The sequence below is a fragment of the Leptidea sinapis genome, chromosome 2 (genome assembly GCF_905404315.1).
Source record: "Leptidea sinapis chromosome 2, ilLepSina1.1, whole genome shotgun sequence".
Lineage (NCBI taxonomy): Eukaryota > Metazoa > Arthropoda > Insecta > Lepidoptera > Pieridae > Leptidea > Leptidea sinapis.
The window spans coordinates 24,986,164-25,058,252 of NC_066266.1; the positions used below are offsets into that span (position 1 = coordinate 24,986,164).

The 72,089-nt window shown below is 34.2% G+C and overlaps 4 protein-coding genes across 4 annotated transcripts; 1 reads left to right on the forward strand and 3 right to left on the reverse strand.

The window, feature by feature from the left end:
- Positions 1-11,873: 11,873 nt before the first annotated feature.
- Positions 11,874-16,235, reverse strand: LOC126972119 (zinc finger protein OZF-like). Its single transcript, XM_050818715.1, has one exon. The coding sequence runs from the start codon at positions 15,518-15,520 to the stop codon at positions 13,844-13,846; it is 1,677 nt and encodes a 558-aa protein (XP_050674672.1). The 5' UTR covers positions 15,521-16,235; the 3' UTR covers positions 11,874-13,843.
- Positions 16,236-19,423: 3,188 nt separating this feature from the next.
- On the forward strand, positions 19,424-24,036 carry LOC126977909 (uncharacterized). The gene is made up of 2 exons (XM_050826586.1): positions 19,424-19,854; positions 21,912-24,036. Exons 1-2 carry the CDS (start codon positions 19,677-19,679, stop codon positions 22,505-22,507), a joined length of 774 nt encoding a protein of 257 aa, XP_050682543.1. The 5' UTR covers positions 19,424-19,676; the 3' UTR covers positions 22,508-24,036.
- A 6-nt stretch (positions 24,037-24,042) lies between these two features.
- LOC126974005 (zinc finger protein 845-like) lies at positions 24,043-27,004 on the reverse strand. The gene is made up of 2 exons (XM_050821365.1): positions 26,982-27,004; positions 24,043-25,848 (listed from the first exon to the last, which is right to left on the reverse strand). The coding sequence occupies exons 1-2, from the start codon at positions 27,002-27,004 to the stop codon at positions 24,450-24,452; spliced, it is 1,422 nt and encodes a 473-aa protein (XP_050677322.1). The 3' UTR covers positions 24,043-24,449.
- A 14,204-nt stretch (positions 27,005-41,208) lies between these two features.
- Positions 41,209-44,917, reverse strand: LOC126975112 (zinc finger protein 93-like). Its single transcript, XM_050822941.1, has one exon. It carries the CDS (start codon positions 44,236-44,238, stop codon positions 43,171-43,173), a length of 1,068 nt encoding a protein of 355 aa, XP_050678898.1. The 5' UTR covers positions 44,239-44,917; the 3' UTR covers positions 41,209-43,170.
- Positions 44,918-72,089: the final 27,172 nt, after the last annotated feature.

Sequence of the window (72,089 nt, forward strand, 5' to 3'; positions counted from 1 at the left end):
AAAAATAATAGAAAAACTATTGATGATATGAAGTGATGATGTGTACATTCCTATACTCCGCGGATTTGACACAGGAGCAATATAGAAAAATATTTAAAAATATGAATACTACTTTTATAATGCGACATTCCACAATAGAAAAACTTTAATTTTATTTGATACAAATAATTTCATTAATTATAAGCTGAAATTAAATAATGGTAGCATTGCTTCTCAATACATTTTTGATAATGTTTTGTATGTTCATAAGCACATTGAGGAATTTTCTAGAAACTGTGACATTCATAATGTTAACACGAGGAACAAACATAAACTTGTTATGCCTTCTACTCGGTTGGGTCGAGTTAGTAAGTCTTTTGTTGGGCGATGTATATGCTTCTACAATATGGTCCCAGAAAATGTACAAAACAAATGTGTTACGAAATTTAAAAGAATTGTTAAAAAACGTTTGTGTGGGAAAGGTTATTATAGCATAAACGATTTTCTTAATGACACCACGGACTGGGATTAAAGCGAACACCCTCAGGCTCTTTAATTGTAAATGTTTATTGTACGATATTACATTGTAATCCATATATATGGTCGATGTAAATGGCAAACGGTCTTCGGGTTAACCTGTGGGAATAGGTGTTCCACAGGGTCTCACACACATTAACGATCTACCGTTTGTGGTAGATGATAGCCATGAGATTCTATTGTTTGCTGATGAAATTTCACTTATTTTTAAAGTGAAGCGACGTGCAGAAATTGATGACGAGGTAAACAATGCACTCTCAGAGATAGTGCGTTGGTTTGAGACGAATAATCTGCACTTGAACAGTAAAAAAAAAACAAAGTATTTACAATTCCTTACACCAAACACAGCGGAGGTACGAACCAACGTACTTATAAATGACCAGAGATTGGAACTTGTGGACACTACGGTGTTCTTGGGTATCACGTTAGATTAAAAGCTTCAGGTGTCCACATATTGCCAGTCAGTGGGGTAGTCCACATGTTGCCCATCAAGCAGATAGACTCAGCTCTGCGGCATATGCCGTTAGAAAGATGTACACGAATGTTGCGACTGCTAGATTAGTGTACTTCAGTTATATTCACAGCATCATGACGTACGGTATTTTACTATGGGGTCATGCTGCTGATATTGATATAGTGTTTGCTCTGCAAAAGAGAGCTGTTCTTGCAATATAATATCAGCTTGGTTATAGACAGTCTCTAAAAGAAAAATTTAAAGAAATAAATATTATGACTGTTCATTTATGAAAATTTAATATACGTTCACAAAAATCGTTTTCAAAACAAAGATTTTCATTATTATATCACTAGGAATAAGGGATTGCTTGTAACTAATTCTAGTAGGCTTCATAAGATACATAATAGCTTTAATGGTAAATGTATACACTTTTATAATAAACTTCCAGCCACTGTTCAGGCATTATCTATAAATAAATTAAAATGATTTATAAAAAATTGGCTCTGTAGTAAATCCTGTTACTCCACTGCTGAATATCTAAATGATCGGACAGCCTGGGACTAGATTGTGATTATTTTATAGCGATAGAAATGACTGTACAATATTGTATATTTTTATTGAAAAGAGCGCAAAAAAAGAATGCTGGGAGAGTTTCTTGCGCCGCTGCTTCTCTCTCAGAGCGCCATTTGTTTATATAACATAACACCACTGGCGTCAAGATATAAATGGTGCAGTAAAACCCGTGGTGTGAAGACGAGGAAAATAACATTTTCCGTCCATAGTCATTCGTTATCTAAATTATCGAGAATGTCGAGATCATGAGAATATAAATTGACACATAACTTATTTCAATTACCAACTTTATGTAAAACCCTTGGTGTTACGACGAGGAAAAAGAATTACTCGTAGTCACATTGGAGAGTGGACATCTGGTGAGCAAAGTCAAATTAGTTTCGAAGAGACTGGGCGTCACAAATAGAGCACGGCAATACTTCAAGCCGGCCCACATTCCAGCGCTGTACAAAGCGCAGGTCCGGCCACACATAGAGTACTGCTGGAGCTGTCATCTTTGGTCTGGCGCACCCCAGTATTAGCTCGATCCATTTGACCGCTTGCAACGCAGAGCAGCTCGAATTGTCGGGGGACCTAGTGTTTTGTGAACGGCTGGATCACTTGGCGTTGCGTAGAGACATCGCTTCATCACGGGGAGTGTTCTGAAGAGCTGTTTCATCTGATTCTTGCCGCCGAATTCCACCTTCGCACGACACGCCACAACTTAGGATATCATCCCCACCATCCGGATGTGTCGCAGTCCTCCACAGTGCGGTTTACAAGGAGCTTTCTTCCACGTACTACAAAGCTGTGGAATGAACTTCCTTGTGTGGTGTTTCCGGGACGATACGACATGGGTACCTTCAATGAAAGTGCGTACACCTTCCTTTACTGGTGCAACAAACTGGTGTGACTATGAGTCGGGAATGATTTATTCATGCTTTTTTCCATAGCATATTATTAGCAGTACTTGAATCTTAGAATGTATACCAAAAAATGATTATGTTAGAAACGCATCTACTTTATAACCCATAGAGACCTAAATAGCGAACATTAGAAACATAGATTGAATATAATCCGCAGTATCCAGTAGTGATTGTTTTCGATATGTTTGCCCTGTGCTTCCCCAGGGCATAAAAACATTCACTCGGACTCGTGAAGATAAGACATACTTTCCGGATTTGTATCGAAATGTCGAATTTTAAAGAAACTAAACAGCTTACGATTTCACTTCCCTCGGAAAAAGAGGTACTAAGTACTAAATACTACGTTATAAGAGACGGGACTGTCTAAGTAAAAATTGAAATAAAGTTTAGTATGAAACGTGCCGTCATTTGACATAAGTTTGAAATAGTAATTACAGTATGGCGAATGGCGACGAAGTATAATCCGGCTTAGTTTGAAAGTGAACAGTTGCTTGAAACGTAGTGGAATTCCTTTATTTACAAAATTTAGAAAATTAAGAACAATAGCTGTCATGTCATCTGTCAGTGACTGCACGTTTACAATCACATGAAACGCTATTTTCTTACAGCCGTTCCATATATTTAGTCTATCTCCGGTTGTGGCTCTTCTTGAGATGAAAATCGTAACTATCGTTGACTTTTCTGTCCCAATAAACGTATCAACGGTAACTCACCTTATCCATACACGCTGTATGTCAATGGGAGGACGTACAGCTTACAAGCGATAGAAGTTTGTATGAAAATTGCAATTCACGTGTCCCAATGCGATAAGAATGACTTAACGTGTATATGGGAACAGCTAATTACTGACAGTAGAAGGTAGTAATTTATCTCTCTCTAAAGATAGTATATTGAGAACGGCTGTTAGAGTTTCGCTCGGATTTTAATTATATTTTTCGTTTCAGTGTCATCGGCAGCAATCACAATCAGCGGAACATTCCTGACGCTTGCAGCCTTATTCATACTTTATGGATTTAACTTATGAAGTATACTTGTTTGAATATTTTTGTTGTATGTTTATTCTCGAAATTCATACAAATATTTTAAATCGTAATTTATTAAATCTACGTGTGTAAATAAAATATTTATGTTTATACATTTGTTTTATTCATTACGGCAAAATAGAAAGCCGATCTTCTGTGGACTCTTAGTTTTTACCTCCAACTCGACTCTTGACGACAACGGAGAAACATCGATGAATATCCCGCGCCAGAAGTACAGTTCAGACAGAAAACTGTTCAGTGAGCTTTGATTTCGTTGGACATCAGGAAGTCGAGTGGATCGGATGGCATTTCTCCACTCCACACTTGTCCATCCGATCCAAAAAAGGAGACAGTTTGGTCTAGCTTACTACAGGCCTATAGCTGTTATCTCTCTGCTCTGCAAAATCATGGAAAGCTTATTTAACCAGCCAGCTCTTGGTATATGTAGAGGGTTACCAGTTGATCAACGACTGATTTCATGATTAGTCAGTGAGAGAGTGAATCAGCGCTTTTTATATCTCTTTTAAATACAACTAGCAGTTGCCCCCTATAAATAACCTACAGATCATTTTTCATTTTTAAACAAACTTTACCACCTTTCCTAAAATGACTTACACAGATTTTTATTATTTAAAGCTAATAACCTAAATCTCGATTTCCACGTCTCTAACTTCAAAAACATAGGACTTTCATACAACCTTCTACCCTTCTTTCATCCCTTAAGGGGAGGAGTTTCTCAATTCCGTTTCTTAGCTGACACCTACATCCTAGAAAGAACCTACCTTCCAAGTTTCTGAGACTTCGTGATGAGTCAATTATCGAAGGAAATCTCTTATATTTAAATATTGATATAGAATATAAACGCGAAAGTATCTTTAAACCAAATAAGGTATTACAAAAAACTTCATGATGAACAAGCTTTATCAGAAATGCAAAGACAGAGAGTTATAATACACAACAAGAGACTGACAGGTCTAAAGCTCAACGTGAGCTTTTTTTATGTAATACACAACTCCGCATTAACCCCTATTTTCCCACCCTTAAGGGAGGATTCCATTTCAAATTTATATGGGACCCCCTTCTAGGTACGCTATTCAATAAAAATAAAAAAAATGCGTGCGTACACATGTCAGAAGTGAAACTTCTTTGGAAAACTAACTCTTAATACTCGTTTATAGTTATTATAAATTATTAATTACATTATTTTTAATTGGCCGCATGAAACAAGCAGTAGGGAAGATGTTATACTTACGAGCGGCGCTATGTGCTTTTTGCCATGTTCGCCCTTTCATACCATTGAGAGAGTCAACTGCTTCTTGGACAAAAACGTCCCAGATTTTCGCATCACATTATTGCTTTTTATCCGTAAAATATCTACACTCAGGTGTGCAAAGAACTTTCATTTCAAAAATATCAAAATCGGGATATGCGAGGTTATACATTACAATCAGAGAGTGAACAATCAACCATCCCCTGCTTTCTTGTTTTCTTAACCTTAGGGTTGTATTTTTATATTCAAACTAGCTGACCCAGCAATCGTTGTATTGCTATATAAAGTAATTAAAAAATTTTTGGGGTGTAAAAAGTAGATGCAACCGATTCTCAGACCTACCAAATTTATCGTACTACAATTATTGTAAGTATTGATCCATTGCCATCTTGCAAACCTATAGAGGATTTGTGGATGAAACAGAATAATATAAAAATCGCGATAAAAAAATAGGGGTTGATCGTAGAGGGTTGAAGATTTACGATTGCATGTATTTTTTAATGCTTTATCATAAAAAAATAAAATAAAAAACTACGTCTAAAAAAATAAAAAAAAAATTGGGGTGGATCACCCTTAACATTTAGGGGGATGAAAAATAGATAGTCGCCGATTCTCAGACCTATTGAACATGCATATAAAATTTCGTTAATAACAGTAAAGCCGTTTCGGAGGAGTAAGGTAACTAAAATTGTGACACGAGAATTTTATATAGAACTAGCTGACCCAGCAGACTTCATACTGCCTCAATGGATAAATAAAAGACCTAAACTTTTGTATGAAATCAACTTAATACAGACAAAAGGAATTCTTTTTTATTAAAATAAATAAAAAGAAATGCTCGGTATTATTTAAATTTTATTATTATTTTCTATTAATTACACATGATGTTGTTTACTTACGAAACATAGTTTTCCTGAAATACTGACTATTTATAAGGTTTCAATTTAATATTGATAGACACACACAGTTATGATACAGTCTGTTAATCAATTTAAAGCTTTCTGATAAACTATATTTATTGTATTGTTTTGTGGTGCGGTTAGGTTCAGAAATGTTATTTTTTGCCAAAACCTAAGATAAAAATAATCTGATGGTTAGTTAACAACTTTCTATAGCTAACTAAAATTAAGTTTATTTTTGACCTTCTGACCAAGTTAGAAAGATACAAAAATTGTAATTAGTTATTCATTTTAAACAATTATTTTTATTTGATTTCTGAACAACGGGGGACACATCAAAGGAAAATCAAAATTATAATTTTTTATTTGATTCCGAGCATTTTCATATTTATTCAACCTTTTAAACCTTCTCTGGACTTCCATAAATAATTCAAGACCAAAATTAGCCAAATCGAGCCAGCCGTTCTCGAGTTTTAGCGAGACTAACGCACAGCAATTCATTTTTATATATATAGATATCCACATTTATATAGGAAAAGTTTATCCTAACCCATGATATCCTAATTTGAAGCGTCGGTGACTAAATTATCTTCCTTATTGGCTCTGTAACCTTAAGTTATCGTTTCGCATAACATTTATAGATGGCGCTAGTACAACCTCACATGTGAATTAAGACACGGTATTAAAATTTTGTACACTTTTGTCAGGTCAGTATCTAGCAACGTCATGATTCACAATACTTACTGAAGTATGCAAATTTGTATTCCCATTTATTCTTACTTGTTTTTGGAAAAGTGGTACTTGCTGAATGCGATGATACCATTATTAATCAATTAAAAACAGTGCTCTTAAGCCATCTTTAAAGTTTAAATCTTAAATTTATGTTCTTTAATTTAATATTGATTTTATTATTATAAATTAGACTCGTGCTGAAGCGTTTGAAGTTTGAAAGTGATAAAAAGTGAATTATTAATAGTAGGATGAAACCCATTGGTAACGGAAGAGATGTCTCACAATTAACGTACATGATAATATACAGGCTCAAACATGAAATATTCATTGCAGAATGGAACGTTTACGGAGAAAGACAGAACACATAATGTTTGCGAAAGATAGCACTCCTCACTAAACGAAATAATTAACAAAAATTATTATGTGATAGTTAATACACTAATTAACTTTCTTAAATGAGGACATGTAAATTGACATTGTAAAATGCCCAAGGAAAGGAAATTGAAAAAGATAAATTGGTTATTTCGCAAACGAAACTTATAAATAATTATTCATCTTTAGACAATTTTATGGAAATACTACGTGCAAAAGTTATACATCTTTGCCTATTTTGACGCGTGAATTGCAATTTCGATACAAACTTCTATCGCTGGTAAGCTATACGTCCGCGTGGTCCCATTGACAGACAGCGTGTACGGATAAGGTGAGTTACCGTCGATAAGCTTATTGGGACAGAAAACCCAACGATAGTTACGATTTTTATCTCAAGTAAGAGATAGACTGAATATTGGGAACCGCCGTAAACTATCGAGAATGTCGAGATCATGAGAATATAAATTGACACTTCACTTATTTCAATTACCAACAGAATGTAAAATCCTTGGTGTGTCGACGAGGAAAAAGAAATACTTGTAGTCACATTGGTGTAACAAACTTTGTATGTACTTATTTTATAAAATTGCGTTACATGCGACTTAGTTACTAAACAAAACTGTAGTACTAAGTAATTATCACATGCAACTCGTAATAAGGCATAGCAATGAACGACAGAGGGACAGACATTCAAATATATTTTTCCTCTAGCTATTCATTAATAGAATAGTAACATTTTTACAAAAGTAACCTATTCAAAGAGGCTATGAATTTTTAAATATTGGTTTCGGCTTTTAAGTGTTCTGGTAACTTATTATAAATTTTAACTGACATTGGGTAGGCACCGGAACTGTGTAATGTTAATTTAGAGTTAGTTTGCATAAGATTATTTTTATAGCGAGGTGTGTTGTGCCGGGGCACGTCAATGATTTTAGTGTATTATAGATTTGGGTGTTTTCTTACAAACTTACATATTTCGAATATAAATGTGCACGGTAATGTAAGAATATTTATTTTTTTTGAAAATGATGTTTGCAGCTTTCTCTTTGTTTAATATTTGACTTTAACTGATGTGACCACGAGTCGGGAATGATTTATTCATGCTTTTTTCCATAGCATAACATTAGCAGTAGGCACTAACCTGTATAAATACCACTGGACAGGCTGTTCCATATGTTTGACAGCAAATTTTTGGTGCCTATTTGAAGCGCCACTCGCGAGCGTCTAGAGAACTAATTTTAACGTATAATACAAATGGTCGCGAAGGAACGTACAATACTCTGAAGTATTTTTGCATTTTGAATTAATTTCGTTCGTTTTCCGTGTTTTATTTTATTATACTTCAAGAATCAACGTAATACAGTACACATTTATTTTTGTAAATAGTTTCCTACCATCTATCTATGTTTGCTGAGGTTGTCATCATTAGTTTTAGTACCGCAGACTCTCGCTATATGGCCAACAGGACCAAAGTGGCGAATATCAAACAGGCACAAAAGTACTTTGTCAGCCGCCAGTCCAGTGATTTAAAGTAGAAGTCAGTGGCAGTTGGTAACACTTGAATCTTAGAATGTATACCAAACCAAGATTATGTTAGAAACGCATCTACTTTATAACCCATAGACACCTAAATAGCGAACATTAGGAACATAGATCGAATATAATCCGCAGTATCCAGTAGTGACTGTTTTCGATATGTTTGCCCTGTGCTTCCCCAGGGTATAAAAACATTCACTCGGACTTGTGAAGATAAGACTTACTTTCCGGACTTATATAATCCGGCTGAGTTTGAAAGCGCCCAGTTGCTTAAAACGCAGTGGAGTTCCTTTATTTGCAAGATTAACATAATCAAGAACAATAGCTTTTATCTGTCAATCACTGCACGTTTTATACAATTAAATGAGTCGCTATTTTCTTATGGTATGTTTCCTTTTTATATATATGCAGTGCGAGCATTGAACAGTGCTATCTCTGTGGAAAAATTCGTTACCTTATACTGCCGCGGTACCCTAGGGAAATATATGACGTCAAAAATCGCCGCCATATTCTACTGTGAGCACTGGCGTTTTCGAGGTAAGGTACTCGCAGTACTTTGATCACGTGTTCAGTCAAAACCACTCGAGTGCCTCACGTTTTATAAACAATACCTACAGTTAAATCCCAAATATTTTTAATTTGATTCCAGTACTCCAACAACAGTTTTTTTAATGAACTAAAAAACTTTAATACACTCATTTGAATGCTGCGTCAAAAAATGCGGCTGACGGTATACGGGATTGCGTTCCGTTATAAAATAATAACCAGTATCACTGGCTGTAAAGGAACGGCTTCAAAGTATACTAAATTGACATCACACTGTACAGTGGTCGCAGTGCATATTGGAACATATCCTTAGAGAGTGACGCTCGGATTTTAAATTTTTTTTTTCGTTTCAGTGTCATCGGCAGTCGCAATCAGCGGAACATTCCTGACGCTTGTAGCCTTAATCACTCTTTATGGAATTAATTTATAAAATCTACCTGTTTGAATATTTTTTTTTGTATATTTGCTCTTGAAATTCATACAAATATTTTAATTCGTAATTTATTAAATCTACATGTGTAAATAAAATCTGTTATTGTATTGTTGCATACAGGATATTCTTTCAAATATTTTTAATTTATTAAATCTACCTGTGTACATGAAATATTTATGTTTATACATTTGTTTTATTCATTACGGCAAAATAGAAAACTGATCTTCTGTGCGCTCTTAGTTTTTACCTCCAACTCGACCCTTGACGACAACGGAAAAACATCGGACGACCATCCCGCTGTGTCAGAGCTCTATGTTCACACAGAAATCTGTTCGGTGAACTTTGTTTTCGTTGGACGTCAGGAAGTCGAGTGGATCGGATGGTATTTCTCCTGGTATGGTCCAGCTAACTACAGGCCTATAGCTGCTATCTCTCTGCTCTCCAAAATCATGGAGAGCATAATAAACCAGCCAGCTACTGGTATATCTAGAGGGTCACCAGTTGATCAACGACCGATAGTACGGCTTTCGCCATAGTCATAGTTGGCAGGCGATCTTCTGGTATACCTAACACATAGATGGACATAGCGAAGGCCTTTGATCGTGTATGGCACCAGACACTTCTCTCAAAGCTTCTTTCATTTGGGCTTCCCGAGAGTTTATGCAAGTGGACCTCCAGACTTCTCACTATGCGTTGCTCTCATCTACGGCCAGTCCGCTTGCAATGCAGAGCTGTTCGAATTTCCGGAGATCCAGAACTCTGTCAACGGGTCAATCACCTTGCGTTACGTAGCCACGTCGCGTCGCTTCATTATATGTCTCTTCTTTCACGGGGAGTGTTCCGAAGAGCTGTTTGACCTGATTCCTGTCGCCAAATTCCACCTTCGTACGATCGCCAGAAATTAAAATATCATACCCACCATCTGGATGTGTGGCATTCCCCACAGTGCGGGTTTCAAGGAACTTTCTTCCACGTACAGCCAAACTGTGGAATAAACTTCCTTGTGTCCGGGACGATACGACATGGGTAACTTCAAAAAAAGGCCGGCAACGCTCCTGTGGTTTGTTTGGTGTTGCAAGAGAATGTGGGCGGCGGTGATCATTTAACACCAGGTGACCCGTACGTTCGTTTTTTCTCCTCATCCATAAAAAAAGGATCTTGGTTTAAAAGCTTTCAAGATTAAACTTGTGCTGGAATTAGACCAAACCACCATCGCGCCACCATTGCAATAAATCGACTGAAGTATTAATGGATATTGAATTTCCATTCAACAATTTTATAATAAAGTAAATTATTTGATGCTAAATATCAACCCGTAGACAGACACTAATATTATTGACCAGTGGGAGGCTCCTTTGCACAGGATGCCGGCTAGATTATGGGTACCACAACGGCGCCTATTTCTGCCGTGAAGCAGTAATGTACAAACATTACTGTGTTTCGGTCTGACGGGCGCAGTAGCTAGTGAAATTACTGGGCAAATGAGACTTAACAACTTATGTCTCAAGGTGACGAGGCAGTTGTAGTGCCGCTCAGAATTTTAGGGTCTTTCAAGTATCCTGAGCGGCACATTGTAATGGGCAGGGCGTATCAATTACCATCAGCTGAACGTCTGGCTCGTCTCGTCTCTTATTTTCATAAAAAAAAGAATGTCTCAAGAGGTCAATTAGTAGTATAAAAAGTGCACAAAAGTCCGAGATTTATTCCGCATTTATTTTGCTTTTCTTACATACATTCCACATACTAAATAATTGCGTTTAAAATCATATTTAATTTAGTAAATAAACTCTATGATATCAAAATGAAACTTTATTTTTTTATTACAATCTTTTTAGTTTAAGGAGTTACTACCACAGTATTTGGAAGTTATACGACGCATTTTTTTGTACAATATTTTATGGCCTGGTAACGAGACCTTTAAGCCTACGACGCATAACAACATAACATAGAGTAGAGTGCATGGTAGAAACTAAAATGGCGGCATGAAATCAACATATTTATTTTTATTATTACAAACTTTTTGGTGTAACGAATATTTTACTGCCACTATTTAAGGTAGTGAAGTGTCGCGTTATAACAAAAACCATAGACTGCTGAGCATATATAGAAACTAATTTAGGTTTAACGAGTATTTTTTAGCCGCAACGTGTGTGAGTAGCTCCGGCAAACCCACAGGCGATGTCCGGTTGGTCACTGCAAAGGAACGATGACCGCTGTGCTGACGGGGTAAGAATGGGCGGAGAACCTGCAAACCTCTTCCACTAAAATAGTGTCACACATCTGTGAGGTTTTTGTAGTTGAGTTCCCGGGGCAGAGCTTGTCATGCCCGCTTAAATGGCACTTCTCGTTGCGGCGTCGTGGGCCGTTACCATCTCTAAGATATGTGTGACGGACGCTATGGCTGGCCCATGCGTCATGCTCGTGAACGGGCGCTACTTGTGGTGCCTGGTCGGCCCTATCTCCAGCGATTTTTATTTTATTTATTTGTCCAATTTGTGCCAATTACACTAATTAGACGAAAAAAAAAATATAAAATTACAAACAAAAAAAAAGGAATATTAAAGAATAATAGAATGAGTTATACAATTATATTGATAATAAACCATTTCAAGTTATTTGTGAATTTTTATTTATTTTTCACACACAGCAAGATACTTTACAATAATTTTAGTTATAATCTAAGTACAATTATAAGCCCATTCGGGCTTACCGTGTTTGTAATCGTCGATCGTTATAAATAAATAAGAGGAAATTAAAAATTCTACTACATAACATCCGTAAGTAATTAAAACTAATTACAATATAACCTCTTTATATATTTATTATTATAATTTTACAAACTTGTTATATTATACTACAAACAAACAATAGTTCTTACCATATACTTTCTTACATGTTCCGTTAATCCCTTTAAATATATATCGGCGCAAAAAATACAACAAACCCATTATAATAACGAGAATAATTCAGTTTTACAATTGTAGTTAAAATTAGTTCATTGTGATGTGAAATTATTGTTAAAACATTAATCGAAAACACGTGCGCTGCGCCCTATAAATACGGCCACAGTGTCGACACTTGCGGCATTCGTACTGGAGCTGTCGTACGGTACGGACCTCTCTGTGACATAGTTACGCTGCTCGTGGAATACACAAAGGTGATCAAATATTTGTTGCAGTTTCCTTTCGATGATCCATGCAATGCTGATGACCAGCAAGTCAACAAATGTGACGTCACACCTTTTAAAAGCAATAGAGGGGTACCTTCCTTGTCACTTATATTTGCTCGCATAATAGCATTACTTATTTACATTACATTGTATGCGAATTGATGTGACCAGACGACATAAAGCAAGTCACAAGAAGCCACCAGTCGGAAGCGGTCTAGGTCTTTGGGCTATGGAACTCTCTACACAAGACTAATATTCAGCAGCGAACATCTATTGGTTTATATAATATTTGCTAGAACTGTCATATTGTATCTACTGTCCAACTATGTTGGTCATGGTATCCCAATGTAAGCCGCGATTTCTTTGCTGAATTCCAATAACTATTCCTTTTATATTTTATGAGAAAACAAGTATAATTATGCCCTAGTTGGTATCACACTAATGTTTTACCTTACTACTATGCAGTAAAAACTATTTATGATTTCAGGTGTCTCAATAAAAAAGGAACGGAATAAAAAAAACGAGTTATTATTCATCTCCAAGCACGAGAAATGGCGAAAAATGTTCTAGACGTGACTGCAGATGATTTGACATTTAATTATTAGGTTAAAATGGTAAACTTATAGCATTGTTTACACTTATCGGCACACTTATGATTATGGTCATCAATTATATTCGATACCATCACAATAATTATGTCGGTCAAGTAATTATTACTTGACCAAAACGAAGTTAAGGTAGATGACTCGAATCTACGTATAACATTTAAAAAATTCGGCCGAGTATCGTTAATTCGCTCCTAAGAATTGAAGAGTTTCGTTGCTTTGTCATGAATCCCATAATCAGAACCGAACCAAACTCTCACCAAACTACCCTTGAATATAACCTTTTAAATAAAAAACATTATAGTTACAATTTGAAAGTTGTTATTTTTTCATCAAAATCGGTTCACCTAGTCGAAAGTTCTAATGTAACAAAAGTAAAAAAACACATCGAATTGAGAACCTCCTCTAAAATAAAGATAGCTTTAGCTGACAACATCATTGTCTAAAACATGAATAGAAGAAGGATCATCTTCCTACACCTTAATGTGTTCCCAAAATTGACATCGAAAAATTGAAAAAAAATGCACTAGAAATATTTGTTAGTGGCCAAAGCTCCATAAAGTGCTGGTGGTGGGTTGCATTAGTAATTTGGTTCGACTATACGAACCACTCGTTCATGTGTTTTATATTTGGTATAGAGCTAAAAGCACTACCTACTATCATTATTAAACAATTGTAGACCACCCGACTAGAAAAAATTGATAGATCGTGATTTAATAAATTCTTCTTGGGTTATGTGTCCAGTAATTCATTCGTCCAAACTAAATTATACGGAAACTTAACAAAATAATATATCCATTTAAATACTTTACGTCTTTTCTCCAGCATGTTTTCTATTATGTACCTTCAATTCACTCAATTTAAAGTAACTCTTATCACAAACGTTACACGAATATGGCCTTTCACCAGTATGTATCCTATTATGTATTTTCAAGTCACTAGGTCGACTAAAACCCTTACCACAAACATTACACGAAAACGGCTTTTCACCAGTATGTATTCTATTATGTAATCTCAAATCATAAGATCTATTAAATCTCTTATCACAAACATTACACGAATAGGGCTTTTCATCTGTATGTATTCTGTTATGTATTTTCAAATTAGTCGGCCGAATGAATCTTACACCACATATATTACACGGATACGGCTTTTCACCGGTATGAATTTTATTATGCATCTTCAAATTACTAGGTTGACTGAAATTCTTACCACAAATTTTACAGGAATACGGCTTCTCACCAGTGTGTATTCTATTATGGCTATTCAAAGAATCATAATTATTAAAACTCTTGCCACAAATTTCACACGAATATGGCTTGTCGCCAGAATGAATTATACTGTGTCTTTTCAAATTACTAGATTGATAGAAACTTTTACCACAAACGTTACACGAATACGGCTTTTCACCAGAATGAATTCTACTATGTGTTTTCAAATTACCAGATTGACAGAAACTTTTTCCACAAACGTTACATGAATAGGGCTTTTCACCATTATGTTTTATATTAATGTGTATTTTCAATTCATTAGATCTATTGAAACACATACCACACACATTACACGAAAATGGCTTTACGCCTGTATGTGTTATTTTATGTATTTTTAAAACATTAGACCGACTGAATCTTTTACCACATATATTACACTCATACGGCTGTTCACCAATATGTATTATTCTATTATGACTGTTCAAAGCATAAAATTCATAAAAACTCGCGCCACAAACGTTACACGAATACGGCTTTTCATCAGAATGAATTTTACTGTGCCTTTTCAAATGACTAGATAGATAGAAACTTTTACCACAAATGGTACACCAAAAGGCCTTCTCACCAGTATGTTTTCTATTATGTATTTTCAACAAATAAGATGTATAGAAGCTAGTATCACAAACGTTACACGAGTACAGCTTTTCACCAGTATGTATCCTATTATGTATTATCAAACAACTACGTCGAATAAAATCCTTACCACAAATATTACATGAATAGGGCTTTTCACCAGTATGTATTCTATAATGCATCTTAAAATGATATAACTTTTTGAAAAATTTTCCACAAATGTTGCACGAGTGCAGTTTTTCATCTGAATGTATTATTTTATTTGTATTTTGAACGTCCACATTTTGACTATTCATCGATGACAAATTTCGTTTGACGCACACTGATTCACTTTCTTCTTCACAATAGGAACTAACGTCTACACTGCTAGATATATATTTTTCCTCTATTGCAACTCTTTCGTTAGTACTTCTTACTATTTTTGCCTTAACTGTAACATATAATAAAATCATAATTAAACACAATGTTACTGCTCCTGATTTAGAATTTTGTTGAAAACTTACATTAAAAACCGACTTCAAAAACGGAATATACTTTAACCCATAGAAATCTAAGTAATAATGTTTCAATAGCAGTGTAGTGAAAATAAGTAATACGTCAACTAGCACTGCGCTGCAGATGCACGACTCAATGACAACCATAGCTGTACAGTTCCAATTATTTAACAGAATTGCTGCACTCGTGGATATGATCGACCCTTGAATACTGACTGTAATTTCACAAACTCACAAAAGAAACGGATTGAGACCGTAAACGTCCTTAAATAGCTACAAAATCATGGAGAATATGGTGGGGAATGATGAAAATTGAAGTCTGAGGAAGAAAATTGGCAAATAGCTCACAAGGTGGTCTAATAAAATCGCCTTATATATGTATAAGATATACCTTAAAGACAGGGCGCCACAGTGCCAATGTTTACTTTGACTCCGTACTAATAGTGATCTCAAAATAAAAATAAGTGCATTTACTTAGTAGAAAAGGCAACAGTTCGAAATAACCCTACTTTTTAATATAAAAAAATGACTTGCAATAAGTGAGTGAGAACTGCACAAGGAAATAGCGAGTTAGCGACATCAGTGAATTACTAACATTAGTTCGAACCATCTTCGATCTACAGTACATCCTTCATGGAGTCTATTTTAGCAAGTGGGAACAGGAACGCAAGAGGGCGCTACAAGCGATCAATATTGTTACACAATTTATATATATTTTCACGCTTTTTGTGGGCAAAAGAACAGAACAAAAGGACAGACAGCACAATCCAGAGAAAACTGGCTAAATTTGAAGGCCTTTACCTACAGAGGGGTTCTTAAAGAATAAATTTATTAAACATAGGTGTATATTATATCTATGATAATAACGTTAAAAAAATGAGTAAATATTAAACTACACAAAAGTTTTCTTGATAGTACAACACTAATTAACTCGTAAACAAGCATTTTCTGTAAGATATAAAAGGCTTTATTATAATTTAAGGTATATAATATGTAGGTTTAGTAAACAATAATACTTAATAAGTTGCAAGACAAGAAGAAATTTAATGTAAATAATTATATTGTTTTAACAAGTTAGATTTTACATTTTGTAAAAAGAATTATATACTGTTACAATGATATTTTTTATTAAAAAAAACATTCACGTTAACTAATTATAATTTCATATTTCACAATATACTTCTATGTAAAATTCTACCACATTCACTTTATTTTTCACTCAGTAAAGAAAATATTCCAGCATAAGATATCGAAGATTTTATTCGGTTAGTAGGTACATGTAGCATTGCATGCACCGTTGTTAATGTATATTAAAGAATATCGCAAACGCCAGAAAATTTCTGGAAAACTTTAATAAATTGTTTATTTATTACAAAAATAGTAAGTAATAAATAGACATACACATGGAGATTTTCAAAAAATATTAATGCGCAATTTGAAACAATTTTATCAAAACCACTAAATATAAACGGTTAAAAAATTGTTTCAATTGATTTTGCGTTACTTCTGCCAGAAAAATCAATCTGAATTACTCTCAGGTGCGTCGTGTTATAGCATTTCCTGATGAAACACAAAACATGAACGACATCGGTGCACTAATTAGGTCAAAATGAAGACTTTTAATTTTGAGCAAATATGAACACACTGTAGAATTAGGTCATTAGGTCAATGATTCAATGAAATCTTTAAACATCAAATAGCGATGATGACCGTCCCGCGCGGTACAAGTTCAAAGTCGCCTGTCGTTAATCGGACGGATTTAAAGCGACGTTGCCGCATCTCGCTCCTTGCCACATCTTGCGGTGACTTCAAAAGCCGAAGTCGTGCATCGCTCCGGAGGTCAATGTACTTTATCAGTAAAGAGAGTTAAGTCGATCTAAATTTATTTAAATATTTTTTTTGCTTGTTAATATGGCTTTTTCAATTTAAAGTTATTAATTAAATAATTATTTCTGCGTTACTTCTTTGCACTAGTATTACTTATCATTTTATTTATTTCATAGATATGCAATCCATACTGTATATAATTGTGGGAAATAAGATCGAAGAATTGTAATAAAGAGTATAATAACCATAAGAATTTATTTTCTAAACACAATTACAATATTGGTACATTACATATACTATGAATGTACACAGGTAAGTGAACAGGGAGAAACTGAAGCCTGAACTGAACTGGAGAATTAAAATAAAGTTTTAAGGATCTGTGTGTGTTTTAGCTGGCATTTGTAGCTAAATATTAAAGATTAAAAAGTGACCCGAAAGAATTACTATTATGGTAGATAAGTGTAATGATTGGTTAACATTCACATTTATTATAATAATTATAATATTGAGATCTTTGTTTATACATAATAATATATAGTTTACCGCTGCGATAAGGATATAATTTTTATGCAGAGGAGGTTTTAGTCATTGGAAGTTCACAAACGTTATAATACGTTATGTAACGTTGGACGTCAGGAAGTCGAGCGGGTCGGATGGCATTTCTCCAATCGTACTTAGAACGTGTGCCCCTGAGTTGACGCCGGTGCTATCGCGTTTATTCCGGCACTCTTATTCAAAAGACGTAGTCCCTGATTCATGGAAGTCAGCCCCTGTCCATTCGATCCAAAAAAAGGAGACAGTTCGGATCCGGCAAACTGCAGGCCTATTGGTGTTACCCCTGCTCTCCAAAATCATGGAGAGAACAATTAACCGCCAGCTCTTGGTAAACCTAGAGGGTCACCATTTGATCAACGACCGGCAGTACGGCTTTAGCCATGGTCGGCAGGCGATCTTCTGGTATACCTAACACATAGATGGTCAGCGGCTATTGAAAGCAAGGGGACAGGCGTGTCTGGAATAAGGCGCTCCTCTCAAAACTTCCTTCATTTGGGCTTACCGAGAGCTTATGCAAGTGGACCTCCAGCTTCCTCACGGGCGCAGCATACTGGTCGTTGTCGACGGTTATTGCTCGAACCCGAAGCCCGTGAACGCTGGAGTGCTCCAAGGCTGTGTGCTATCTCCCACGCTGTTTCTTCTGCATATCAATGCTATGTTGGACACCTCCAACATACATTGCTGTGCAGACGACAGCACTGGTGATGCCGGATAAGCAGGTCTCTCTCGGGAAATCGTCGACCAGTGCCGGGAGAAACATGTGTCTTCTATCGTGTCCTCTCTCAAGAAGGTCGCGAAATGGGGTAAATTGAACCTTGCCCAATTTAACCCCCAGAAGACTCAAGCTTACGCGTCTACCACTAAAAAGACCCCATTCGTCGTATCACCGCTCTTCGACAACACTTCCCTTAAAGCCTCGCCTAGGATCGGAATACTGGGTCTTGAAATCTCGACCGATAGCCAATTCCGTGGCCATCTGGAGAGCAAGGCCAAATTGGCTTCGAAGAAGCTGGGCGTGATTAATAGACCACGGCAATACTTCAAGCCGGCCCACATTCTAGCGCTCTACAAAACGCAGGTCCGGCCACACAAGGAATATTGCTGTCATTTCTGGTCTGGCGCACCCCAGTATCAGCTCGATCCATTTGACTTGTCGTGCAAAGCAGAGCAGCTCAAATTGTCGGGGACCCAGTGCTCTGTGAACGGCTAGATCACCTGGCGTAACTTAGAGATGTCGCTTCATTGTGTGTCTTCTACCGCATTTATCACGGGGAGTGTTCCGAAGAACTGTTTAACCTGATTCCTGCCGCCGAATTCCACCTTCGCACGACACGCCACAAGTTAGGATATTATTCCCACCATCTGGATGTGTGGCGGTCCTCCACAATGCGGTTTTCAAGGAGCTTTCTTCCACGTACTACAAAGCTCTGGAATGAACTTCCTTGTGCGGTGTTTCCGGGACGATACGACATGGGTACCTTCAAAAAAAGCGCGTACACCTTCCTCAAAGCATGGCAACGCTCCTGTGATTCCTCTGGTGTTGCAAGAGAATGTGGGCGGCGGTGATCACTTAACACCAGGTGACCCGTACGCTCGTTTGTCCTCCTACGAGTATTCTATAAAAAGAAATACTTCTTACGCGATTTGTTGCTAAATGAGGGGTTAGGGTATAAACTGCGTTAAGCGTGCCTCTCGCGTGTCCATACAAAAACGACCCGCGCGTGCCCATGCGCGTGCACACGCTCGTGAGCCCGTCGCGTGATACTTCCGTGCAATGGGGCACGCATGCACGCGACGTGATCACGCATCACGTTGGACGGGTCCACGCGCGAAGCCCGCTAGCGGGTGCACGCGCGTGCTTGTTCAGTTGACAGCGCTATCTCGAACCGACCGCACGCGCGTGCCCGGCCCATAACAAAAAATGACAAATTTTGATACAGAAAGGGTAATTGTTGAAGTTCAGTGTCGTCCTGCCATATGGGACCAATCAAGCGAAATATTTAAAGACCGGGACGCTAAATCAAAAGCATGGCTAGACATTTGTAAAGTACTGTTTGAAAATTTTGATGACTGGAGTGAAGCAGAAAAAAACATACAAGGTAAGTACCTACACTCTTTTTTTATTTTATAATAACGTAGGTTAGGTAAACTATTCTTTGCGCCTAATTTTTATTTTTAATAATCTATGCAATTAGTTATATATAATTAGTTATTTCAATTGTATTTGTGTCAATTAAATGTTTTCAACAATTAATCCAACTATAAAATTAAAACTTGGAATATTTACAATAATTTACCTATGTAAATATAAAATCATGCTTATATTCAAAACTAGTGCAGAGATACTGCGTATTTCTGAACATTGTGAAATTCGTGTGAACAATGTCCCATAATATTGGTATGGTTTTATATAATTATTGCTCGATAAATTCCAAAGTTCTTTCTTTCGGCCACGCGGTCGCCGCCATTTTGCGCGTCACGAGACAACCAGTATGTTCACGACTGCGAGCTTCACACTACTTCACACTATCGGTGTATTTAGGGTTCAAAATCATTTTAGGGCAGAAACAGTGGATCGGTAGGTAAATAAATAAAACAATTATCAACTAAAATATTTATTATATTGGTTTTAGAATTGGGCTAGTAACTTTGTAAAATAAGCGTGCGTTTTGTAGTTTTGTAGGTTTTTCTTTGACATCTCTCAACTTTAGTTTACAACAATCTAAGTTATTTGGTTACATCCTATGATTTTATATAACTAGATTAGTTATACGCCCGCTTTCAAAGGCAAGAGCAATGGAAGGTAATTGCCTACCATGCAGTTAGTCACGCTCCAATCGGTGTCGCGTCTACATGTGTTTGAGTACCAATAATATTTTAGTAAAAAAGATGCCTACTTGTGTTTTTAGACACTGTACAAACTACACATCACTGGATGTGTAATGAAAGAAAAAAAGTTTCATTTTATGCGTAATTACATAACATTTTACCTATTTAATGTAAGAATACTGAATTTCTTATAATTTTCGACTGTCATGGCGGCGCAACTGGTTACATCCGATGAATTTAACAAATAAAATCATTAGGTATAAAATGTCTGCTATGCTGCTGTCAAAATATGCCTGCTATGTTAATAAAAAATGTGTGGTAAAAAACCGTGAAAATTCAATTATTGAATGTACATAAATTATAAAAAAGCCTTCAATAAATACTGCGATCTTGCCATGACAGCTGTCCGTCTGCAACGAAATAATCTGCGAAGCTATCGCGTAATGTATACGAATCTCTGTGGGTATTTCCAATTAACCCCCGAACTGAACGTATATGGTCTGGTATAATGACAATATCATGAAAGTCATTAATTTGACTTCTTGATCTTATAAAATTATGCAAAATACAAATTGTTTTAAGAAAACAAATTGCTTTGTCTTTTCCAACGTTCAATGGACGATGGAGTATGCGAAATTTATTAGCCATGATACCAAATGTACACTCAATATAACGTCGCGCTCTCGTTAACCTATAATTGAATATTTTTTTTTTGTAGTTTAAATCGAGAGCTCGAGCATATGGCCGCATGACATGGCTAGATAACCCAAATGCTTCATCTCCTACAATAATATAGGGCAAAGCTGCGGTTGCAGCAATGTTGGTTGGTTTATCATTGTGTATTACGGGCAATGCTTTGGCAGGAGGAATATCTATTAAGTCATTGTTGATTTGTTCGTACAATCGGCTTTGTGTGAAAATTGCGGAGTCAGATTCTTTACCCTGCACTCCCACGTTTATATAGGTAAACTCATAGTTGGCGTTACACATTGCAAGCAGTACAATAGAATAGTAATGCTTATAGTTGTAATAGAGGGAACCACTATGTGGAGGTCTTATAATGCGTATATGTTTTCCGTCTATTGCACCTATGCAGTTAGGAAACTGGGCTTGCGTTAAAAAACCTTTTTCAGTCTCTACCCATAGCGCACGGGAAAATTTTGGTATACATTCTTCCTTTAACCTTTCAATTATAATTTGACAAACTTCTGTTACTATTTTTCTGACCGTGGTTAGTCCTGTCTGATACGCCAGATGAATATCGACGAAGGTATGTCCACTAACTAAATATCTGTAATAAAATAAAATACCTGTGTTATTGTTTCAGTGAAAAAGCTGCAGCAAAGATGGAAAACTGCAAGAGACACTTATATAAGAGTGAGGTCTACTAAAAAAAAACTTAAATCAGGCTCCGGTTCCAGGGCAAATAAAACATACGTTTACTATAACATGCTGTCATTTTTAGATTCAAACTCGAATACTCAAGGAGAAGAATCGGCAGACAATTTTAATCAGTCAGTAGAGCAAAACGCGTCACCGAGAACTTCACAAAATAATACGATTATTGAAGAAGATTTGATTAATGTACCTAGCACCAGCTCCAGCGTTACCAAAGAAACACGATCTTCCAAGAAACGTAAGTGCGAATCGCCAACTGATTTCGAATTAGAGTTGTTAAATTACGTGAAGAATAACACTGCAGATAATATGGACGAAGACTTGAATTTTTTTAAGTCATTATTACCAACTGTAAAAAAATTGAGTTGCTTTAAAAAATTATTATTTCGTACGAAAGTATTACAAGCTTTAATTGATATTGAAAAAGAAATGATTATTACCATTGATGACCTTTCATTAACGCAAAATACGGTAACGAATGATTTAGAATCCTTAAATGTAAGATCAGATACGAACAATGAATAAATAGGTAACAAGAAAGACTTTGAAGATTTGATTAAGACTGTTTAATTATTAAGAACAAAAGAAAGAGAAGAACATGAAGAACTATTTAAGTTAGTAAAAAGCGCAATTTTATATTTATATTTTTCTGGTCTCATGTGCAATTATTATGATATACAAGGGCATTCGCCAAAAGTTTACAAGCCTTGAGGTGTCATGTTCATAAGGAAAGAAACGGGGTCGATTCGGACACTTTTATCTTAAACCCTATTTTGGGGTCAAATAAAAAAGTGTATCAATAGACCCCTTTTTTACTTAATGGACCTTTTTTTTGAACCTACTCATAACATTGCTCCTTCATATGTCCTCTTCTTAAATTTAATCTTTTATGTAGTAAACTGTGATTATGATTGTGATGATAAATAAGAATTTAAAATAATATTAGTACCCGATCTAGTAATAGAAGGGAATAATTAATAAGGGAAATATTCATATGTAAAAACTTGCAATCAATATGCGTCATTATAATTAATACTTTGTAAGGTAGGTATATTATTATAATTAAGACATTTAGACTTATTGTACTGTTTTAACTGTTATTGTGTTTTTTTATTTTAAACTTGAACCTGTGATTTTATTAGTGTATTTCAAATGAATAATCAATGACTAATTGTAACGTAGCGTTTATGCAAGACACTGTGATGACTGTTGTGATTAAGTATATAAAAAAATAAGTGAATAAGTAGGTATAGATAAAAAAAAACGAAAAAGATAAAACTGTGTAATTTAGAAATAACAAAATATAATTAATAAATATAAGAAACTGTGATTAATATGATGATTAATAAGTGTGCGGTTATGTGTTTCGGTCCGTGAACCACATCAAGAAAAACATTTTAAGCCATATTCAGGTGTCACTGCCGAAACAATAAGAACTTCTTCTTCTTTCTTGCTTGATGTGGCTAAACAGTAATGTGACTTACATAAATTGGCAAAAAATATGAGTGTTCTAAACTTTTGTTAAATAATGACTGTTTTTTTACATGAATAAAGATGATTATTAATATCGAAATGTCTTTACTTACCGCAATGTCATTGCAAATCGTTCCATTGGTGATACGATTGACGTAGATTTCAATCGTAGATTGTTAGTCTTCAAATAGGGCTCCAGTTTTGAATATAATTCATCATAGACTTGTAATGAAACTTTAAAATATTTGAAAAAAAACCTTTCATTTTTTCTTAATATACCAAACTTCACCACGAATTCCCCGCACAGTAACCTAGATTCAACGAACGGGCTTACTGGCTGGCGTCTTTTTTTGGCAATTCGTCGTCGCCGTCGTCTTGATAAATAATACAACATTAATTTATCCATTATTACTTATTCGACTGTACACCTCCAACGTCAAAATTGTACTGAGAAAACTGCGTACGCGGATGCACGCGCCGATGCCCGCGCATAAGCACGCGAACGTGCTCACGTGCGTGCACCAGAAGCGTGGCCCGCGACGTGCTCACGTGCGTGCACACGCTTAACGCAGTTTATGCCCTTAGGGTTCGCCTGTTTACCAGTATTAAGTAAAACCTAATATAATTTCCTAACAGACAGTAAAAAAATATGTCTTTTCACGAGTAAATACAATGAAAACCAATACTAGCAATTTTTTCTCATAATAAATAAATATTTGGTAAGTAAAACAAAGTATACTTCGTCCTTTTAAAAGTACTCATTCTAAATGATAAGTAATTATGGAAGTAATAATAAAGTCACTTGACATTTATATATTGGTATCAGAGCTTGAAGCACTACTGTCATTATTAAACAGTTGTAGGTCCTTCTAATTCCTTCTATCACATTCAATAAATTCAAAATATTCTTGGTATTTGGTATACTTTGGCGTGTACAGGAATTCATTCATCGAAGGTATATTGTAATGAAATCAATTATAAAGATTTAAATACTTTACGTCTTTTCACCAGCATCCTTTCTATTATATACTTTCAAATAACTAGATTTATATCGGTTTTCACCAGTATGTATTTTTTTATGTATTCCCAACGCATGAGATCTATTAAAACTTTTACCACAAACATTACACGAATATGGCTCCTTACCTGTGTGTATTCTGTTATGTATTTTCAAATCACAAGACCGGCTGAATCTTAAACCACACATTTTACACGGATATGGCTCTTCGCCAGTATGTAATCTAGTATGTAGTCTCAAGCCTCCAGATCGATAGAAAGTCTTATCACAAACGTTACACGAATACGGCTTTTCACCAGTATGAATTCTGTTATGTATCTTCAAATTATTAGGTTGACGGAAACTCTTACCACAAACGTTACACCAATAGGGCTTTTCGCCAGTATGAATTCTACTGTGTATTTTTAAATTATAAGATTCATAGAAACTTTTACCACAAATATTACAGGAATACGGCTTTTCACCAGAAAGAATTCTACTGTGTATTTTCAAAATACCAGATCGAGAGAAACTTTTACCACAAATATTACACGAATACGGCTTTTCACCAGAATGAATTATAATATGTCTATTCAAAATACCAGATTGACAGAAACTTTTACCACAAACATTACACGAATACGGCTTTTCACCAGAATGAGTTCTACTATGTCTTTTCAAAATAGCAGATTGATAGAAACCTTTACCACAAACATTACACGAATACGGCTTTTCACCAGTATGCATTCTATTATGTATTTTCAAATAACGAGACCGACTGAATCTTTTTCCACACATATTACACGGATACGGTTTTTCATCAGTATGTATACTATTATGGCTGTTCAAAGCATCAAAGTCAATAAAACTCTCTCCACAAATCTTACACGAAAAGTGCTTTTCACCAGAATGAACTCTACTGTGTCTTTTCAAACTACTAGAATGATAAAAACTTTTAAAACATACATTGCACGGATAGGACTTTTCACCAGTATGCACTCTATTATGTAATTTCAAATAACTAGAATGTTTAAAACTCTTATTACAAACGTTACATGAAAACGGCTTTTCGTCAGAATGTATTCTTTTATGAATTTTCAATACACTAGATTGATTGAAACTCTTACCACAAATACTACACGAATGCGGCTTCTCACCAGTATGTATTCTCTTATGTACCTTCAAAGTACCAGATTGTTTAAAACTTTTACTACAAACATTACACGAAAATCGCTTTTCGCCAGTATGTGTTCTATAATGTATTCTCAAATCTTTAAATTTATTGAAACTCTTATCACAAACGTTACACAAATACGACTTTTCACCAATATGAATTTGCTTATGCTTCTTCAAATGATTTAACGCATCGAAAGTTTTACCACATACGAGATTGTTTCTTTTTACCCGAATGTATTATTTTGTGTGTATTTTTAACGTCCACATTTTGCTTTTTCGTCGATGACAAGTTTCGTTTGACGCGTGCTGGATTACATTCTTCATCACAATAGGATCTAACTTCTTTACTGCTAGAATTATTTTTTTCCTCTATTGCAGTTCTTTCGTTATTACTTCTTGCTGTTTTTGCCTTAACTGTAACATAACATAATAAAACCTTAACTAAACACAATGTTACTGCAGAGCTCATTTACTGTTTATTAAAAAACTTTTGTATCAGTTTGGTTTATAATGAAACGTGATGTTTTCAAACGCTTGTATTTAAGAATGAACATACTTAAACGTTACCACGGTTCTAAGTAATTGCAGTTGAAACCCTAAATTAAATCATTTCTTATGTCAATTCAGTAGGTTTGGGCCTGCACCAGGATATATACGTGGTGAAACAACAATAAGGAAAATGTGAACCAGCCCACAGAACTCAGAAGAAAAGTAAAAGGCCCATGCAGGCGGGGCGCGCGTACTCCTTGTATTGCGCAGCTCCGCAAATGTTCAACTGAATTTACGCGCTCCGTATATCAGTCCATTTCTTACAGCCAATGAAAAAAAAGCCTCCTAAATAATACAAAAAATGCCGTCCTGTGCCTGTTTTAGAGTGCAAGAACCGATAGTGAAGTGAGCAGAATTTTTGATTTTTTTCGAAGTTTTACCTGATATTTGTTAAGTTTCTATTTTTGTAATACAACTAGACTATTATATTTCAAGACATTACAATGATTATAATAGTATGATATATAGTTGTTGTTGATTTAAATTTGACTTGAAATGCCGCCTATTCAAATTTAATAGGGACTTTGAAGCGTCGTTCCTTTGTCTGTTTTTACTATTTATGTATTTTGGAATACCTATGTTGAAATATGTTTACTTCACTTGAAAAACTATATTGAAATATATGAATATCTAGTGTGAATATATATATGTACTAGCTGCCCAGATAGACGTTGTTCTGTAGATAATTAAAAAAATAATGTTTTATAGGAATTTGCCAATAATATTTCATAAAATCCAGAATTATTTCGTAAAAAGTGCTCCCTGTTGTTATAATGAAATTGTTTCGCAGCGAAACTGTCAAACCGTGCGTCATTAACTTCCCTCATAGAAAAAATTTCCATACAAAACAATTAATATTGAAAATAAAAATAATTATGGGTCCCAAATCGAAATAAAAATGATCCTATCTCTCAAGTTGGATCAAACTGCACTCCGTGAAGTAATCCCCATTACAATCCGTTCATTAGTTTAGGAGTCCATCGCGTAAAAACAACGTGTCACGTAATTTATATATATTAAGATTTAGTGTGATTCCTATCATGCTTCGTTCCATCACCCTTTGACATGTTCTTAGTTTTTAATAATATTTTCAGTCAGAGCCTGGGTTTGGTAGCCATAATGTTAGACATGTTAAGATACATTAGTAAAACACTTTTCTTTCTGCTATTTGTGGATAGTGTTTGTTTTCCAATATTTCCTTGTGGGATCAGTAGTCAAATAGAAATTCTCAAACAGCAACTCAGATGTCGAGCTGAGACTAACAATAGTACAGAGCAAACACATAAATTCCAAGCAAGCATGGATACTTTTGCTCCCTGTGTTCTCTGTAACTTGGATGAAGAAGACCTCGCAAGAGATTGAGAATTGTTTAATAATATTAGACGTCAATCCTCTCGTTTTAACCGCTTTGATGGATTTGACAGACAACAAAACACAGGTGTATCGTAATTAGCGGCTTACTGGCATACGAATTGTCCAAGGAAGGATAGTGACACTGGGAAAGCGACGCATAGACTCGATATTTCGATATCGATATGATTCGCGCGATATTGGAATATAACTCAACCGATATTTTTGCTCCCTGTGTTCATTTTAGCATGGATGAAGAAGACCTAGCAAGAGAATCTGAATGGATTCGGGTGAAAAAATGGAAGAACAGAAAATAGAACTACTCATTCGATCAATAACAAAAGATTAATGATGCAATGGTGAATCATACTGATGACTATCCAACATCCGTGCTGCCACCAGTCGTCTTTGGTACTCTTACGAGAGTAAACAAGGGAGGCCAATAATAGTCATGGCAAAAAGTTGAATCATCATTTTTATTTCTAATTTAATGTTTGTTTTAGTATTTAATGGAAAATGTTGAAATATGTTTGGCGGCTGGATGATCTTGTTACCGGGAGGTCTGTTTGATGTGTTTTTCATTATTATTATTTCCTTTAAAGTTATTATATATTTTATTTTATGAAATGCTCACATAATGCCTCTATTTATTTACGGTATGTGTGGATTGATGCACCTACTATACTCAAAAACTCTTGTGTTTATAAGTATTAATTTACTTTTTTTCTTTTTTTGACTTGCTCGTGTAAGCCTTTCAGTTTTTCACATTTGAGTATTTTTGTTGCGTCACTTTGCATATAATGTAATTGAAATGATTTGTAAAACAATTAAAATGTTAATCTTGACTTAAAAGAGTGGCAATGAGTTTCTTGCTAGCTTCTCATTAGCTCAACCCTTTACGAAGTAGCGGCAAATTCAATAAGAAACAATATTTTTATTTATTTTTTTGACATTCATAAGTGTCATTTCCGTGACCTACATGAAGTGTTTTTGAATTTTAATGCTATGGTATAAGTTTTAGATTGGTTTGTTTGTTGTTTGCATATATTGTTGTTGTCTGGTTGTAACTGTCGCATTAGCTCTCCTGTAATGATAGTTGCTACGTGTTTTAAATAAATAAATAAAATAATATGTGTTAGACAGCTGGTAGAATAGTCAAGGAGCTAGAGACAAAAGGATTTAAAATCTCTGAATAGCAGTGAATAAGCTTAGATGAAAAACAATAAAGCCACTAAAAACTAACATTCGCCAAAATCGAATACACAAATAAAATTTACAATATAAAAAGTATATAGGGTTGTGTTATTGAAATACAGCTATTACCAACGCACTTCAAATATTTTCAATAAATTAAAACGCATTGATAATATTAACCTATTCTGCTCCGATGTGCAATCAACTAAAATAATTATGGCTAATTGTAACTTAGTGCTAGATCCAAAATAGGATTGTATTGTATACTAGCTGACCCAACAAACGTTGTTTTGCCATATAAATTATTTTTAGAGTTAGACCATTACTTGGACATGGCAACATTACTTTATTTTTCTAAAATAAAAGAATTTTCTATAATAAACGTAGGCTACGTTACTCCTTATTTCATCAGCTTCCTGCCAATAAAAATCCCGTCAAAATCAGTCCAGCCATTTCAGAGATTAGCCGGAACAAACAGACAGACAGACATACAGTGTATGTACCGTATATATATTCATATACATGTAGTGAAAAACGGTTATTTCAATATTACAAACAGACACTCCAATTTTATTTATATGTATAGATGTATGGATAATCTAGTTTATAAGTTTTAAGTCTCGCGAATGTTATGCCTAGACTTAAGCAATAAAGCAATTTTACTTGTAGAGGCTCATAAATGGCCTTTACTTATTAACATTTACATTAAACTCTGTATTATGGCTGTCAGCCCCGTAATATAAATAAATAAATTTATCCCACAGTGTAAAAGATGTCAGGTATGTGGAAATACCCAAAAATACTTCTATAAAGAACCTAGGTGTGTTAAACATAACACCAAAGACTGCAAACCTGAGAAACCAAAGTGGGTTCAATGTGGAGCCCTATATTCCGCTAATTTCCATCCCAGAAAACCATACATGTATCAATAAGTCTGAATACAAAGACATATCCTCTAGGAATATCTGAAATCTACAGTTCACCACCAAAAGCCTAGGTTTTGATGAATGAATATTGATTGATATTAGCAACAGGCAGATCTCCAAATCACTTACGGCCGTTCCCAATATACTATCTACAGATGGAGATAAATTACTACCTTCTACTGTCAATAATCTGTGAAGCTGTCCCAATATACCCGATAAGGCATTCTTATCGTGTTATGTTGAGACGCGTGAATTGCAATTTCCAAGCAATCTATCGCTGGTAAGCTATACCCATCCGGCGTGTACGGATAAGGTGTCAACGATAGTGTCTATTTTTATCTCAAGTGAGAGATAGACTGAATATTGGGAGCGGCCGTAAGTTAATAACAGAAGGGTCCCAAGAGATGGCAAAAGAAATAAAGAGAAGACAAAGCAAAAGATGGGAAGATGACCTCAAGAAAGTGGCTGGTCCGGTAAGAAATCTTTAGAGGAGGCCTTTGTCGCTGTCCTACAAACATCCAGTTGCCGATAGTTCAAATAATAGAATAGATTAAATCAATTAAGAGTTTTGTAAGTAGGCATGTATATGCTAATTTTAACAAAAAGCAGCAATTAGCTGTCAATAATCGTCCTCCCATTGACCAATCTCCACTCTATCGCTGGTAAGCTATATGTCCTCCCATTGACAGACGGCGTGTACGAATAAGGTGAGTTACCGCGATAAGTTTATTGGGACAGAAAAGTCAACGATAGTTACGATTTTTATCTCAAGTAAGAAATAGACTGAATATTGGGAACGGCTGTAATTGTGCAAGAGGAAGCTCGGAGGTTTATCTCCAGACTGAGGTTGAGCGTATTTAAAATTTCGTGTCTGAGATGATTTTCTTTTCATATACATAATCAATGTATATAAACTGGTAAAGGAAAACATGGGGAAGCATGTTAGCAATATACTTTCTCCGGTAGGGTCGGCTCCAAGAATGTGAATACCATGGAGTTGCAGGGTATCCATGTAGTTGCCATATAATGCCATCACTCCTTTTCTTGACATTCAGCCTTCTGCCTTGAATTAACTCTAAATAAATAGCTGGTAAGACAATGACTTGAATGAGTTCTATGAGAGACTAAACTATGTTATCTACCACACCCTTGCAAACTATTTGGTACCCTCTAAAATAAAAATTTAATAGCTTTCCCAACTGAAATAAAATCTACTAGGATTTTAAATTTCATAATTTTACATGCGTATCCCGAAGCAGATCTAGTCAGTCTTAGAAACAAAGAGAGAGAAGAGTCTTTGTACTCATCAGAATATTTAAGATTGGAATCCGAGAAGGTTTGGAGTAAATTGATTGAATCGACTCTGCCAGCGTCCAAGTTTTTTTGCGTCCTGTTTTAGGTATCTATATTTGCAGTTCATTTCAAAACTATTGTTTTGTCAAGAGGTATACCCTGTCATCTGGCAAGTCCACCATAAAGATAAAGATAGCCTTTATTTCTATATATTAGTTATGTAGTAACAAATTTTTTATTTTTTTATTTCCTCTATTTTTTAACAATGTGTCTATTTTTTAACAAGCTTGTCCACTGAGATAGGCCTCCTCTAGGACCTTCCAGTGCTCTCTCTCCCGCGCTTCTCTACTCGTGACCACTTGTTTGGGCCTCTGACCCATGACCCGTCCATTTCCACTTAAGTTTTTCACAGTTTTTGTTATGGGGATCACCTTTTTTTTCTCTTATGTCTACTAGGTTTCTTTTGCTAGATATGTGAGGTGTTGTTGTTAGTTTGAGGTAATATACATAACTTACCATCACAATTGTTACCACTGTCCTCCAATCTCACTAAGTTTACTCTGATCTGTTTGTCTGATATTACATTTTTATTTGATTTCTCTTGTTCTGTTGACACCATCCAGAATTCTGAGGAGTAACCTGAAAAAGATATTTAAAAATATTTAGCTTTATATGTCCGTTTGCTGCAAAATATTTCAATAGAAAAGTTATTACTGTTGATGTGTTTCACACTAGTTTCATAGAAACTCGTTCCTATTTTGAAATAATATGCACCCATGCTCTTCCATGGGAGTAGTTATGGGAGAGGTAGGTATCTAATCAATTGAAGCATATTAAAATTGGATCATAGTATCTACACAAATATTTTTATTTGTTTCAATGGGATAATCTCTAGATCTTATTTCCAACTTTAAGAAAGGCATTCCAAAGGCAGGCAACACTATACTTTATGAGTTAGTTGATTCAACTTGACAAGTTCAGCCCCTATTCTGCCTTAACTTTGAGCGTACAAAATTGCATTACTTAATAGATGAGATGGGTCAATTATTTAGCCTACCAACTTATTTTACACTAATTCAACAAATAATCATGGACTTTGTTGACAACCACAAAACATTACTTTTGCTGGCAGGACTGAAATGTGAAACACAAGACAACAATTATTAACTGACAGAACTGAATTTCTGCCCATAACCACTCCAATATCTATCTTTGGTTCCAGAAAAAAAACTTCAATAAAGCTCTTGATAAAATATAATAATAATAATAATATTGACACACTTTTCACACAAATTATCTTGCCCCATGTTAAGCATATATAGCCTGTGTTATGGGTTACAAGACAATGATATATTTAATACAATAAACTTACTTAAACATACATAAATTCATACAAACAAGCATCCATATTCATCATATAAATGCTTGCACCTACCGGGATTCGAACCCGGGATCTCTAGCTTAGTCGGTAGTATCGCTAACCACTCGGCTATACAGGTCGTCCGATATCTATTTGTAAAACATAACCGTCAATAGATGCTTAATTTCAAATTGCATTATTTTTTATATGCAGAAACAAAATAAAAAAAATATGATATAAATTAACACATGACAAAACACAGCTAAATAGTCAACATTAGTGATGCAACGGAAGTGTCTTAGAGGAACCAGAAACGGAAACAGATGTCAAAAGTAAATTTTAGCAGAAAGTGGAAGTGTAAATAATATGAAAAAGACACAAATTTACAATTTTTTTTTTATGGAATAGCTGGACAAACGAGCGTACGGGTCACCTGGTGTTAAGTGATCACCGCCGCCCACATTCTCTTGCAACACCAGAGGAATCACAGGAGCGTTGCCGGCCTTTAAGGAAGGTGTACGCGCTTTTTTTGAAGGTACCCATGTCGTATCGTCCCGGAAACACCGCACAAGGAAGTTCATTCCACAGCTTTGTAGTGCGTGGAAGAAAGCTCCTTGAAAACAGTACTGTCGAGGAGGACTAACTTATTATTATTAATATAAATAAAAATATATTTCTTTATTAAGTATCAAATACACCAAATCTAGATTAGAAATACATATATTAGAAATCTACTATAGAAATCTGCATTTTGCAACGTCAATCTCAATGAAGTAGCTCCAAATAAGTCTTGTTTTTGGTTTCATATATGCACTAAAGTTACACACACGACACAAAAGAATTGACACACACAGCAGCAGAAAATATTACACGCTTACACAGTGCGCGGAACTTCCGCACTTGTGGTAAAAGAAACAGAGATCCGTTGCATCACTACTCTAAACAATATGTTATATTTTCAAAGTGATAACCCTCACTTCTAGGATTATTACATAAATAAAATTTGAAAAACAAAATTTTATGAACGATGCGGGATTTGAACCCACAACCACCGGCATTCTGTGCCGGTGCTCTAACCAACTGAGCTAACCATCAGAGTACCGCCTCGTTATAAAATTCTGTTTAGCTTTGTTGAACTCTCAGGTTGTGGCTTCGTCACTAGTCAATATCAACTGCACTACTCTATACTGCTTAGCCAACAGTGTGTAATAGGACTTTTGTGTAAATAATATAGTTAACTAGTCTGGCTGTATCATACCTGGTAGCTCATGCTCTACAATATCTATCTCATCTTTAATCTCATGCTTAATTAGCACACCATGATTCATGTTATCGTTGTTCAAATGTATCTTCACATCATCAGTATGCTCTGGCAGACTTAAGGTTGCTAAAAATTGACCACCCAGACATAAATGTGTAAATTAAATTATGAAATTATATTATCTTCTAATATATAAAATTCTCATGTCGCGGTGTTTGTAGTTAAACTCCTTCGAAAAGGCTTGACCGATTCTCATGAAATTTTATTGATTATGAGTCAGCATTAAAAAATACATACAACTTCAAATTTTCAACCATCTACGGTCAACAGTTACTTTTGTATCGCGATTTTAATATCGGCAATACAACGTTTGCTGGGTCAGCTAGTAGTATCATAATATTGTCTTTGACTGATGTTATATATTTAAATAAATAAAAATACATTAAATATTTGAGTAAGTTAAACTTTTATCATAATTTAATTTAATCTGAAATGAAATTATTTATTTATATTTGGAATATGGAATAGGGTATGTCCAGATCTTAAATATTTTTTTTTACGAAAATAAGGGGCAAGACAAGCAGGAGGTTCAGCTGATGGTAATTGATACACCCTACCCATTACAATGTAGTGCCACTCGGAGTCTTGAAAAACCCAAAAATTCTGAGTGGCACTACTATTGCACTTGTTACCTTGAGACATAAGATGTTAAGTCTCATTTGCCCAGTGATTTCAAATCCTCAGGCAATTTATTATATAATTTTATACACACGTTACGGCAATTTTTAAGAAAAACTTGTTTTAGGACAATGTTTCACAACCAGCCTATGCGGCTATCTTGTTACTCTAGCATTCACCTCAACAGCTGATGTGAAAAGATATCTGTGGTTACACAGAAATTTGCAAGCCTCTGCATTTAGCAGATTTTGTTTTTATATAGCATTTTTAAGAGTGATGTTTGTGACCTTTACAGAGCATGTTTTCAGGTGGATGTGCAAACTCATATATAAAAATACATATAAATAAAGTTAAAATACAGATACAATTACACTTGTTTTAATCCTTTTAAAAGTATTTTACTCATAGTATCATTTAACCTTCATTCCCAGATAATTTCTGTTCTCCATGCTCTACCTTGTGCTATATCAGTTGAGTTTAGTATTTATTTAGGCTTCTATCTTCATATAAAGTTTGTACTGAACTTAAGCAATTTTTTATTTCAACATTTTAAATAATAACAATGATATATTATTCCAAAAACTTGTTTCATTTTGGTCTGATTTTTTAATGAAAAATTTATAATAATAATTTCAAAGGATAAGAATCAGCAAGGCTGCCAAACCATCATGCATATATTCATCCCTATTAAAACTTAATTACTTTCAACAACAGTTCAATCTCTATCACTGTATCTGGCTATAGCTCATACCAGTATAAAATTCTAGGTCAGTGAGTTAATAATGACAAAAGTACAAACACGGCAATATATATTACCAGGTATATCCTGATCTGAGTCTTCAATTTCCTCTTTAAGCACAAGTTTATTATAATGTTCATTGTCCATTTTAATATTCACTCTCATATTGTGTTCATCCATGTTGGTTGAGATTGAGATTCGTAATATTTAAGAAGAAGTAAGATCTAAGAAGGATCAAGGAATTAATATGATATCAGCGTAGCGAAACCACAGCGAAACTCTTCTCTTGCTCTTCTCTAATCTCTATTCTGAAAAAAGCGATTCACTCGATTGTATGAAACGTTAAAGATGACGGCTATAATCTTGTTAAAAAACGGAGTTCACCGAAATCCACTACGTTTTATGCAACTGTTCGCTTTCAAACTTAGTTGGACTATACTTCGTCGCCAATCGCCTCTAATGATACTAGGTACTACCTACTATTTCAAACTTGTCAAATCCCTGCAAGTTTCATACTAAACTACAGTGCGTTCACAGTTATTTTACCTCTAGCCGTTAGGTTAGCTAACCTGAGCGTTATATTGCCATATTTAGCTTCTATGACTCCCTCAAACGACAATTTAAATTTTACGGTATTGATGATATTTTTTTTCTTACAATATAATGATTTGAACGTAAAGTTTGTAATAAGATCTTTTGTTATCGGGACGGTTGAACGCATTTAAATTTATATTTGGAGTCATTACAGAAATTTGCTAACCAAATTTTAATTTTTGTTATTCAAAGGTTAATTTCAATAATAATTACACCTATACATTTATTATTATAGTCTGTTTTTCCTAACTTATATAACCGATATATTTATTATTATAGTCTGTTTTTTCTAACTTCCTAACAAATGTGGCGTACAGAGAACCAGCTCGTACCGAGAGATAATTCGTACGGATGGGAATTATCGTACGCATGAACGATTGAACTGAATAGTTTTTATGCAGTGAATGAATAGTATCGGGTAGAAGAGTAGAAATAATACGACAAGTTATTTTAATAGTTTTATTATTCAGATTCCGATGATAAAAAATATACCTACCTATCTTATAATATTAATTAAACCTATATTATAATATTATTTATACCTATCTTATTGTATTAATTTCCGTTCGTTTTGTTATTTAATGTAAGACTATACCTTTATATATCTTTAAGAATTTTTTGAAAAGTGGATAAAGCAACTTCGCCTTCTTTAGTTATGGTGCTTACGGTTTTTTCAGATATTCCTGAAACAGGAAAAAAGGTTTATTTTATAAAGCCTATTTTATTTTAAATTAAAAATAGCTGTGTATATAGACAGCTATTTCTTACCAATAATGTTCCTATTTACATTTTTACCTAATCGTATCAAATGCTACCAAACGAAAATTGTAGTTCTAACTAAAAAAAATAGAGATCAGCTTGACATTTATATTATTTATTTATTCAAATTAAAACCACTGAAGGCGACTTATACTAATTGACAATGATTACTCTATTAAATTATGAAATTTATTTATTTATTTATTTAATAGGTACACACAACAGAATTACAACAAATACAAAATAAACTATCAGCTAAATACAAGATAGGCTGCAACTCCACGAGGGTGTGTACTCAGCATGTTTATCATAAATTAATAACTATGTAAATACAACAGTAATAGCGATTTTAAAACTAACTTTAGGTAATGGAGTATTATAAAAGAAAAAGATAGAGAAAATATATATTTGGACAAATGGAAGTGAATAATTATGGTAGTTATATTAAGATGCTTTTTAAAATCATATAATATATTCAAAAGACAATTAATATAAAGGACATAGAACTTGTATATCAAATTGAAGCAAGTGATTGATTATATTACTATAAAAATAAAACATACAAAAAACATCACAAGAACTATCTTGTACAGTACAGTACAGTAACTATACTGTACTCGCAAAAACAACAACAAGCAGTCTAACATTTATGGTGAGAGAAAATCAAAGTTGACGCGACAGAAATTATGTACTGATGGCGGTAACGCTAGGACATCAAGTTTCCACTAAAATTGGGAAAAATACTAAAGACGGGTAACCCTAATTTACATACCCGTCATGGCGGCAACTCGTTGACGAACTTTTCCAAATGGAATCAAAGGAGCACTATTTTCTATTTCTCTTTCACAGAAATCACGCACCGATAGTATAATATTTCTTCCGCTACTTTGAATTCTTTTCGGCATGCTAACAGATGAAATATCAGAAATATGAAAGAAAAACGCTAGGAACTTCACAGAACGTCTCGACAGTAACACCAACATAAAGAAAACATATAATGACTTCTGTCAGAGGTAAAATAACTGTGAACAGACTGTATATTTCAATTATTTTTACTTCCGCCTCTTTATTTATTTACATCCTCTTTGATATAAATTAATTTTAACTTCTCAATTGTGTGAAAGTCAACCACAATTTAGCCAATGTCACAGATAAAATACATCGTATTCACGTGCTCGTCGTCGTTATGTATTTATCTATTATTAGGAACAATTGAACTGCTTTTTAAAATAATGTTATACCTTATGGACTAAGTACCAAGTAAATTTAAGTAACTCCATATAAATGAATCCCACTCTATACTGATGTTCCTAAAGTAAAATAAAACAACTATACACAAATAACAATAGTTATATGTTCTGTATAATTGCTTGCCAAAATGGATTCTTATTTATGCTTATCAAATATTGTTTTACTGAAACATTAATAGCAATTAGCAAATATTTCAGTTCTAATTTGCTTTAGTGTAATCGAATTATCCAACCTGAATCCAATATTTCATTATTTTGAAACTAAGATAACAATCTTGTTTCTTTATTGTTTAACTCCCTCTAATGTTTATATCCCTAGGTACTGAAAATGTCTTTGAATCAAGGTGGATTTCGGCTATCTCTGTTTTTTGACAATATAAGATCCATATGTTAATCTATCAATGACTGCACGTTTCACACAATCGTGTGAATAGCGTTTTAGAAAATTTAGCTCTTGTTAACTATTCGTAGTGTATACAATCCCACCGATAGATATGTAGATGTCTATTGGATTTGCTGCAATGTTATTTTTAATAATTCTTTTTCTTTGGCTGGAGGGTTTTGGTCTAAATCCTCACGATGACCAGTCGGATTGAGGATTGGTTTCTTATTTTCCTTATAATTATTGTGTTTAAGCTTGATTTTTCTTTGCGGTTTATTAAGGATGTATGTATGATGGTGTAAATCAGGTTGAAAATCTCCATAGAATTTTCCTTTCAAAGGTCTTCATGTTTTCCATATATCAGATCAACTATCATATATTCTGGATTTCCGATTTAAGCATATATTGTGAGAGAAAATTTGGGAATATTGGAGAGATCTTTTAGAATCTGAAAGTATAGTGAAGAATCTCGTATAATGCCTTTAAGATGCCCAACTGATTCCGTGTAAATGTAGATATGACAGATGGGCAACTATAAGAATAAAATATTAGAGCGAACCCATACTGCTACTCCAACAGCACTGCTGGATACTTTAGATGGATCAGTAAAAAATTTATATCAGTTTTCGAAATTTGCGTGCATAATGTGGTATAATAAAGCTTTGCTTATATTGTGTTCTTATTAACGCCAAAATCTAAAATTTTGGAGCGTTGAAAGGTTAGAACATCAAAGGGCATTGAAAATAAGGGTAATTAGGAAGTTTGAAAGAGACTTTTAGGTAGGTGAGACAGTAGTAGGTAACTATGAAATAGAGTAGGACTGTTTTCATTAGGTACATGATCGATACTATATAAAGTGGAAAATAGCTCAAATCATTGAAGATTTTTTTTTATGGAATAGGAGGACACACAGGCGTACGGTTCACCTGGTGTTAAGTGATCACCGCCGCCCACATTCTCTTGCAACACCAGAGGAATCACAGGAGCGTTGCCGGTCTTTAAGGAAATACCGCACAAGGAAGCTCATTCCACAGCCTTGTTGTACGTAGAAGAAAGCTCCTTGAAAATCGCACTGTGGAGGACCGCCAGATGGTGGGGATGATATCCTAACTTGTGGCATGTCGTGCGAAGGAGGAATTCGGCGGCAGGGATCCTTTTAAACAGCTCTTCGTAACACTCCCCGTGATAAATGCGGTAGAAGACACACAATGAAGCGGCGTCTTTACGCAACGCCAAGTGATCCAGCCGTTCACAGAGCACTGTTTACTGTTGAGCACTGGGTCCCAGACAATTCGAGCTGCCCTGCGTTGCACGCGGTCAAATGGATCGAGCTGATACTAGGGTGCGCCAGACCAGAGATGACAGAAATATTCCATGTGCCATGGCCGGACATGGCATTGATAGGTCAGGACTTTATTGCACCTAACATTATATGAAGAATTTTTATTGTATTTGTATAATGATGTATTGGCCTTTATTGGTGATTGTTCTCTCCATAATCACGTTGAATATGAAATGGTATAATTACTTCTCTGTATCTCAGCTGGTTGCTACCAAAAGATATTAATTTTTGGAATGCAATTCAAATTTTAGTTGTGAGGATTCTTACACATTCTAAGAAACTGCCTTTTTTGAACCCAAAGTGGGGATTAATTATATAGAAGGTCATTATTTTCTACAAATCACTCCAGTTTTATTTATTTAAAAGGCTTACCAACTAGATATACAATTAATATTATGACTACTTATATATCTAACTTATAGTTACAAATTTTGTTTACAAATTTAATATGTGTAATTAATCGCAGAACAAAAAAAAACGTGACTTACATTTCTGGCGAAAATTTTTAACGGTTCTTAAAACACGAAGATAAGCTTTGATTGGTTGAGATTGGTTGCATTGTAGCGAAAACTTCTTCTAAATGCAGCACTATGTTTTAAGACAGCCAGTCTATCTTGAGTGGATCTTGTTAAAAAAGTTGCATTGAGATCTCCTAGCCAGGTCAATTTACTGTTGAGGTATCAACCTGTACATATCTAGGGTTTGTTCTGATATGAACTGCGACCACTGTACACTGTGACGTCGATTTAGTATATTGTGAAGCCGTTCCTTTATAGCCAGTTATACTGGATACTATTTAAAACGGAACGCCGCCTTTTTGACGCAGCTTAAAATGAGTGTATTAACGTTGTCTAATTCATTAAAAACAACTGTTGTTTGAGTAGGTACTGTCAAATTAAAAATATCTTAATTAATAGATATTAATTGTAAATTTAATTTATAATATAATAAAAGTAAGTAGTTTTTCACGATCTTTGCACGATGATAAATTCCTGCGTAACTTTCAGCTCGTATTGAACATTTTAAAGACAGTCTAAAAGGTTAATTTTTACAATTCTTGCATTGTTTTATTTAGTAACCAAACTAATTATAGAACTTTATAATTTTGGGATTAAGCTGTAGGTATTGTTTATAAAACGTCAGGTGTCCTCGAGTGGTCACAGTGATCAAAGTACTGCGAGTAACTTACCTCGAAAACGCCAGTGCTCACAGTACAATATGGCGGCGATTTATTACGTGATATATTTTACCAGGGTACTGCGGCAGTATACTGGCAGTCCATAACGGAACGAATATTTCTATAGCACTGTGCAGTGCTCGCAGTGCATATCGGAACATACCCCTAGTATAATGATATTGTTGTCAATGGCTCGGCCTGACAGTGATGTCTATGATTTCTCGAATAAGTTATGAGTGGTTCCTGGTGATGACTTACGGTACACAGGCGTGGTCGCTAACTATGGGCCTTATCAGAAAGCTCATGGTCGCTCAGAGGCCAATGGAGAGGGCTATGCTCGGAGTTTCCCTGCGAGATCGAATCAGAAATGAGGAGATCCGTAGGAGAACCATACTTACCGACATAGTCCAAATGATTGCGAAACTGAAGTGGCAGTGGGAAGGGCACATAGTTCGAAGGACCGATGGCCGTTCGGACAATAAAGTCCTCGAATGGCTACCACGTACCGGAAGATGCATTGTTGGTAGGCCTCACACAAGATGGACCGACGATCTGGTCAAGATCGCCGAAATATTTTATATGAGGGCAGCGCAGGACCGATCTTCGTGGAAATCTTTTGGGGAGGACTTTGTCCAGCAGTGGACATCTTCCGGCTGACGATGATGAAGGAGTGGTTTAATAACGTTCTATAAAAACACGTGGTGTTAAATAAATAATAAAGAAAAGTATTGATTGTATTCATTTATTACAATTTCCAACTACACAAGGGAAAAATACAACAGATATAAATATCCTATCACAAATGGTCGAATACATAGCTTCATACAAAATATGATTACCAAACTGAACCCTTCCTTGCTACATAATCAAAATCCTAATGCTATCATTAGGATTATCAATCCGTATTTAACGTTATAAAGACTGAATTTAAAACATATTTAAAACTAAATCTTTTAATGCGAAAAGTTATTATAATTTTAATGAATGGGTCACTCCTGGAATTGAATACTTATAAATATTCCATTAGTAGAATACTGTCACAATGACATAATAAGTTATTGACATCTACAATTGTATGTAAATACCCAAATGCTGAATAAATATGTAAGCAGTAATGTGTAAACAAAACAAAAAAAACTTCACAATCTTAGTGTTAGTACAGACAGAGCGTTGCATAGAAGTACAGATTACATACAGAGGAATTTATTACAAATATATATTGCTTGGCTTTTCAATTATTATGGGAGTAAAACGCGTGTAGCTTTTGCCGAAAAGTTACCATTACACAAAAACTTGCTCAGAAAAAGTCACGAAACGTCGGGTTAGCTAGAATAATAATAAAATAGTAACTTTTACCCAAAAGTCAATGTCAAAATACATTTACGCGTTTTAATCTTTTAAAAAGAGATTTATTACATACTAGTAGGAGGCTCCTAGCACAGGAAGCCGGTTAGGTTATGGGTACAACAACGGCGCCTATTTCTGAAGCAGTAATCTGTAAACATTACTGTATTTCGGTCTGAATGGCGTCGTAGTTAGTGAAATTACTGGGTAAATGCGACTCAACACCTTACGTCTCAAGGTGACGAGCGCAATTGTAGTGGCGCTCAGAATTTTTGGGTTTTTCAAGAATCCTGATCGGTACTACATTGTAATGTAGTCCTTCTCGTCTCATCCCTTATTTTCATAAAAAAAAACTTATCAAATATCAGAGTCCAGTAATCGCGCGAAGTCTTCCTTCCGAGGTAATCACAATCCATATCACTTAGCGAATATAGAAGTCCGTTAAAAGAGCCAAGTTAGTGGGTTTGAAGAAAACACAAAAGAAAACAAAGAGAGCCCACAAAAGGGCAGACTATGCCACCCTTTTTACGAAATGCAATAAATCAAACCATCGTCTGACACATAATTACATAACAAAATTTAGTTGAATACCCTTGTAATAAAAAAAAATACATAAATTTGCAAAGATTTCAAGAACCACTAAATATTGCTGAACGAACATAAATGGGGGTTTCTTTTGGTAGGTATTGAGGTCTCCAATCCCTGGGACACTGTCATCATGAATGGTAATTTCATTATAATAATAATCACTCGAAATAAATTTATTTCAGGATCTTTAGGAGACTTAAAAAAAATTTTGATCGCAATGACCTTTAGTATGCTTTGTTTAATTTATATTTTTCCATTGTTTAAATATCAGTCAATGCTCGCTCGTGAGTCCCTACTGGCTAGCCTACTCTGTAGAGGCCGCCGCACGTACTTACGATTTAAATACCTACACGGAGGGTGAGACTGGCCCACAATGACCTTTAATATGCATTGTTTTTTTTAGTTTCTTCATTTTTAAAATATCGATCGGCTCGGTGAAGAAGTGGCGAACAAAGCTCGCGCGTTAGTCTGTGCTCGCTCGTGAGCAGTCCTTACTGGATAGCCATCCGCTGGCGTGACCGCCGCGCGTACTTATGATCTCAATACCTACACGGGCCTGCTTAAACTATTTCTAAACCAAGTAATTATGCGGATCTACACGCTGTCACTCCAAACGTCAATCTACTTTTTTTTAAATTACTAGAATCATAGAAATTCTATCACAAATGTTACACGAATAGGGCTTTTAAGTATGCATTATAATTGCGTCTGCGAGAATTAAAATCGTTAAAACTCTTGCCACAAACTTTGCACGAGTTACGGCTTTGCCCTAGAATGAATTCTATAATGTTTGTTCAAATTACTAGGATGATTAAAACTTTTACCACATTCAGTACACGAATACGGCTTTTCACCAGAATGAACACTATTATGCATCTTCAAATGTCTATATTCACCGAAACTCTTGCCACAAATGTTACACGAATAGGGTTTTTCACCAGAATGAATTCTATGATGTTTGATCAAAGAACTAGAATCATTAAAAGTCTTCCCACAATAGTTACACGAATATGGCTTTTCACCAGTATGTATCCTACTATGTGTTTTCAAAGTACTAGATTTACGGAAACTCTTATCACAAACGTTACACGAATACGGCTTTTCACCAGTATGAATTCTATTATGCATGTTCAAACCACTAGGTTGAGTGAAACTCTTACCACAAACACTACACGCATAGGGCTTCTCACCAGTATGTATTCTATTATGTACTTTCAATTCATAAGCAATTATGAAACTCTTACCACAAGTATTACACGAATGGGGCTTTTCACCAGTATGTATACTATTATGCATTTTCAATTTATAAGAACTTATGAAACCTTTACCACAAACTTCACACGAATACGGCTTTTCACTAGAATGAATTCTACTATGTTTGTTCAAAGCACTTGAATCAATAAAACTTTTTCCACAAACATTACACGAATACGGCTTTTCACCAGAATGAATTCTATTGTGCATCTTCAAACCAGTAGAATTATTAAAGCACTTACCACATGTATTACACGAATACGGCTTTTCACCTGTATGTATCCTATTATGAATCTTTAAATTATCAGATTTAAAGAAACTCTTATCACAAACCTTACACGAATATGGCTTTTCACCAGTATGTATTCTATTATGTATTTTCAATTGATAAGCATTTATGAAACTCTTACCACAAGTACTACACGAATATGGCTTTTCACCAGTATGTATTATATTATGCATCTTCAGATGATTTAACGTATTGAAATTTTTATCACATATGTTGCACGAGTGCAACTTTTCACCTGAATTAATTACTTTATTTGTATTTTGAACGTCCAAATTTTGCATCGGCGATAAATTATCACTTTTTTCTTTACAATTGGAACTAACTTCTATACTGCTAGATTTAACGTTTTCCTCTATTTCAATGCTTTCGTTAACTCCTTTTCCTGGCTTAACTGTAAAATATAATAAAACCTTAATTAAACACTGTTATTGCAGAGCTGAATTTGTATTTTGTTGAAAGCGTTTGACAAAAAAAAAGACTTCAAACACGCAATATACGTTAATTGAATTCGTCATTTGTCAGGTTGGGTCATCAAGAACCGTGCTCTTTAAAAATGGCGTTTTAAAGCCAGAAAATAGACGTTACCATAATTCTCAGTAGTTGCAGTAGGAAACCTTTCTCGTTTCTTTTTTCAAATGAGACAGACGCGAGCAAACAACAAAAAAGTAAATGTGACCCAACCATACATGATATCACTTAATGCCAACTGTGTTTATAATTTTTTGAGGGGAAGAAGGATTGAATATTCATACAGAAGGCCTACCATCAACTTTTAACTAGCGATGCGATTCCGATGCAGTTCAGTTTAGGTACCTAAACTGAATCGCTAAAATTTGTACCATGAAGTGCCAACGAAGTAAATTTTGTCTCTGGTCCGCGGTGTGAGAAAGAGATGACGCTCTACAGTCGTTGCATAAATTTGTCTCTCTTACTCGAATCATATGCGTTGCGTTTTGAAACATAAAATGATATGATTTTAGCGGATTTCTTGCGTAGAAATTACTAAAAATACATTTTAAAATTGGGCTTTATAGCGTCAAATTATAAACCATTATGCTCTTTTTTGTACTTATTAAGTAATAGTAAAATAAATAAATATATATATATATATATATATATATATATATATATATATATATATATAGTTCTTTGATTTACAAATTAAATGTTTGCTTAGGTGTTTTCTTAAAAATAACGAGTTATGAATGCACCTCCATCGATGTTTGATTTGACAGGAGCACAGAGTACATTTTTTTAAATCGTTCTTGCGAACAGGCTATAGCGCGGGCCCTCACTGCCTCGACTTTAGTATTTTCATTTTCGCTATTTATATTCAGTATTTTGTTTTACAAAAAAGTCAAATAAAGTATTCTCATCTCATCTTTCATCAATAAAATTTTCCTTTTCTGTATGTTTTACTGTAGCAACTTTTTTCGAATCGCTCACTTTGACACTATCCAGTTTAGGTTGAAATAATGCCTCATGGTACGAATTAATGAACTAACTAAATCGCAAACTGCGATTCAATTTCTTGATTTGACGTCAACATAAAATGGATAGCTCTAATGAAGTCGTGGTAAGAAATAGCAAGGCAGTTTATTTTAGGTTGTCAATTGAATCGCAATAAGAGTTCATCGTATGCCTGCAGGTCACCTCTTCGTTGGCGACCAGGTGACCTGTATGAATACTCTAGGATATTTAGTATGAACACTAGAGGGTCACAAGACACTAACATGGGTGTGCACTGGTTTTCTAGTAAGGTAGGCAACGTGGATCTAACTACTCGTAGTTGAGCTTTGGAATATGAAAAGATTGCGTACCGTAGGTATTTAGTATCTAGCGTAAGGAAAAAAATTATGAGTGGGTGTTAAATAGAAGTTTGGTAATAAAATAACGGAACCAAATTAACTTTAACACTAGTGCTATATTTATTTAGGTTTATAACAAGGTAGGCACTGCCTAATTGCCTATATGATATGCACGCCCCTGCTAAATAACTAACTATGGTTTTTAATTGTATTTTACATTTTTTTATGTTTTTAAAGTAATAACCCTCACTTCTAGGATTAATACACGATTAAAAATTGAAAACAAAATTTTATTATCGATGAGGGACAAAGCCACAACCTGAGAGTTTTTTTTTTATTTTTTTTTATAACATATTATAGGTAACACAATTATTGTACATACATAAACTCATTTGAGTTTTACCTTTGAGTTGAACAAAGCATACAAGATTTTATGACCATACGTCACTCGAACGGTTAGCTCAGTTGGAAGAACACTCGCACGGAACGCGAGAGGTCGTGGGTTCGAGTCCCGCATCGATCATAAAATTTTCTTTTCAAATTTTATTTGTTGTATTTTACATTTGTATATTTGATCTATACATATAGGTATTGTTTTAAATCAATTTTATGGAAATTTTAAAGAACGACTTGAAGTTTAGTTCGAAAACGACTTTCCGCCGGTTTCCTTTGTGATCATTATTTTTTCTTTGTTTCTTTGAAATTTCGAAGTTGTCATGCATTTTTGGAGAGTTAAGAAAACGATCGGTTTTTAAAACAATCTGCAAGCCAAGTTTCAAAAAGGTTTTTTCAGTATTTCAGGCATTTTGTTGAAAAAATTTTATATTAAAATTTGGACGGATAATAATTGTTGTTTTAATCTTGATAAATAACCAGTTATTAATTGTTTTTATAAATCAGAAGAAAAAAATTACTTAAATTGATACTTATTTTTAATTAACTTTTCAGATTGCAAAATTGATATAACTTAAAAATGGTTCACTTTTGCGACCTCTACCATTTACTAACAGGAATACGTCGAATCACCAATAACCCTGTATATCACAATATAGTACAATCTAAGAAAATACTCAGCATAGACCAACTGGTGTAGTGTACTATGGATCATATCTTTACGGCCGTTCCCAATATACTATCTACTGATAGAGATAAATTTCTACCTTCTAATGTCAGTAATTAGATGTCAATAATCCGAAGCTGTCCCAATATACCCGATAAGTGATAACTTCATATCGCTGGTAAGCTATACGTTGTCCCATTGACAGACAGCGTTAAGGTGAGTTACCGTCGATAAGTTTATTGGGACAGATAAATCAACGATAGTTATGATTTTTATCTCAAGTAAGAGATAGACTGAATATTGGGAACGGCCGGCAGTCAAATTGTGAAGTGTTGTTATCAGTGTGAGGTAATAATATATCTACATACATAACTTACCAATTATAACCGAATTACAATCATAACCAAAGTCCTCTAATTTCACTAAGTTTGATAGCTGTTTACTGCAGAGTTGGTTGTCTTGTTTTGTAGATTCCAACTGCAAGTCTGAAGAGCAACCTGACACAATGATTTTACAATAAATAACTGAAGGCTACATACTAACTTTTACCGGTGTGACACACATGTCCGATTGCTGCAAAATATTTCAATAGAAAACTTATTGTATTTATGAAAATAAGGGACGAGACGAGCAGGACGTTTAGCTGATAGTAATTGATACAACCAGAGAAATATGCGCGCAAGAAACTCAGCGGGCTTTTCTTTTTTTTTTTTTTTTAAATATGGATTACAATGTACTATTGTACAATGAATATTTTTAATTAAAAGAGCCTGAGGGTGTCCGCTTCATTCCCAGTCTGTGGTATCATTAAGACAATAATTTATGTTATAATAATACCTTTCCCACACTAATGTTTCTTAACAATTCTTTTAAATTTCATAACACATTTGTTTTGTACATTTTCTGGGATCATATTGTAGACGCATATAGATCACCCAATAAAATACTTGCTAACTCGACTTAACCAGGTGGTAGGCATAACAAGTTTGATGTTTGTTCATTCAATAGGATATGTCTGTGAATAATAAAGTTAACTAGTATAGCTGTATCATACAGTATATTGTATAACCATTACCTGGTAACTCATGCTCAATCGCAATATCTATCTCATATTCGTACTCCTCCTGTTTAACAAACAGACCATGATTCATGTTGTCTTTGTTCAGATGTATCTTCATATCATCAGGATGCTCTGGCAGATTTAAGGCAGCTAAAAATTTTACAGATAAATATGTAATCTCTACATATAAATAAAATTAGAGTGTCTGTTTGTAATATTGAAATAACGAATATATATATACGGTACATATACCAAAATAAAACTTTTTACAATTTTTGTCTGTCTGTCTGTTTGTTCCGGCAAATCTCTGAGATGGCTGGAACGATTTTGACAGGACTTTTATTGGCAGGTAGCTGATGTAACAAGGAATAATATAGGCTATGTTTAATAATATTTTTTTTAGAAATATCTTTTATTTTATAAAAGTAAAGTAATATTGCAATGACCAAGAAACGGTCATACTCTAATATAATTTATATGGCAAAACAAAGTTTGCCGGGTCAGCTAGTAAATTATAAAATTATATAAGGTATGGTATCATTTAATATTCATTACCAAATATTTTCTCTTCTCCATACTCTATTTTCTCACCAAACTCCTGCTTTATCAGTTCGGTGTGGTATTTGTTTGAGACCCTATCTTCATAAATATTTTGCACTGAAATATCAAAGGAATCTTTAATTTCAATATTGTTAATAATAGATAAGTCCTAGGTATTATATTATAGGTTAATAATCGATTAAAGGTCAAAGAAAGAATTAGAGAATCAAATAGGATGCCAAATATAATAATAAATAGATGAAAAATCATAACTTATCGTCCAACAACTATGAAATTCTTAGTCAACGTTATGACAATTTATATTACCAGGTATATCCTGTCCTGAGTCGTCAATTTCCTCTTTAAACACCAATATACTACAGTGTTTGTTGTCCATTTTAATTTTCACCAGATGCAAAATATAACCAAGTCAATAAATAGTTATTTCATTTGACAGAAAATGATTGAAGCAAACTGTAATAATACGTAAATCAGTAATCACAAGTTTGTGGTATATTCCTTGGATATTATGCGTCCTAAAATATAAGAAATAATTATTGCTATAGGAACATTACAATGACAACTGACAAGTGGTCCTGCCTTCTTGCATTTCTCACGAACAAATATTACAGAAAAAAAAGCTTCATAATACTATTATGTAGATAAATTAAAACGATCAAATTGCTTTTACATACTAACCAGTATATATTTCAGTAACTTTATTTTATTATAACTTCAAAGATAGGTACCTACATATTTAAACTTTAAATTATTTATATTTATAGTGAAACTCATAGAGAATTTAAACACTACGTTGAGTACGTTCATTAATGACCACGTGCAGTCATTGATTGATTGACAGATATTAAAATTTAGTATTATATTATATATTATTATTTAAAAACCTTAATTATTTGAAAACCTTAGATTATTGACACTATAGAAGTAGTCCCCTCGTGCCCCTTTTCGTCTACTTCTTCTTGGACCTTGGTTTATTGGCTCCGCGCGATAAGCGATTGTTGCTCGGTTTCTGAAGTACTTTTAACCGCAGTTTATCTATTCGATAGCGCTATCGGTTCGATAACCGACAAAAGTGTGTTTCTGAACGACGCAACACTAGTTAAACTCCGTTTAAACTACAGTTAACTTGAGACTTGCCCCTTCTAGATAGCAATAGTTTAGACAGGAATAGTCTTAGGTGTTGTCATATTATTTTGACTACAATTATCCCGTAATCACGGATATCACGGAATTAAATCGTATGATATAATGTCACATACTCAACAGACGATTGGAAATGTAAATGAAACACGATAATGAAAAGCATGTAATCATAATTATTTCTTTATTATAGGACCATAAAAATAAAATAATTTCATAAAATCACATAGCCAATTAAAATATACTACAGCCAGAACTCCGATAATGATCAGGAAATATATTGTGTTATTTGTTATTTCTAGCCACATGTATTTATTTTCTTTCAAAAATCTAAGTTCTTAAAATATTATGTATAAAAACTATGTATTATATTTTATTAGATAGATTTAAAAACAAAATATCATAAACTTGGATTGCAGCCAGCAGCGGAGTCATACACAAGGGCTGAGCTATCGGTGGCAGGGCCGCAGACAGATGCACCTGTATTTGATCCTTGAGCCAACTGCTTAGGGAGAACCTTTTGATATAATTATCGACGCTCTTCACTATAAGACTGCTGTAAGGACTATACGGGATATTCGATGGTCGAGTTAACGTCTCGCCGGTCATCTCGTTAGCCAAATCAAAGTACTTGCTGAACTTTTTCTTGAGCTTTCAAGAGGAAGTCTTACATTACCATGTTTATATAGGCGACAAAATAACGATACTCGGCCGATTTTTTTATATGCTATTCGGACATTTGAGTCATCTATCGTTACGTCTTTATGCTCAAGTAACTGTCGTACTCGAATATGATGATTAATGGAACAACTTAACGGTTTACTTACTTTACTCTTATCTGTGGCAGAATAACTAATTGTCTGTAATCATAGTGCAATGTGCTGACGTTCGTTGCTGCATTGCACCATATCGCAGCGTTCTATCTATTTTTGTGGCCTTCGCAATTCTCTTTTGAAATTGTCCTCGAGGTATATTTCCTCTATTGAGATAGGCGTATCTCCCTGACCTCGTTGGTTTTCACACGTCACTTAGACATATTAGTTGGTGTATTTCAGATTCACTGAAAATATAAAAAAAAATTACAAAAAAACAACCGACTACAAACAAATTTTTTCAAAACAATATAATATGCACTAAAAAGTATAAATATAAATGCATTTTCTTCTACAAATTATGTAATAATTTTATCTTATAATTATTTTTAGAGTTCTCCTAAGTAAGATGAAATGATAAATATTAGAAAGTCAATCAAATGATTGAGACATTATGATGTAGTTACAATTATTGTTATTTTTCTAGTCGGTGTCAGCCAAGGTAGGTTTGTAACTACACACATAGTTATAGGTGAGATGTGCTTTTGTCGCACTTGTATGACGTGACGAGGTCTCGCCTCGTGAGAACGGGAAAATTCACTTACATGAATGCATTTTATGCATGCATTACATGAAACTGAACCTTCAATGATGTCTCGTATATGTTGTCTCCTTATTCGTAACATTTTGAAGTGAAACTTCTTTAGAATCGTTGTGATGTCAAACGGGATGCAACGGAAAAAACGACAGGTGAGAGACACACGTACAAAAATGTGTAGGATGAAGCCGGCAAAAAAATATGCATACTATTGAAGTGAAAACTTCTTTATCATCGTTGTGATTTGAAAGTCGATGAAACGAAAAAGCGACAGTAAAAAGAGCAGTCACATCAATCAATTCATAATATTTAACATGGAGATAGGAAGCATAATACAATGTTTTGGTACCAGGCAATCATAGTTAAAGAAGAGATTGTCTTAAGTATGGCGCGAGTATACCTTATTAATATATACTGACTCCAAGCACACGACGTATTACTTCGTAGACACCAGGAGAACATATTATTATAAATATTAGTGGTGGTAGGAATGTCTTTCATAGCGGTTGAAATCATGTGTCTTCCACCAGGATTTCATATGCAGTTTAGAGGTTCATGCACAATGCAGGTTTCACTTCTGACATGTGTACTTTGTACGCACGCAATGTTTTTTTTGAGTTTCACGTATCGTATGAATTGTATACATGTTTTTGAAGTGAAAGTAATTTAGAATCGATGTGACTTGAAACTCAATGAAAAGAAAAAGTGAGACGATAGAGACACAAACAGTATTGGATACAGCGGGCGAGAGAATAAGATAGAATACTTTACACGTTATCGGTCATCATTACTTAAACCAAAAATTATCCTCTTCCCAAAATTTTACATTCGTCTCATTATCTTGAAGCCAGAATTATCTTCACTTCTACCACGTGTGAATTGCACACATGTTTTTTTTTAGATATTTTTGCTAGGATGTTATACTCTTTGGCGCCTATGGTTATTGGGTAGGTACTGTTTAAATACTCTTTGGTTTTTGGTATCTGACATCTGTCGTCGCAAATGGCACAAACGCTTAGAAGAATACAAATAAAATAATCTAGAACTTTAGCCTGTTTGTCTTTTAACGAACTAACACTTTGTTTAAAGGTATTGTGTGTGTCTTTTTGTTTTAGATAGTGTTCTTTGCGATGAATAATCTCAGCATTAACTAATTTCTTACTTTCTGATGACCTTGCTTATTCACGAAGCCATATATAGCAGAGTTGATTAATATACACTCGTCATTGGCGAAATCTAAAAGGATACGCCATCATGCCAAAAAATAATACTAATTTTAGCAATGCAAAGCAATTAGAAAATATTTATTAGAGGTGTGTCATTGAAGGTTTTTAAATTAATTTAATTAACTGTTTTTTGTCTATGGTCATCAGGTTGAAAAACTGTTAAATCGTCAACGGGTTTTGAAAAATCCGTTAATGCATTTATTAATAATTTAGGTTTTTATTTCGTCAATATAATATCAAGTCAACGTTTTCGTTCGCAAATTCGTCAACTGTTTTGAATTGAGCTGTTTTAGTGAGGCATTCAATTTCTTCATTTATTGCGAGTTACGGGCGAATACCTTGATTGAATTTATTAGCTTATTATGTTCAACAGGTTTTTTCGTTGAAGAAAAACAGTTAATTCGTTAACGAATATAAAACTTAATAAAAACACTTTATTGATTTAACAACCACCTCTAATACTTATTATTAACTCTTACAATTTACATACTAGTTACGACTCATTAATATTGATATTTGTTAATCCATACTCCTGTTAATATATTATTTGCTTCTTAAAAACATTTTTTTGCAATATCTCGTCAAGTATGCACTAAATTTTAGTTAAGAGTGATTTATAATTGGAGACCCAACTTCTTTCAGACATCAATAAACATCATAACCTCATTGAGATTATTAGCATCTGGTTAAAACGAAATGGACAATGAACACTTCACGCTACAGGCATTTGGAAAAGGAAGACAGGGGATAGGAGCCATGTGGTAATATAAATTACTATCTTTTCATTGACACACATAAAATGCTGGTGAGTGACCACACTGGTGCTCAATAAGTAATACTTCTTGTGTTCAGTCTTACTATTACAGGTGTTCAATATATTAGATAGCTGTTAAAATAACCTATTATATATTTATAATCATATAACCTATTATTTATTATATATGTGATTTTTTCCGCTGCGCAAATTTACGATTTCAATAATATTGATATTGAATCCGTGGTTCTCGAGGGTGCAGAGAATGAATTTGAGATCATTTTTTAAATCCAAGATGGCCGCTGCGCATCATTATCATTTCAACTATATGGATATTGAATCCGAGCTTCTTGAGGGTGCAGAGAACAAATTTGGGATCATTATTAAATCCAAAATGGCCGCTGCGCACAATTATGATTTTAACAATATTGATATAGAATCCGAGCTTCTTGAGGGTGCAGAGAACCGAATTTGGGTACATTTTGCGATCCGGGATGTCCCTGCAGGCTTACTTTTCTGATTTAATAAATGAGCTTGCGAACTTTGTTTTAATAATTTCCAACAATAACATAGGCTGTATAATATCAACAATCTAATATGTGGTCTAATGAACGAATGATTACAAGAAGATCTGAGATGTGTTCAACATATTGTCAAAGTAATCTTCTTAATATTAATGTTAAAAAGTACAACATTATCACTTTCACTGGAAAGAGAACTCCTATAATTAGGGAATATTATCTAATCAATAACCTGCTAGGGTGGACGAGCTGGTGACCTGGGAGTCCAGCTTGATAGCAAGCTTTTGTTCAATTTTCATATAAGTATAATTACTGAAAAAGCATATAGAATGCTTGGTTTTATCATTTGTGTTGCTAAAGGCTTTAAAAAGACTTCAACGTTAAGACATTCTCATTTAATGCTTTAATACGATCTATTCTAGAGTACTGTTCAACATGCTGGAATCCACAATATAATGTGTATAATGACACAATCAAGGATTATTAATAATTTTGTACATTACATAGCCCATCGAAATTTAATAGGGAATATGCATGTAACATACTTATAGTTCAAATGTTATTCTTATTAATCATTATTTTTATTGATTTTATCTTAAATAGTTTTTTATTGCAAAATTACAATAAATACGAGCGAAATATAATGCTATTGATTGAAAAACAGTGTGACGTCAAATTCTCAATAAACTTGAGCATCAATGTTAAGATTCTGTTTTAAGTTTAAATTTTTGAAGTAAAAAACAATAAAATTATAAACTAAATAAAAAATTTACATATTCATTAAAGTCACTTCAAAATATATCACAACAAGATAACCAAGTTGATGGCGATACTTAATCTCTTGTCATTTTTTTTATGGAAGAGAGGACAAATCTGATGTTAAGTGATCACGGCCGTTCACATTCTCCTGCCATACTACTACTACCATAGAAATCAAACAGCGTTGCCGGCCCTTTAAAAAGTGTTCACGATTTTTTTTAGGTACCCAATACCCATGTCGTATTGTCCTGGAAACACAGCACAAGTAAGCTCACCACAGCTTTATTGTAAGTTCCTTTAAAACTGCACTGCGGAGGAAGGCTCTTTGGTAAAAAATCAAACAGCTCTATGGTACACCCCCCGTGATAAATGCGGTAGAAGAAACTACACAATAAAGCGACGTCCCTACGCAACGCCAAGTTATCTAGCCGTCACGCGGTCAAATGGTTGTTTACAACACTTTGCTCAGATAGTTGAGTCTCTTGGAACTAGGAAAAATACTATATTATCTAGTGCAGTTTTCGAAGTATTTTTGGACAAAGGCACCAGATTTTTGTTTTTGGTCATTTTTTACTGTTCCTCATTTCTACCTGTCCCTTCTGGTGTACCCCAGGGTTCGCACCTTGGTCCATTGCTGTTTAACGTCAAGGTTACATAGTCCATCAAAATTTAATATCTGATCATAATATTCCTACTGTTAAAATTAGCTTGGAAAAAAGACATTCAAATTTTGCTTTATTATTAATAAATGACCATGTTGACCCCTTACTTCTAAGTAATATTGATTTTGCATGTTGTATATTTGGTGCACATTATAGACCTACCTTGGCAATGGCTAGATGGAAAATTAGGTACTTGGCGAATAACTTTGTATCTCATGTGTCTAATAACTTCAACAGTAACTATGGTGATACAGGCATTTTTCATATTAATAGTGGTGCTCTCACAAAAATAATTAATGTATACAATATAACTACATGATAAATTTTATTGTCATATTGTTTTCAGTTCTCATTTTTCATTTTGTTTAGTTATTATCGCGAAAACGTTATCCATTGAGCTATATGTTTTAGTTAGTAGTGGAAACTTGATTCGTTAAAACTTAAGTGAACATAATTTGTGTTACTTATAAGGTATTCATTTTCTGTTGGTTTCTGTTAAAAATAAAAATAAATACTTAAATATTTTTCTTAAAATTTAAATCCAAGTTGGCCGCCGCGCAAATTTATGATTTCAACAATATGGATATCGTATCCGAGGTTCTCGAGGGTACAGAAAACGAATTTGGGATCATTTTTTAAATCCAAGATGGCCGCAGCGCAAAGTTATTATTCAACAATATGGATATCGTATCCGATGTTCTCGAGGGTGCAGTGAATGAATTTGGGATAATTTTTTAAATCCAAGATGGCCGCCGCGCATAATTATGATTTCAACAATATGGGTTTCGACTGCGAGGTTCTCTAGGGTGCAGAGAACGAATTTGTCATCATTTTTTAAATCCAAGATGGCTGCCGCGCAAAATATCAATTACGATAAGGGATTTAGGATAATATTTATTGTGACAGCGCATGATACACCTTGTTTCTGCAATGATATTCAAAACGGGTCATTCTACATCGCAAACTAATATATTATAGCTTATCGTTATAACGCGATTTTAATATATAGCCGTTGCGAACACCTCTACGTTCTATTGCATGTTTCCTTCAATATGGTACGGTGGGAGAAGTAATGTGGCATTATGGCATACTTACTGACCCACAACCATTGGTTTCATGTAAATATAACTTCAATTCTCACATCTTGGACATCTTATCCATTGTACATATTTTATTTATCCACGGCGCGACTAGTCTACTTTAGTTATTTCCATAGAATTATGTCCTATGGTATATTGCTATGGGGCAATGCTGCCGATATTGATACCATATTTGTGCTGCAGAAGAGGGCTATTCGCGCTATTTATAACCTAGGTCCTAAAGAATCATTGAGAGCAAAATTCAAAGAAATTAATATCTTGACTGTTGCTTCTCAATATATTCTTGATAATGTAATGTATGTTCATAGGCACATAAGTGAATTTGCTAGAAACTGTCTCTCTACTCGGCTGAGTCGAGTTAGTAAGTCTTTTGTGGGTCGATGTATATGCTTTTACAACAAGATCCCAGAAAATGTTCAAAACAAAAGTATTACATTATTCAAAAGAATTGTTAAATAACCTTTTGTGTGGTGAAGGTTACTATAACATAAATGACTTTCTCAATGATACCACAAATTGGAAATGGAGTGACCATAGGCTATTAAATAATAAGTTTAAACATATTTTTTCGATGAAAAAAAAATTCCGCCGAGTTTTTTGCGCCCATTCTTCTTAGGTCTGAGGCATTCGCTTTGGAATGGGTGGTAGTTTTTGACAGTCAGTGATGTCACATCCTATTTTGAATAAAAATATTTGAATTTACTTTAGAAAATCAGACCACAAGTTTTAGGAAGAATATATTATTGTCACTTTTTAGTAACCTTAAATCTGCCAGAGCATCCTGATGATATGAAGATACATCTGAACAAAGACAACATGAATCATGGCCTGTTTGTTAAACAGGAGGAGTGTTAAGACGAGATAGATGTGGTAGAGCATGAGTTACCAGGTAATAAAGTTTGAATGATACTATAATATAATTTCAAAATTCATGTTACATTATATACGACAACCTGTATAGCCGAATGGTTAGTAACCCTGACTACTACGCTAGAGGTTCAAATCCCAGTAGGTGCAATCATTTATATGATCAATATGGATGTTTGTTTCCGAGTTATGGATGTTTATATGTATTTTATTTTATTTTATTGGGGTTGACAACAGCTTAATACAAAATAATCACGTCTTATAGTTAAATACAAAAACGTAGCCAATTATAGTCTACCACAGTTTACCTAATAGAAGGAACAGCAGTGTTTACAATAATAAAAAAAAAGAACAATGAATAACACACGACCAGAGAAATTAAAAAAAAGTATTTAAAAGTGCCTGCATTGGTTGCATAATGGATTATATGTATAAGTCTGAAAAATGAATATAAATAAGAGAAAAACAATGTAAAAGTTTAGTATATTGTATTCAATATATCATTGTCTTGTACACACAGTACAGGCTATGCCTAGTTTGGGGCAAGATAATTCGTGTAAAAGTGTGTCAGTATTATATATTATTATTATATAATTGTATGTATTTGTGGTCACTTTTTTGTAGCCTTAAATCTGCCAGAAGATCCTGATGATACAGAGGTACACGACAAAGACAACTTGGGACATGGTGTGTTAATTAAACATGAGGAATGTGATGAAGATGAAATAGATATAGTAGAGCATGAGTTACCAGGTAATTTTTATATAATATACTATATGATACAGCTAGACTTGTTAACTTAATTATTTATATACAAATGTACCATTGGACTTGCTGGGTAAGCAGTTTAGTAGTGCAGGTAATGTATTATGTAGTGTACTGTTACATTATTTTAAAACAATAATAGTTGTGATCTATGATTTGTGCATACATAAAATGATATTTTTTTTTAGCATAAATTACCTGTTGGGCGTTATGTAAATATAATAGGAGGCATATTGTATCAAAGATTCAATACCCGAGGTGATTCCTCTGGTCAAATCAAATCAATTCATTTATTTGCATAGATAGAGTGGGTACATTGGTGTTACATTATATATATAGGTGCTTACAATCTGCCGGGTGGGCATGCAAAAATATTTTAATAATTCTTACTCTAAGCTAACAGTGAAATCAAACAACATTATTCATAAAAGTGTTTGGTCTACTATCCATCATAATATTATTAAAATGTGAAAAATAAAAATTGTTTATTTAAAATGTCAACTATAAAACAATAAGTATCTCTGACACAAACTCAAGAAGACCATATGACTTGGTCATAAATGATGATATCATGAAAATCGGCAAATGGTTGGAAAGTAACTATTTAAATATTAATAAAATAAAAATTATAATACCATTTATCCACCCCTTAGAAACATAACATACGAGGGCGGCACTGAAATCATCAATATGTAAACCTTAAAATTTAGTTAGTGTTATTTCAGATATTTTTTTACTTAGATTATTAATGTACAATGCTATCTTATTTCGTCTATTTACAAATGACGTTATGCTAATTTTGTCAAGATTTATGATTAAATTGTTAAATGTCAACCAGTTTATAATATTGCCTATAGTATTATTACTGTCACTTTCAAAAGAATTTAAATTGTCACCTATAAATATCACTGTGCTGTCGTCAGCAAATAAAATCATCTCATGGTTGGTTACCGTGGGGAAATCGTTTATATATGTAATGAACAACAATAGACCTAATATACTGCCCTGCGGTACTCCAGTGGTGTTTCCCTTTTATCATGACGTACTAACCTCGTTATTTGTGTCATTTGCCTCCCCGTTAGATATTATTTTAGAAGTGATAAACTGTTTCCTCTAACCTCAGACACGCTTAACTTATCAAATAATATTTGATGATCGACATAGTCAAATGCCTTGCTGAGGTCCATATAAAGTACGCACACATGTTTTATTTATCTACTTTAGTAAAGACTTCCTTCAAGAAATGATATATTGCTAAATTAATCAATTTTTGTGCTTTTCGGTTAATACTTCTTTCTTTTCAAAATAATCGTTTAAGTTATTACATATATACTTTTCTATTATTTTTGAGAAAATTGGTATAAGTGTAACTGGTCTGTAACAGCCCATGTCTTCCCTATCTTGTGTATTAAAAAGTGGCTTCAGAATGGAAGTTTTTAATTTATCTGGATATACACCATTCTCTACACATAGATTTGTAATATGACACAAAACTGGCGATATCATATCAGATACATATTTTACTGCTTTGGTACAAATTTTATCAAACTATTTTTTAGTGTTTTTATGATTCTATATATTTGAGTAGGTGATGATGGATTCATAAAAATTGTGTTCGGCTTGTTCCAGTTAGTGTTTGCTCTTTTATAATGTATCAATCATATATAATAATATTACCAACTGATTAAATTTCACGACTAAGAAAATATTCATTAAAAGTTTGTGCAATCTCTAAGGGGTCACTAATTATTTTGTTGCCTTGTTTAATACGTTCAATTTTGTTATCATTTAATATGTCCCACGTAGTCTTAGATTTGTTTTTTAGAATTTTTAATTTTATAATCATTTTGGGATTTTGTGTTAGTTTGATAATATTTTAAACGCTTTCCATATACTTTGTATTTCTTTTTGTTTTTATTATTAGGTTTTTTTTTTGTATTTTCATAGTAACTCAAGTTTTCTTTTGCACATTGTCTTATTCCTTTTGATATCTACTTTGGTTTTCGATGTTTTAATGCAAGGAGAGCAGAGATAGTAAAGAAGTGAGAACAATGCGAATCTATTGTATGCTTCATTTGGTTCAGATGTTTCATAAACATCCGTAAAAGTATTACTACTTAGGTATTCTTTAAATTTACTCAAGTTTTCTTTGTTAATGTCTCTTCTTATAATAACACCAGTATTCTATCCGACTGAATTTTTTAACAGTAAAGCTGAAAATTCGTGCTGTATGGTCTGATAGACCTAGTTCGTCAACAGAACACCAATTGCTCCGACTATGAGTTAAAAGTTATCGATACATGAGCCACTTACTAAACGCGTCGGCTGCTTAAGTGCTAATTTGAGATTAAAACCATGTACCAGTACTTTAAAGGTTTGCGTAATGTTATTATTTTTTACACCTCTATGTTTATGTCTCCACAGATAATGTTGTCCTTTTATCGAAGCAATTTTTATTAAGTATATTGTATAAACTGTCAAAAATGTGTCTACGAGTTATACTACTGCTGTTCAGATTTATTAATAATAATTAATAAGTCCATTCATATTTTGATGTAATATGTGTAACTTATGAGACTCGAATAAATTTACTAAGTGGTTCTGCACTGTTTCCGTTAGCTACACTTTTCTCTATTTCTGGAATATATTTTATGGCATCATCCTTTTTCTCTTGTCTTTCATTCCCTTCACTTTGTCCATGTTCAGTTTGGGTAGCTTTATTTTCTGTATGTTTAACATTCCTCTGCGTATTCTTTATATGTTTTTTATAGCTGTTTATTTTGCTTCGATATTCAAGGCGTAAAATATCCTTTATGAGTGACAGGCATAGATGTCATGATCCATGTCAACATATGATACATTTTGGAATTTTCCACATATAAACCTTAAATCGGAATTTAGCTTATTTTCATTTAAGGCTCTATGATAAGGTATTTCACTTACTAAAATATTTGTATGTGTGTTATTATAGAAAAATCTATTCAAACTTAGTTGAAAATCATAGGGCATAGTTTCATAAGTGCCTCCTATTATAATGACAACATCATTTTATGTTAAGCTTTTTATCAACCTTGTCTCGGAAAGAAATTTATTAGTCAATTTTGTACGTGGTTTCAGAAAACAAGTGACCTCATACATGGGGCCAGTCAAATTTTGCAATATTCTTTGAGCACCTCTCCCTTGCTCGTGCGCAATAATCACAATCCTTTTTCTTGATTTAAGCTTCAGTAGGTCCCTTTTCTGGATTTTGCCCTCAACTACTCCTTTAAGCTTATTTGGAATTTCTCTCTTGTTCTGCTTTACTTCAGTATCTTTTCAGTTTTATATCAGATTTATTTAAACTATCTGAGACTGTTGGCTCCTGATTTGATTCATACCATTTTTTAACTCCTTCTTTTTTGCCAAAAGTTAACTGTATCGGCGTATTGCTAGTAGTTACTGACTCGCTCTTTTATTTCGTACCCGTGTTTGGCGTAGTATTTGTATGATTCTTTTCTCCTAGTTTTTTGTAAATTTGAATAATTCTATTGCATTTCTCTTCTTCCGACTTCAATTGTCTATTGTCATGGCTGATATTTCCATTTCCTGGTGAGCGCTTTGAAGCTCAATCGTAAGCTCTTTTATTTTATCGATCAGGCAAGTAATTGTTTCATCCAATGATGTGTTAGGTAGACTTACTACAGTTGTGTCTAGAAGCGATATATTTGAGTTGGATACATTAGTTAAAGAACTGGATTTTTTTAAGTCTTTTTCGAATGGTCATATTTTCATGGTCCATTTTGTTTGTAGTTCCACTTATTTTTTTTGTCCCATATATTTTTTATTAAAATGAAGGACAATATGAAAATAATTTTGACTATTAAAAAGAAAAAGATGACAAAAAAGTAGTCAATTAGGAAAAAATAAAAAATAAATAAATAGTTCATTCGGCGCCACACGCTGCGCTTCCCTTGTCGCCAACGAACGTTAGGTACCATGCACTTTACGCCGTACGAGCTTGAACATGTTGGTCGAAATTAGTCAACTTGTCATAATATTTCATTAGACTGGGATAAGGCAGTGGGTTTATTTATTATTGTAATAGTCACACTTGCGCACTGCACTGACGTGTTTTGTACAACCGCACTTAAAACTTACATTGTCGAATGTTTTTACACTTTAGCACTTTATTTTTCATTAAATTTTTAACGTCACTTTTTAGATACACTCTTTAACTTTCAAACTCTATAGTTTAAATGAGAAATACTTTTTAAAAACTACTAAAGTTAAGAAAAATATTATAGGAGAACACAGTTTTTGCGTCATGATAGCTCCGCAAGTGGCGGGGTATACTGTTATAATCATAGTATGTTGAATCTCTATGATTTTATAATATATATTATTTAAGCATGGATATAATATTAAAGTCAAACTTTTATTACATTGTCTCAAACTTTTACGACATGTTGCATGTCGCGTGACGGTCGGGCGGCGCCAATAGTTTGCAGCAGCTGACCGTGTAGTGTATAGATTATTACTCATTTGTGCCAGTGCTCCACGCTATTTTGTTTGTTTTTATTGTTTCCCATTATCATCCCAATTTAAAATTAAGATTGATAAAGCGATTTTTATACCCTTAATGGAATATTATTCCAAAAATTTTTATTTAAACGTCTATAATGTGAAAAACAGTCTCATTTTTACCGTGGCTTCATAAAACCACACAAACCTTTTTTTATCAAGATAACATATCTTTAATTGATATAAATCTTACTTGCTGATGGAAAAGGTCATTTTGGGCATCAGGACTTTTAAGCGACAGCCAGCGGCCAAAAATGGATGTTTGAGTGATTATGCACAAAAGTTCTGCCCTTTCAGTTGGTAATAAACTCCTTATACCTATGCACTTATGGTATTCCAGAAGACTGCAAAGCAAAAGTAATGTTGTATGCTTTTCAACAGACTTCATGGTTCTTTAGTAACTATGTACTCAACAGTAATAAATAGAGTCTTATAAAATGTTTGAGGGCTGCGGCGGGAAAAGGACCCCTTGAAAGCTGCAGACCCGTATTTAAAAAATATAACTTATTAACAATGATGTAGGGAAAAAAATGGGACCCTTACTTAACACTTATTTGAAGGGATATGAAATAATTAATAATTGTTTTCCCTCTTGTAACTTTGACTACATAATGAAAAAAAATATTCTAGACCGGAACATTACTAACAGCTCTACTTTAATAATATTTATTGGGGAACCTAGACTTGAAAAGAGATTATTTGGTAAAATACCTTGATACTCTGTCTAACTTAAACGTCAAAAAAATTATCATATATTCGTTTCCATATAGTCATCAGGTGTCTCACGTAGAAAATGAATTGAGGTACAAACTAAACATGACATCATATAATTTATCTACCTATAATAATAAATTTAAAATTATTGATTTAAACAATTTTAGTAACAGCAAAGGTGGTTGTTATATATATAAAGCACACACTCAAGTTTCCTATAATTATAAAAAGACAAATTGCTATTTCTCTATATTATTACTTAGAAGTTTCAAAAAAAAAACATGAGTAGTAAAGACTGTTTAAACCTTTTACAAAGACAATAGAGATTTCCTCTAGCAATCCGATAAATGTGCTTAATATTATAAATAATAATATTGAATGTAATAGTTCTAAGAAGTGTATTGGAAAATCAGTTGAACAAGTTACTGCCGCAAAATTAATTACTAATTTAGTTCACCAGAATATTCAGTCTATTAGAGGTAAGTACTTAGAAATTGATTTGTTCTTGAATAGTGAAAATATTCACATTTTTTGTGTTTCTGAACACTGGCTGAAAGCTGAAGAACACAATATGTTTAATTCTAGTAATATAATAGGAAGTTCCTTCAGTAGATTAAACTCTATTCATGGTGGTTTATTAATAATAATGAAAAAAGATTTAACTTTTAAAAATCGGAAAGATATTGTTGGGCTTTCAATTGTAAAAACAATAGAGATATCCGCAGTAGAATTGAAGCAACTAGTAGTAGTATGTGTGTATAGACCACCCGTATCGAACTTTGAAATATTTGTTACAAATATGGAAGTGTATTAGCGAAATTAACTCGTTTGAATAAAAAAATAATTGTGTGTGGAGATTTTAATGTTAATATTTTGGAAAAATGCGCAATGAGCCAAAGCATAATTTAACCTTTTTCAATCTTATAATATTAAACATTTATTTATGGAGCCTACTAGGTTGACAGCTTCTAGCGCAATTTGTATCGACAACATTTTTACAGATATAATTCCAAAAACAAAACAGGTTATCCATAAACTTGACTCAGATCATTTAGGACAGCTAATAACATTCGAACATAGTATGAGTAAAAAAATAAAATATGGAAATATAAAAATGATACCCATAACTAAAAATAGGTTAAAGTTGATGCAAGAATCTTTATTACATAAACTTCCGTTTATCGAACAACCTGACTTCAAACGAAAAGTATAATTTATTTTTTCATTCTTTTCGATTCGATCTTTTTAAAAGAAATATTTACACCTAGATCGACAAGGGTATCGAATTTTTTAACGTTCAGCGAATGGGCAACACTTGTCTTACATAAACGGAGGAAAACAATGTATGGATTATATAGAGAAAAACAATTCAACAGAAGCGATACATTTAAGGAATATGTTAAACAGTACTCAAAGCAGTTTAGAAAAGACTGTCTCTTAGCTAAATCCAAATTTCTATGTTCGAAAATCCAAAATAGCACAAATAGAATAAAAACTATATGGGAAGGGAACAAAAGTCAGCAAGATCAGTGTGAAGAAGTAAAATTAGCTTTGTTAGGAGTATCAAACTGGTTCAATATGAATAATTTATTATTAAATAAAATTAAAACAAAATGTTTGAAATTTACGTTGCCTAATGTAAGGCAAGTACATACAAAAGTAAATACTAATGACACAGAATTGAAAGTTAATGCAGTATTTTTAGGTATAACATTAGATTCCAAACTTCAGTGGGGGCCTCACTTACATAATTTAAGTAGTAAATTGAGTTCTGCAGCTTTTGCTGTAAAAAAGATACGGGAACTTACTGAGATAGATATAGCAAGAATTATCTATTTTAGTTATTTTCATAGCGTTATGTCGTATGGAATTATACTATGGGGTAGTGCAGCTGAAGTCAATAATATCTTCATACTTCAAAAAAGAGCTGTACGTGCCATATACCAAATGATCCCACGAGAATCTCTAAAGGAAAAATTTAAAGATATTCATATTATGACCATGTACGGCCAATATATTTATAGCAATCTCCTGCACGTACATAAACATTATAATTTATACAGTAAAATAAGCGACAACCATAATTTGAACACTAGAAATAAATATATGCTTATAGTACCACCTACTAGGCTCTGTAAAATAAACAATTATTTTGCATTTTTACAATAAATTACCAAAAAGTGTATCTGAATTATCAATAAATAAATTTAAATATTTAATTAAACGCAGACTTATGTCGAAGGCTTATTACAGTATTGAAGATTACGAAACGATATTACAATATGCAATTAAATAGTATATTATAGTTGTTTTTTATGGATTATATGGTTCAGCCTTGTGTTGATTCACTGGTTTGCATTGTTTTGAAAATATGTTTAAACTTTATGTATTTAATATGTATGTAACTTCTTTTTTTATAACTGGCTCCGTCGACTGAATGTCGACGATTCGGCCAACGTCAAGGTGGAGAGATTTATTATTTTAATTTAGCTGATTGAAGTATATAAAGAGCTGATTTAAAAGGAAATGATCGGTTGATATAGCTGTGGTTTTTTTGTGAACTGAAGAATAGGCAACAAGAGTTAGTACGGTTAGTACTAAACACAACAATATTAACTACCTTGTTAGTATCTAATCTAAGTTTAAAGGAGAAATGTGTGAATGTAAGTGGGAATATGTGCCTAATAGAAGCGTAGAAAGTATGGAGGATAGAAATTACAATTTAATATTATTGCGGGAGATAAATTTGTAAAGAATCTATATGAAAGGGGAATGGCATAAAGTAAGAAGAAAAGGGATGTTGATGGGGCGAGGGATATCCTTCGGTAGAAGGTCATATAAAGGAATTGACAATTTAGGGAAATGAAATGATTCAACACTCGACACCGCCTCTGACAGGGCAATTGATTCGCCAGTAAAGATGGAATTCTGCGAGGGACTTTTGTAATTTAGAATTATACGGAACTTAGGGATCCAAACTGCAGACCCGACCCAGCTCTTATTGGATAATTTGGATGCGTCCGTGTACAACGTCACCCAATCAAACCAATCAGAAGATAGAATAGAATTAAATTTTCTATTGGCTTCAGGGCAGTGTTTAGTAATTCCAAAGTCAAAGAAAATTTTAGATTGGAAAATGAGAGACTGATATTCTACTTCAAAGACTGGGCATAAGGCTGATTGGTAAATGGCAACTGGAAAGGCTTTAAATTTAGTATAAGAATTAATTAACGGAGGCGGATCTTTATGAGACCAATATAAAGAAGTTTGAATAGTTAGAGACAAAGAGTGCAGAATATCAAGAAGGGGGTGTGCGCTAAATTGGATTACGTTAGTTAGGAATCTATCGGCTAGGTACTGACGGCGAAGGTGAAGAGGTGGGTCTACACACTCCACTTGGAGAGAGCGTTGACGGGAGAACATTTCATAGCACCAGTTATGATTCGTAAGCATTTGGACTGGATTTTCTCTTATTTGGACAGGGCTATTTTGCTACACGGCTCAAGTAGAAAGCTACCGTAATCAAAATGACTACGAACGATAGCATTGTACAGGGTGGACCAAAAGTCCGTTTATAATTGAAATGATGATTTAAAAAAAACTAATTACAGTAGATCAAAATTGTTTAGTGTTTTCGATAGTAAACAAAAGGGGAATTTATTTCTTAAAAATCACATCATCCATATGCAATCCTTCATTATTCTGGCATTGCTGCAATCTATCGGAAATTTTCGATAACAGCTTAACATGTTTCTGTTGAGATGTTTTGGATTTCTGTGCGAATACGATGCTTTAATTTGTCAAGAGTTACTGGGTTGGTTGGCTGGAATGCAGGGGTTTTTGATCACCATGACATAGTGTCACTCCAATAACGACAATTTTGTCTATTAACATGCCTATTTAGGTGGAAGTGTGCCTTGTTGAGAAAAAAATGTTTGTAAAACTGGTGAATCGCTCTACCATTTCGTTCGCAAACTGCAACCTAGTGGCATGGTCCTGAGGCCTTAATTCCTGCACCATTTGGATTTTATAGGAATGTAGACTTAAATCTTTCTTGAGAATGCGGTTTAATACATCATTATCTTGGCACGTTAAGGACAGCAGACTGCTTTCGAGTTGAAAGTCCAGGTTGGTCACGAACAGACGATTTTACTCGCGCCACGTTTTCGGGGTCCCTCAACGTTCTAGGCCGGCCAGATCGAGGTAAATCCATTGTTGGACCCGTCTTCTCAAACTTGAGCACCCAATATTTAATTAACACACCTGATGGAGCTATTTTTGTGTCGTATCTTGTAATGATTGCAAAACTTTCGTTGAGCTAAGGTCGCAGAATCGTTGTTTCGATAGTACTCGCGTACACAAAACGCACGTTGACTACCGCTGAATGACGCCATGGTACTACAGGGTGGCGCAATAGAACGTGCATATTTAAAATATTGATTAAAAAATAAATACAAAAGGTATAGTTAAAATAAAACTGAGGTATTATTAAGAAATAACTGAAGTTTATTTTTTAAAAATAACATCGTCTAAATGATGACCCTCTCTACGACGACATTCCTCTAATCGCAAACGGAAGTTATTGAAAACTTTCTTCAGTAATGTTGGTGTAATTGCTGCCATTTCACCACGGATATTCTCCTTGAGCTGATCGATGTTTTTCGGATTATTGCTGTAGACTTTGTTCTTGAGGTATCCCCACAAAAAAAAGTCAGGAGGCGTCACGTCTGGACTACGTGGGGGCCATGGGATTTCACCTCTTTTCGAAATCAGTCTGCCAGGGAACATCTGTTTCACAACCGCCATGGAGTCATTTGATGTGTGACAGGTAGCTCCGTCTTGTTGAAACCAAGTCCTAGAATTCACTTTTCTTGAATTTTCAAGTTCTGGAGCCAAAAACCTTCCAAAATCGCAACATAGCGTTCGGTATTAACAGTGACGTTTTGCCCCCGCGCATTTTCAAAGAAAAACCGTCCAATTATTCCTCTACCAGAGATTGCTGCCCATACTGTCACTTTAGGACTACGCAGTGGTTTCTGGTGCTTGAGTTTGGGATTCTCACTGTTCCAGTAACGACAATTTTGACGGTTTACGAACCCATTGATATGGAAGTGGGCCTCATCTAAGAAAAGGATATTGTCAAAATTGGAAAATCGATTAAGCATTTCATTAGCAAATGCGAGCCTTGCTCCGAAGTCAGACTCAATTCTTGTGTTAACTGCAGCTTGTAAGGATGCAGTTTAAGATCCAAGTTTAAAATTCGTTGCAAACTTCGTCTCGATAAGTGTAAGACAGACGATCTCTTGCGAGTAGACATTTGTGGATCTCCTCGTACAGACGGCATAACTCTCTCAATATTGTCGTCGGTCTTAGATGTTCTTGGACGACCTTTTGCTTGTGGTTTAAACGTTGAACCAGTCTCTTCAAAACGCTGTACCCATATTTTAATTAAATTAGCAATTAAATTATTCACTAATTTGCCGTAGTCCATATTCAGAACAATATAAACGCCTCGTAACGATGTATGAACGAGAGTTCTCGTAAAATGCGCGCACGTAAAATGCGCGACGCTTCCCGTCGAAGTGACTCATAGTGACTAAAACTACATGAGGCCGCCTACCCAACAATGCAGACTCCCCCCGCCCGCGCACTTTCTACTCCGCGAAAAAAGATAATGCAATATGCACCTTCTATTGCGCCACCCTGTATATTCCCATTGGCCGCTCTTGCAATGCGTAACCCCTCCACCCCCTCCGCCGTCGCTGCTAGACGCGGCAACCAATTCAATTGTAGACGGACTTTTGGTCCACCCTGTATAAAAGTTTTTGACAAAATGGGTGGGCACCCCAGCGTACCCCCGAAAGGGCCCTCATAACGTTTACACCCCTCTCACATTTCTTAACAATGTACTTCAAGTGGTGAATACCGGAGAGCTTAGAGTCAAGAAAAAGACCTAGGAATTTAACATTATCCTTAAACGGGACTGATTCATCACCTACTGAGAGATTTATGACCGGTATAGTGCGTTTTCGGGAAAAAATAACCGCAGTACATTTGGGAACAGAAAGAGTGAGGTTTTGGTCTAAGAGCCATTGATTCAGATAATATAAAGCAGAATTTAAGCAAAATGATGAATAGTTAAAAGAAGATGAGATGGAGTATAGTGCTATATCATCAGCATATTGAAGAATTTTGCAGAATGGGCTAACAGTAAGGGCTAGGTCAGAGGTATATATATTATATAGGATAGGACTTAACACCGAACCCTGTGGGAGGCCCTTCCAGACAGTTCGAGGTGGGAGGAGGGTTCCTTGATGGCGGACGGAAATAGAGCGACCCATTAACATATTACAAATGATATTGATCAACCTAACAGGAATACTCAGCTGGTGCATTTTCTGCCTGAGTAGAGGAAGGTGAACGTTGTCATATGCCGCTGAGACATCTAGAAAGACCCCAACAACATGCTCGCTTCTAGAAAATGCTAAACGAATTTCAGAAGTAAGGATGCTAAGGTTGTCCAGCGCACCCTTACCTTTCCTAAAGCCATATTGGCTATTAGAAAGGAGATTTTTATTTTATATTATCCATTCTAATCTGTTTTTTACCAAATTTTCCATAATTTTGGCCAGAACTGACGACAAAGCAATGGGACGATAGGAGGAAGCAACCAATGGGTCCTTGCCAGGTTTAAGGATGGGTATAATAATTTGTGTTCTCCAAGAATTCGAGATTACACAGGAGGAGTAGAACGAATTGAGAATATTCAGAAGGACTTTTTTGCTAGTGGTAGAGGATTTACAAATGAAGGAATAAGGTATACCATCCGCGCCAGGGGAGGAATCACGAAGGTGATCAAGAACAGATGTTAGTTCGGAGAAGGAAAAAGGATCGTTCATTTTGTCTGAGTAGGAAAGGGTAGAAATCGGATCGGGGGTAAAAAGGCAATCAGATTCAGGGACGTAGGGAGGAGCTAGATGGTAAAAGAAGTCATTAATAAAAGAGTTTGGGTCATTGTTTGAAATGTCCGGCATGTCAAAACATCTACGATACGTTTTTATATTTATCCAAACGAGGGAAAGGGGGGAACGAGGAGATAAGGATTCACAGAATTGACGCCATCCAAGGGATTTCTTTCTGGATAGAAGTCTTGATGTGCGACCAGAAATCTGTTTAAAGGAAATAAAATCTACCATGCTACAAGATGTGGAGAATATTTTCTCAGCTTCTTTTCGCGAGCAGACCATGGCGGAGCATTCAGCATCCCACCAAGGAGGGGAAGAAGTTAATTTTCGGTCAGGATTTTTTATGGGAATTGAAGCATTAGCAGCTTGTAAAATTGACGATATGAACTTTTCATACATCTGGAGACAATTAGATGTTGTTATCTCTGTAAAAGAGTCACTTTCTGAGTCCATAAGCAATGAAAATTGATGCCAATTGGCATTGGCGACGCGGTATTTGAGGAGAGGTTAGGAGGGAGAAAAGGGGGGAGATGGATGGGAATAAGAAATAATTATGGGAAAATGGTCACTACCCAATGAACTTGGTAGCACTAGCCAAGATAAGAGGGAGAATAGAGAAGGAGATGCAAGAGAAAGGTCTGGCACACTGATATTTTGTGCTGGGGAAACTCTACGAGTGGCAGATCCATCATTGAGGATACATAAATTTATGTCATCAAGAAGATCTAAGAGGAGTGTGTCGGCAATTAAAATCACCTAATACCACCATGGGGTAGGTGTTGAGGAGAGAATAGTATTATAGTTGTTTTTTATGGATTATATGGTTCAGCCATGTGTTGTTTCACTGGTTTGCATTGTTTTGAAAATATGTTTAAACTTTATGTAATTAATATGTATGTAACTTAATTGTATTTTTTGTGATTGACCTTGACGAGCAGTCTTTTGATATTATGTCAATAAAATATTTTGACTTTGACTTTGACTTGACAATTGTTGAATTATACATATTTGAGTGCTGTATGTTTGTTCGAAAAAAATTTAGCGAATTCAGTAAACAGGAAAACACTTCTCTTTTCCCATCCCCTGCAGGACCCCACCAAACTACAAGTACCTTGCTGTAGAACTACATTATTTCAGAGAAACTTTTTATATGTGCATAAAAATCTATAATCACATCCCAAAAATAATAAAAGAGGTATCGTCAAATAGGAATTTCTCATCTAAATTGAAAATATACCTTAGTAAAAACTGCTAATATTCATTAGACGAATATTTTCAACTAAAAACTTGACTTATATATTATATAATACTGCTAATAATCTTTTGTTAAATTGATATTATTGTTACTAATGATTTAGAAATTTATTTTATAAAATGTGGCAAACATGTACTTTATAATATTTATGTAACATCAATCTAACATGTTTATGCAAATAAAAACTTTGACTTTGACTCTATGAAAAACAGATGTAACTAAATCAGGGGCGTGCATTGGTTTTCCAGCGCGGTAGGTACTGGAAGCCTAACTAGTCGTAGGTGCGATTAATATTTAAAAATTTAGTTCCTGTTATAAGGATAAATATAAGTTCACTTACCAACATTTTCCTGCCGTTCTGTCAGATTGATCGTGTTTTTTTAGCAAATTATTCAAGTCACCGAAATCAGTATCATTTCACACAGTCTTCGTTCAAGAAAATAAACAACAAGGAAAGCAGAACAATAAATTGGAATGGCGGCATCCAGCTAGCCAAGTGTATTCTTCGTAATACTTGGTATTGAAATACCTCATAGTTTTACCTTTTTGTTGAGTTAAACTATTATTTGGCATTGGTCTATTAAGAGTTTTTTTTTTATTTTATCTACGAACGAAAATTGTGCAAAAGGATACGTTCCTAATTCTGTAAACAAATCGTATTTTCGCCATAATCGCGACACTGCAATTTCTCCATTATTATTTATTCCTTACAAGTTACCTATTTTAAACACAAAACACACAGCAACGTCTTTTTTTTCCAAGACAAACACAAAATATAATTATCAATAAACAAATCAACACAAAACAAATAAAAAAATGGCACTGTTATTATATATTTACAAAACAATATATTTTTATTTCCGAAAATGTCATATTTTATATCTCACAATCATGAATCACGTCACGTCAAAACTCTTATGGGAAAGCAATACGGTTGAAACTCGG

Bases quoted from the DNA above. Each gene is read 5' to 3' on its own strand.
- LOC126972119 (XM_050818715.1), bottom strand. From the start codon at position 15,520: ATGGTTGTCATTGAGTCGTGCATCTGCAGCGCAGTGCTAGTTGACGTA.
- LOC126977909 (XM_050826586.1), top strand. From the start codon at position 19,677: ATGACAAATTTTGATACAGAAAGGGTAATTGTTGAAGTTCAGTGTCGT. The intron at 19,855-21,911 runs GTAAGTACCTAC...TTATTGTTTCAG, and splicing joins AGCAGAAAAAAACATACAAG to TGAAAAAGCTGCAGCAAAGA.
- LOC126974005 (XM_050821365.1), bottom strand. From the start codon at position 27,004: ATGAGGGAAGTTAATGACGCACG. The intron at 25,849-26,981 runs GTTTGACAGTTT...TCGGGTAAAAAG, and splicing joins AGGGAAGTTAATGACGCACG to AAACAATCTCGTATGTGGTA.
- LOC126975112 (XM_050822941.1), bottom strand. From the start codon at position 44,238: ATGCAAAATTTGGACGTTCAAAATACAAATAAAGTAATTAATTCAGGT.